The following is a 72,089-nucleotide window of genomic DNA, read 5'->3' as shown; positions in this document are numbered from 1 at the left end:
GAATGACTTCTTTAGTCACAAAACGTAGGCTGACCAACAGGAAGACAAGAAAAAAAAGAAAGTGTGAGATATTAGACATTCGAGTCAAAAGAAGCGCCATCAATCAGCTTTTGAGTTGCCACACACTAGCTCAGCTTTGAAGAAAGCCAATTAAACTGTAAGCCTCAGTTTCCTCATCTAAAAAATAGAGTTAATAACAGCTGTACAATCATCAAACGATAGCTGTGAAGGTCAAAAGAGACACTGAAGGTGCGAGCATTTTGTAAGGGGTAAAACTCAACAAAAGCAAGTCGCTATTTCTAGGCTTTTCAGTGAAGTAATGCCTTCTTAAAATCAGTGTTCTGAGAAAATTATTATGCTGTGAAACAAAAAACAAAACCTTAGTTTCATGAAGCTCGTCAAAGTGCTATTTAAAATATAAATTGTTGGAAATAACTAAATGACCAAAAGTAGGGGAATTATAAAATAAATGTCCGGGTAGTCATAAAACAGACTACGATATAACCAAAATCATGTGGTAAAATAATATTAAATTGTATGGGACATGTTTAATACATGAAAAAGAAGGTCGCAGAGCACCGCTTATGGAATGGTCAAGTGTGAGTGTGTGTGTGTGTGTGTGTGTGTGTGTGTGTGTGTGTGTGAGCAATCACATAGGTGAGTGCATATGCAATGTGGTAAACAAATCGAACAAGAGGGTATTACAACAGATCTTTTTCTTGTTTTCCCTTATGCTTTTACTTTATTTTTATTTTTAATGAACAGTCTGTAAGTTGCAAGTCACAAAGCATTTCCCGCCAGGCACCACTGGCCGGCATTAACCTCTGCCCCTGCGCCGGCTGTGGAGGAGGCCGGGAAAGGACACAGCTATCAATTTCAGCCTCAACGTGGAATTAAGGCTTTTCCAGCAAAGACGAAGGGGAGGAGGATGACTACTCCGTGAGCAACCAGTGTTCTCTGCCACAAAAATGTAATGCTTGTGTAATAAATATTCTCAAGAAATAAATTATTCTAGTTGTAGGATATAGCCTGGTTTGAGGGAGAGCAAACAGGGCACGCACAGCCTGGTTCCCACCTTGGCCTGGCGGCCTGTGTCCTCTGTTTGACTCTCCGGAGAAATGAAGTAGGAGCACCGGAAGTGAAATCACAGGACTTGAATTTCAGCCAACTCTCAGCTCCTGACTTGGGGTGAGAATCCACTCCAACTCTGAAATGTTACGCTTCTTTGAGCCTGGGAGTATCATATCCTGGCCATAGACGGTCATACATTCTTTCCACATTATAAGATGTTGAATTATGTGCTAGGGTGTATTAACTAGTTTATATATCACAGCAACCTTGTAAGTTTAAAAAAAAAAATCACCATATTATGGAAGAGGAAAGGAAGTCCAGAGAATTGAAATAATTGGGAAATGGAAGAGAAGCTTTTATACCCAAGAACATCTGACTCCAAAGCCAATGCCTTTCATGCTCCTAAGTTTCTGAGTTGCTGTCTTAAGCAATAATCATACTTTCATAAGGGAAGATATCTGTCTTGTTTACCTTATCATATGTGTACTGGAATGTACTAAATAAATATTTGCTTAAGGAATACATGAATGAAAGAGAGCATGAATGAATGAATGAATAAAAAGACAGTCTAAAGATTTCTGTACTTGTAACCTCCCTGCTGCATTAAAAGAAAAAGAAGGGAAGAAGGGAAGAAAGAGAGAAGAGTGAAAGAAAGAGAGAGAGAGAAGAGAGAGGCAGGGGGAGGGGGAGAGGGAAGGGGGGAGGGAGGAAGGGGGAGAGGGAGGAAGAGAGAGAGAGAAAGAGAGAGAGGGAGGGAGGGAGGGAGGGAGAGAGAGAAGCAAGCAGCAGAAAAAAAAAAAGGAAAGCAAAGAAGCTTTAAGGACAATAATGATTTAAATGCTTCTGCAGCAGAAATGGATGGACTGAGGTTGAATTAGCCTCATTGTTCAGCATTTCTCCATATAGGTTTGATGTCAGATTCTTCCCCATTCTAATGGGGTCTATAGTGAGAGGCCGAGGGGGAGGCTGGTGATTGTATTTAATTATGTTCAAAGAAAGTTATAGAATCCTCAGCAGATGTCAGGCTCACAGCTGGGATCCCATAACAAATGCAGCTCTGCTATCTTGCCTTCCACATTATTGCACCAAAGCAGGGCTCAGAAAATGCCCAGCAGACACATTGGCTGGGGCTGAGTGAGAAAAGATAACAAATCTTAAGGAAACATGTTGCCTATTATTCCCCATAATGAGAGCTGCCAGAGTGTACACTGAGCAGGCCTCCGGCTGATACCAGGACACAAAGGATCTTAATGCATCCCACACCAGGACGTCATTTGCAATCTGCAGCAACAAAAGCGATGGGAGCCTTGGAAGGCAGGCCTTGTTTCTTGATACTGTATATCCTAGGGAGGACGAATAACAACCACCCAGTTTGCTTTCCCAAGCCCCACAGGCATTCAAAGGAAGCCTGGTGACGGCAATTAGGAGGCCCAGTTTTTAGAAGCAGACCCTCTCAGCAGGCATTGGACCCCAACATGGGTGACATCGTTTAAGCATGTTTCAGATTTACCATGGAAGCAGTCTCACAGAAGGAGATGACGTGGAGGAAAAAATAATGACCTAAAACTCACAGCCCCCTCAAGGGCCCTCCATGGGTGTCTCCCGGACAGAACAGTCTCGTTTCATACTCAGTAGGAAGAACAGCGGTCCCCTTTTTGGTCCCATATGCTCTTGACCCACCTAGGAGGTCACCTTCAGATGGTTCCCCTGCACTCTAACTTTCTTTTTGCTCTCTCTCTAAAGGTTTCTCTGATGACAGCACCCTTGATACTGGGCAGGCCAGAAATTGGGGTGGTTAATGCCCCAGGACTGAGCCCCAGGGGACGAATGGGTGGGTGAATGCCCCAGCTTCCTCACGCTTGACGGAACAAGCTTATGGTATATTTTACATCCCCCCACCAAATCGCCAGCAGAATTGAACACTAGTTGCCATGGTGATAACCCACTTCTTTTTACATCCACTCCTGGCTTTCCTCCTTTCCCTTTCTTTCCTCTCCATTCCCTTACTTTGCTGAGATTTCATCTCAATGAACTACTTGCAACCAAATCCTTGCCTCGGGCTCTGCTTCTCAGGGAAACCACATTAAGGAGTTGGCCAGGAGATGTCATGATCTCCTCAGTACTGCCATTTACAAGTCTTGGAGGGTTCTCCACTGCCTGTGGAGTAAGCAGGACAATCTCAGGTGACCTACAAGATCCTTCTAAGCATGGCCCTTCTCCACCTTTCTACCTCATATTCCCTTCATTCTCCACAACACACCATTTTCAGAAACTCTTTATAATTGCATTATTTTAGCCTTGATATATGAACTTCTTTGATCTGAATTCCTCACATTGCAATGCTTACTATTTTCTATTTTCTAAGCCTTCTTTAAATAACTTTTTACTTTACAAAACCTTTTATGCTTTCAATAATACAGTGGCAAGCTTTTCCCCTCTAGGACTCTGTAGCCTTTTGTGGGTACCTCTGTTAAGGCATTTACAGCCTTCCCCACTAGCCCACGAGTGACTTAGGAGTAGGGGCTGTCTTTTTCCTATCTTTATCAATTCACAACACAGTGCCTGAAACTTAACAGATGTCCAATAAAAGCGTATTGTTTAGATGCCCAAATGAATAAAGGGATGAAATATCTATGCCACATTTTTAGGGACAGATAATTGGTGATTCTGTTACCTTCCTCTCTGATTCTATGTAATGGAAAAGAATAGAATTTTTCTTCCCAGGTTGATAAATTGAAAGTTGATAAATTTTCTCAAGCATAGGTTAAAAAAAAAAAAGATATTACAAATTTACCAGGCTGGTAAAAGGATGACTGGTCTACATCATCCTTTTAATGCTGCAAACATTTCAGGGTACAACATTTGGCATGCGGGTGAAGCACATAAGGAGGTGTGATGTCAAAGGCAGCGAACATCGTAAACGCGATCTGGTGAAAAAGTGGGAGATTTAGAACCACAGGACCCAAACTTAGGTCCTGGTTTTGCCAGATGGCTCAGTTATGTCAGTAAGCTTTCTGCTTCTGTACCTATTAAAATGAGGATAATATTTAATTTGCCATGTTTTGGGAGGCTTTTAATGAAATATTATAGGCAAATGCAACATAACTACTCACATACACACAAAAACATACATCCATACATATACTCATCTCTTCACAGATACTCAAGACACCTTCATATAATACTTTCATTTTATCTACAAATGCTATATATAAAATAGGCATTTAGCAGTGAAAATGAGTATCACAAAATACAACCTAGAGAAAGAGGTTTTGATATGGAGCCAGAAGTTGGGTACAATTTTGCCTTTGAGCTAAATCCCAAACAAGTGAGAATCTACATTAATTTTAAAGACCTTGGGAGATGTAAACGCTTCCACTGCTCAGATATCTTCACAATTTGAACTGGGGAGTTTAGGACCTGCATACATAAATATATAGAGAGTAACATAAGATACGGATTTTTCAAAATACGCAGGAAGAAACTGCTGTTATCAAGACAGCACAAACATCATTTTTTGTTCTTATAAAAGTAGATTCTAGGAATGATACTTGATATCATCTTCATTCTCACAGAATAATTCAAGTGGTTTCCCAGGGTGTTGCAAAATGTAATGCTTCTGGTTGTGATTATTTCCAGGAAAAAAAGTTGTTCCTGTAAGAACATTTGCCAGCAGTGCTATTCAGCATGTGGGATTATGCAATCCCACACACTGACCAGAGTGGGGTATTTGTCTGCATGTTCAGCAGTTAGGATTTACGGGGTCTCGTGTGTCATATGTCTGCCCAAGGCCTAGTGACAGTGGAATAGGGCAAATGGACTGCTCTGGAAGGGATGGGTGTGGGAAAGAGAGCAGCCACAGGTACCAGGGGGAAGTCCAGTCCATCAAACACAACCCAAATGGAAGGGGTATAATGACAAACTGGTACCCAGCAAGCATTTATCATGAGATAGGGGTTGGAGGCCTACTGAGGGGATAGGAATTCAGAACAAATGGTAGCCAAGAATTCAGCTGGCTGGTAGGTATTGGGAGATCTGTAATTGGGTAACTTCAGCTCCTGGCAGCTGGTTGAAAAGAATAAAGCAAGATCCCAGTTTTAAAAGTATGGGATCCCAAACAAATTCCCTAAATAAAAAGCCAGGCATAGAAAAATAGGGTGGGATGGCAGTGATTTGGGTGTTCTTTTTTTATTTTTATTTTTTATTCTGATTCTTATTCTTTCTGGTGTAAGGAAAATGTTCAAAAATAGATTTGGATGATGAATGCACAACTACAGGATGACAAACAGTTGACTGTACACCATGGATGACTGTATGGTATGTGAAGGTATCTCAATAAAACTGAATTTTTTAAAAAAAGCCAGGCATAAGGAACAAAATGGTAGTTTTGTAAGCAAATATGAATTGTAAATATGGACCATGTCTTAGAAATAGGGTATAACTGGGGCCACACAAGAAATGGAGGCTGAGTCCCAGGAGAATTGTTTTGTTTCCCTTCTTCCTTGGCTTACGAAAACCCGTAAGGACTGGGGCCAGGCTAAGCCTATATGTTAGGCTTCAGTCATTCTGGTTTGGAAAAAGAGAGGGCTGCAGGACCTAGGAGAGAGGCAGAGATATACATTGTGGATGATTGCAGTATGAAATTAAGAACTGTCTATCAATAGTTAGAGAATCATCATAGTATAAGTCGTTTTCTTCGTCTCACTGATCAATACCCTACAATCACTTTCTTTGGGAAATCAGGCCTCCAGTGAACTACTTAAGCATTATTTTCTGTAGAGTTTTGGGATTTGATTTTTATCAAGGTCTTGCCTTGAAGGCTATAGTGATGACTTATTAAAGTTTCATGGTGGAATTATCCTTTCCCAAATCCATCTACATTCCAGCTGGCGAATAGCACTAGCTGTCTCAAAACCAAACATCTGGAAGAAGGCTAGAATTGGCCTTTCTTATGTCTGAAACCTTTCTTAGATAGTAGGTTAAGAAACACATTTTTGGCTGGACAAGATCTATGTGTTTTTTTTTAACCCCCAAATCACTGAAGTTCTATAAATTAGACCAAACAAGATATAGAAGGCATAAAAGATATTGTTGTTCTAATTTATTTAATAATTATATATCTAAGATAAATGAAACTGTGGAAATATTGTCAATCAACTGTAAGTTCTGACTCTACAAAGATCAAACTGACAATTCATATATTTGTGGGTTGGTTAGTTGGTTAATTGGATGGCTCAGTTGTCCATAGACTGATCTGAATGGAGCTGTTTCCTGGATATTATGTAGATCCACGAGTTGGAAAGAAGACCTGAACTTAGCATGCTCACATTTAATCTTCACTTTCATTCTTTAAGACTTCCTTTTCAAGGTTTTGCAGAAAGCACCAATGCAAGAAAACCATCAGTTTGAGCACTCTACTGAACTGTTTATTAACTCTATATCTGTAAAATCTAAATAGCATATCTAGTGTTAGATTTGCTGAGGATTACAGTAGATAACATATGCAAAGAGAAGCCAAACAGTAGATACTCATTACATGGCAGTCATTATTCTTCATTTATCATTATTATTATGCTATAAAGCAGAGATCAGACTGGCACCATACACCAATATCATTGGCAGCCATTGCCTGAAATAATATGGGTTTACAGTGCCCAATCTGTAATCAGTGAAAGAAGTTAGGAAAACGGTTGACATCAGCGAGAGTAAAATGTTTCTTTGGATACATCTGGAACTCAGCTGTGGAAAAAGTCCATTCCCTTCCTCCCTCTTCAGGACACCCACATAAACATCAGATGAAGATCAGCCTAGTGTCCTCTTTCCCAGTTCTCACATGGCAGCAAAACTTTGCTAGAGGCTTCCTGTCGAAGTTGAATCCGTTTGCCTGTTTCCTGCTGGGAAAATATATTTGATAATTTCCCCCACTGTCTGAAATTTCTTCTTTTATTCCAGCCAGTCTCAGAGTCAGGGTTTGAAAGGCTAGAAGATTAACAGCTACTTATTTCCTCTTAGATTATTTGCCTGCAATATAAATTTAATGACCTAGTATGATAATACTTACAAGAAATCAAAATCATTCATAATGTACTTTTATATTCAAAACAACTATGGAAATATTTTAGCTAGTAAAAGATGAAAAGTGCAATACAAAAATGTATTCCATTTTTTAAAATCTTTTCACATTAATTTTTTGAATAGATGAAATATCTATTCCATATCTTTAAGTAAAGAGATTAGACTAGTAGATTAGATCATCCGTGAAAATCCAGATTTGGGAGGCAGCTTGGCAGAATGGTTAAAAGCATTGGCTCTGGCATCCGATTGGTTGGATTCAAACTTGACTTTATTAGGAAAGAGCTCAGTGACTGTGAGTGACGTCCCTATCCTGTGTCTTAATTTCTATACCTGTAAAGGGGAATAACAATACTAGCACCTCAAAACATTTGGGGAAAATAATTGAGATAATACATATATTAAGTACTCTTTTTAGGCTGTTGTGATGTTAACAATAACATATGATAATTTAATGTACAATAGCATTTTTTTTAATCATCCTATGATGAATTCAGTGCTCTGCTTGAGGTGATATGTGTCAATTAAGAAATATACTTGTCATATTAGCCAGGCTACCATTATGGGATATGGACTGAAAGAATTTAACGACACTTTTTATCTCAGTTAATCTAGCTAAATTTTCATTTCATCACTTATTCAAATGTTTCTTGACTCTACCTTTATGAGATACTATCCTAAGTTTTGACGTGACTACAATGATGAATAGCAAATAGCAACTCCCCTTAAGGCACTTATAGATGGATATAAAAATAACCAAACAGTAAAGTGATAAATGGCAAAATGCCTTAGAAACAAAGTTAAATCTTACAGTAGGATAAAGAAATGATTAAATCTGGTAAACCATACTGCTTAACTTTAATGCTTCTCTTTTAAAAATAAGCTTCTGAAAAAGTTTCTTTTATTGTCAGTCCCTGTGGGGCTATAATTGTAGGCTCTCAAAATGCAGAAATTATTGAAACATGATTGCTCTTTGAGAACTAATCAGTAAATCAACAATTTTCCTGGAGCAAAATTATGACAAGTTAGTTTAAAGTAATATAGACACAGAGCTAAAAAATAGAATAAGTGAGTCAGAAGGAGAATCATCAGAAAAGGGGGCAAAAACATGCAGTGACAACACATCAAAGAGGGACCCTTAGACTTTGTTTGGACTTTGAGTTTTTCTGATCCTCATGATAAAGCGACGGCAAATCTGGAACTGTACATTATTAGGGTTGTGACAGTGATCTTAACAAAAGACAAACTATAGCATATCTGCTCCCATTGCCAAGAACATCACTACTGTATTATGGCACTCTTAGAAATCTTAAATGTCAAACTCCCTACATCTGATTCCATGTTGATGAAGTAACCTGATTAAGATTTGGCTTGCCATGTACTTCTGCCTACAGAAAATCAAGGAGCTGATTACACAGACTATGAGTATATCTAGTTCTCATAAAACTATGCAGTAGCTTCTGATTACAATTTGGCTTCCTGTTTATCTTGACTACATGAAGAAAATAATTTGATTATGTGAACTTGTTTGTCTCTGATTGTGTGACAAGGATTTCTTATTGCAAATTCAAAAATTTAAATTGTCTTTACACATCAGTCTCATGATCTGAGTCCATTTTAATCTATCCCAATAGAGGGATCTGTTCTTAACGCGATGATAAAATTAGATATATGAGCTAGCAATACTGAGATCCTGAGACATGGTACTTTCAATAGAGAATATATCTCTATCTTGTGGAAACAACAAACCTTCTTTTGCAGTTGTGATAACATGATATTGCTTATGAGAATTTTCTTTTGTCTGCACCTTTTATTTCCGTTCCACCTGATTCAGTAATTTATCAGCTGTCCCTAAAACAATGGATAGTAGCCATGTCATGTGTGGTATATTTGTTAAAATCTTATAATAAATTGATCCATAATTACAGTGGCTTAAATAAGATAAAAATGTATTTCCCTCACATGTAACAGCCCCAAATTAGATGCTTGGTCAAGCATGGACCCATTGTTCTAATTCGCAAGGTCATCCAAAGTTCCAGGCTTGTCCAATGGCTTTGCCGTCCTAAAAATGTTTTCTTTTTCTAGATTCAAGGAGACTGGGGCAAGTGTGACCATTTCCAGTAAGTGGGAAGGGGCGAGAGAACAAAGGTAACCAAGTAGTTGTGTGACCTCAAGCTAAATTTACCTAAGACTCAGTTCTTACTTTGCAATAATGAAAAGAGGTGTACCTACATCATAAGATTTTTGACAAAATTAAGTGAGTTAATATATGCACAGACTTTAGCAACAATACCTGGAATATAGTAAGTACTACGTGAGTTATTATTATTAACTTCACTGTATTGTTTTGAAGTGGGGTTAATAATAATAGTTAATTCACACAGTTATGGTAAGGTTTGAACCAGAGAAATCGTTCACTGAACTTCAAAAATATCTAATATATATAATATAGATATTAGAATTTGTTACTGTTATATTTGTAAAAGCAGTATTATCATATCTTCTATCATATATGATACAAGTTCGTGTGTTAGGCTAAAATGACTATTGCCCACATATTTCTAATACTTTAAGTTTTAATGTCTTCAGATTAGGGTTTCACCACGGGCATTTTTTTCCTTTTTTTTTTTTTTTTTAATTCTTCCCTCTTTTTGCAACATGCTAATCCTTCTCAACTTTTCTCTTCCCCTTTCTTCTCTCTTTCTCTCTCTCTCATACACACACACACACACACACACACACACACACACACACACACACTGTTCCTCTATGACACAGGCAGAATATGTATCTCAGAATTCTTCCAGAAATATTTATGATTAGAAATAAACTAGAGATGGACATGATTTTAAAGTCTACCATGGCAATAAATTTAACTGTCATCAGGAAAATTACTCTGAAACCTCTAGAATTTTAGTATTTTTCCAAAATGGCATTTGATATCATTTTACTTTTTTATTGATCATCTACAATGAGCCAATATTTCTACTCAGTGTGGGCAACTCAATGGTGGGAAACATCTGGCAGTGTTCTTGCCCTACTGAACTTAATAGTCTAGTGGAAATACAGACATTAATTAGAGAATAAAACATGAAAAGGTAAAATACAAGTGTTAAATGTAACACTAAGGAGAGTCGATGTGCATTCTATTCCATGAAACCCGTAATGGGGATATCATACAGGCACAGACTGGGGGTCCTAAGGAAGTGACAACTGAGCAGAGATCTTAAAGAAGTTCTTGGTTGGTTGTTTGGAAAAAAATGCAGGGGAGAAGTGGCAAAGAGTGTTCCAGATGATGACCTTGTGGTGAACTAACATTTTGCATATAGTCTTCCAGATTATTATCTATGCTTACCTATACATAAGTACACAGCATAATATATATTCTATTGTTACCTGCTTTTTCCACTCAGCCTGCACTGGATATTTTTCCATGTCAATAAACGAAAAATCAAAACAATGATTTAAATGTTTATATTTTACTGAATTGATTGAAGATAGCAATAATTTAATTTAATTCCCTGGCTCAATAACTGTACTTGAAAATTCAAAGGAAGTAACTCTGAAGATTATCTCCCTCTATTTGAAAAAAGCATAAAACTCTAGTACATTTTAGGAAAGACACATTTTAAGACTCATGAATACTCCATTAAACTACAAAGAGCTATGCTTCAAATTGATGTAAGGTTAAGGTAAACATTTCCTATTTTCTGAATGGGCAATTAGATAAACAACCTTAGAAATTAGATAATATCTACAAATACAGTATCTTCTTCATCTATAAACTGCAGGGCTACACACAATGTTTCCTCAGGTCTCTTTCAGATCTAAAATCTAAAATTGCATGACTTCATATGTTTTCACAGATCATGCAAAAACTTATATGGGAAGAACAGCAAAGGTTAGGCTAATTTTCTATTAAGTAATAAATGTAGGCCTTAAGAAGATTGTTCAGCCATTATTAACATTTGATCATCAAGCTAAAACACATTTTTCCCAAAACATCCATTTTTCATGCCTGTTCTTACATCCTAGACTCACATACGACAACAGCAACTTTTAGAACTTAAAAGTGTTCAGTAAATGATAGCAATAAAAATAAAATAATTTTGTCATATAAAATATGATACATATATTCATCATAAATATAAAATTAATAACATAATTTAAATTAACTCTGTGTTAAAAGAAACTAACACCCACAAAGATAATTCCCAGGACACTGGCAGAATTGAGAAAAAGGTAGATTATCTTGGGCAAGATAAACAACATTTTGCGGAAGGCAATTTGCATACACTGTCTCAGTTGATTTCCACAATTCAATGAAGAATGTATTATTGTTATTTATTTTAAAGATATGGAAACTTTCATTCTGATAGATTACTATTGAGCCTAAAGTAATACTGGTCAACTGGGATTTTAAATCCTGGTGAATCCTGGAATTGAATCCATAGCTGTCTGATTTAAGTATCTTCTTTCCACTAAATTCCAGTTTTGCATCCTATACCTACCTTCTGAAAGTGCTAGCTCCCTTCTTCTGCCAGTCGTCTCCTTTCCACTAAAGGTTTTCATTTTCTTCTTCAATAAAAACTTGGTTTTAAAAGGAACAAAAACTCAAAACAAAATTAAAATGTCTGCAACCAGAAGAGCAATTGAGCAGTGTGTCTTTATTAGAATTAGCACCCTGAGCTAAAAATTGAAGATCCATTAATAAAATCTTTACCACCATCCCAGAAGAACAAAAGGCTATCTAGAGGACATACTGGTGTCCTTAAGTCATACTCCTAGGCCAGCTGCCCAGTCTACAGTCTACTCAGATGTACAAATATCTGCAAGATCCATGAAGAAAAATACCCAAGCCATCTCACTCAATGTTAACCTTCAAAGCCAGGACAAATTTGGAATGAAAAATGAAAAGAGCCTTCCAAGGATGATACATTGCCTCCTGTGGATAAAGTTTGACGAAAGATTAACTAAGCATTTGCTGGACAGAAGGAGCTCCAAGCATTGACATTCATGTAGACCTTCGTGGACCCCAAAATGATAGATGATAGACAGATAAAAGATACATAGACACAGACAGAGTTACTTGTAAATGCATTATCAGCTAAATTAATTTGATTTTACTTGTTTGACTTGGTTGGCACTGCTTCGTCATCATCACTACCATCAAAAGCAGTAGCGTCACCATCACCACCATCAACAACATCTTCAATATTCCATACTTTGTAGAGCACTGAGTTGTTTAAAAAGTATTTTCATATATCTTATCTGGCCCCCAACCCAGAATTATTTGAGATAGGCAGAAGCAATATTTCCGTTATTCAGGGGAGGAAACTTATTCATGGTAGGTGAAATGGATTGTCTGAGGTTACATAGATGAGCAAACACACTGCAAAGTAAGTCCTCAAACACAAGTCTTGTGACTCCAAATTTCATGCATTTTCTGTGATGCCACACCACTAGCTCTACATGCTTTTAAAATTATCTTCCATAAGTGTTTGTCTTCTTAATTTAACTACTCTCTTAAAGCTTCATTAGGAGTATAATTCTTACAAGGTCATTCACACATTTGCAAGCAATTTTAACATCTCCGGGGAGGCTTTGAATATAACTGAATATGTATTTATAACCGTTTTTGTTGCCAGTTGTCATCTTCTGAACCACATCTGTGTCCATCTCTTATTAAGCCTTCAATTAAATTTTACCACCATGCATTTATTTGAATGTGACATCCCCAAAGTTCTCCACACATTCCCTTGAATAAGAGAAGACCTTCTATGACATCTAATCCAAACTGTCTGTTCTTCAGTGAATCTTTAGCAACTTACATGAGGTCACACAAGGTCTGAGAGCTACTTTGTGCTTTTACAAGACAACTGTCCTACACATCCATTGTTTTGTTTTGTTTTTTATCTTCATTTTATTGAGATATATTCACATACCACGCAGTCATACAAAACAAATTGTACTTTCGATTGTTTACAGTACCATTACATAGTTGTACATTCATCACCCAAATCAATCCCTGACACCTTCATTAGCACACACACAAAAATAACAAGAATAATAATTAGAGTGAAAAAGAGCAATTGAAGTAAAAAAGAACACTGGGTACCTCTGTCTGTTTGTTTCCTTCCCCTGTTTTTCTACTCATCCATCCATAAACTAGACAAAGTGGAGTGTGGTCCTTATAGCTTTTCCAATCCCACTGTCACCCCTTATAAGCTACATTTTTATACAACTGTCTTTGAGATTCATGGGTTCTGGGTTGTAGTTTGATAGTTTCAGGTATCCACCACCAGCTACCCCAATTCTTTAGAACCTAAAAAGGGTTGTCTAAAGTGTGCGTAAGAGTGCCCACCAGAGTGACCTCTCGGCTCCTTTTGGAATCTCTCTGCCACTGAAACTTCTTTCATTTCCTTTCACATCCCCCTTTTGGTCAAGAAGATGTTCTCCGTCCCACGATGCCAGGTCTACATTCCTCCCCGGGAGTCATATTCCACGTTGCCAGGGAGATTCACTCCCCTGGGTGTCTGATCCCACGTAGGGGGGAGGGCAGTGATTTCACCTTTCAAGTTGGCTTAGCCAGAGAGAGAGGGCCACATCTGAGCAACAAAGAGGCATTTGGGAGGAGGCTCTTAGGCACAACCATAGGGAGGCCTAGCCTCTCCTTTGCAGCAACCGTCTTCCCAAGGGTAAAACCTGTGGTAGAGGGCTCAACCCATCAAACCACCAGTCCCCTATGTCTGTGGTCATGTTAGCAACCATGGAGGTGGGATAGGCCAATACCCCTGCATTCTCCACAGGCTCCTCAAGGGGGCACTACATCTTTTTTTTTCCTTGTTTTTCTTTTTTTTTTTTTAACTTTCCCTTCTTTTTTAAATCAACTGTATGAAAAAAAAGTTAAAAAGAAAACAAACATACAATAAAAGAACATTTCAAAGAGACCATAACAAGGGAGTAAGAAAAAGACAACTAACCTAAGATAACTGCTTAACTTCCAACATGTTCCTACTTTACCCCAAGAAAGTTACATAATATAGCAACATTTCTGTGAACTTGTTCCTACTATATCCATCAGAAATTAACAGACCATAGTCATTCCTGGGCATCCCCAGAACGTTAAATAGCTTATCTGTTCTTCTTGGATTATTGTTCCCCCTTCCTTAATTGCTCTCTATTGCTAGTTCCCCTACATTCTACATTATAAACCATTTGTTTTACATTTTTCAAAGTTCACATTAGTGGTAGCATATAATATTTCTCTTTTTGTGCCTGGCTTATTTCACTCAGCATTATGTCTTCAAGGTTCATCCATGTTGTCATATGTTTCACGAGATCATTCCTTCTTACTGCCGCGTAGTATTCCATCGTGTGTATATACCACATTTTATTTATCCACTCATCTGTTGAAGGACATTTGGGTTGTTTCCATCTCTTGGCAATTGTGAATAATGCTGCTATGAACATTGGCGTGCAGATATCTGTTCGTGTCACTGCTTTCCGATCTTCCGGGTATATACCGAGAAGTGCAATCGCTGGATCGAATGGTAGCTCTATATCTAGTTTTCTAAGGAACTGCCAGACTGACTTCCAGAGTGGCTGAACCATTATACAGTCCCACCAACAGTGAATAAGAGTTCCAATTGCTCCACATCCCCTCCAGCATTTGTAGTTTCCTGTTTGTTTAATGCCAGCCATTCTAACCGGTGTTAGATGGTATCTCATTGTGGTCTTAATTTGCATCTCTCTAATAGCTAGTGAAGCTGAACATTTTTTCATGTGTTTCTTGGCCATTTGTATCTCCTCTTCAGAGAACTGTCTTTTCATATCTTTTGCCCATTTTATAATTGGGCTGTCTGTACTATTGTCATTGAGTTGTAGGATTTCTTTATATACCCAAGATATCAGTCTTTTGTCAGATACATGGTTTCCAAAAATTTTTTCCCATTGAGTTGGCTGCCTCTTTACCTTTTTTTTTTTTTTTTCCACTTGTAGGAATTTTATTCAACAATAAATCCATTTTTAGAAATTTCATTGTACAAATACACACACACAATATGATTCAACAAGGCTAACTGTGTCCGTGTTACAATGAGAAATATGTCACTTATACCCTTAAGCACATTTTGAATATTGTGAATTTATACACACAAGAAAATTTCTTAAAGGAGCAAAAACATATTCTATATCGCTACATAATGTTAAAATATTTACTGATGCTTTTTCTATAATGGAACTCTCCTCTAATAGCAATTTATATGGAACCAATTCATTGAGAAACACTTTAATTGGAGCAGATGGGAAAACCTCTTCTTAAACCTAACTCATAAAAAAGCAGCAGTAGCAGCCACTTTTTGGCAAACCCCAAATCCAGAATCCAGAAATTCCTATTTATACTCAAGAAAGCAGGCAGCACTGAGGATGATTAGCACACAACACAGCATATAGCAATCATTGGGATGCAAGTCAATTTGGCTATGGGCTCTAGGCTATTTGCTGTTTATTAAAACATTGCCCATCCAAAAAGAGAGATGATGGTGTGTTCGAAGCAGATCACTTCTCCTTCCCCATTAGAATTAATCTTTTCATTAACTTCTTATTCCTCTTCACACATTCAGGGCACAACATATTATCTTCTACGTCTGCAGATGGGAAAGTGCAGGCTGGTAACAGAAAGAGAGAGATCATCCTCTTAGGAGTGTCAGGTACCCAGGCCTGCCCTGCATGGAACTGCAGGCGAACCCAGCCCTGGGTGTCTGCAGGGAGAACTCGGCCATGGACCACACACCATCTGACACCAGAGGCTTGAAGCAAAAAGGTTTCGACAGAAGTGGGAATGGGACATGAATTCACGGTCTTAGGCTGAGCTGCTCTTGCAGCAATTCTTGTCCATGATGCCAATATGGCTTCCTGAGCTGAAGTTATCACTTCAACTCTATTAGTCATTTCTTCTCTCTCCCTTCTCTTACAACTTTTTTGATCCTTTGCTGTCTTGGGCATCACCTTGCATTTCTTCGAACATAACTGTAACTTAGCCTCCTCTGGTGTGTCAGGAATATCCTGTTTTTGCTCAGGGTAAGCATGTTGCTGGAGCCTCAGATAAACGTCTATTTTCGGGCCGTCGGTACTCAAATTACAATGTTGGCACCACTTCCGCAAAGTGTCCCGGTGTACCTTATTAATAGGAGGCAAAATGGTAGGCAAGGGAAGCATTGGTACTTTACGTTTTGAGCAAGCTTTGAATTGCTCATTCATTTGAGGAAGATGAACTTTATCCTTTTTCCTAGACTTCTTTGGTTTAACTTGTGCAGTTGAAGTACTTGGTTCCATCTGATGACCCACTTGAGATTCCTCTTTTATTGGAACTAATGTGATTATCACATGTTCTTCCTCTAATTCCTCTTCAAAGACATTCTTTTTTTCTCAAACCGAAGGGCGAGGAAACTCAATTCCAGTCCTAGTCTCCTCTTTACCTTTTTGAGAAATTCCTTTGAGGTGCAGAAACATCTAGGCTTGAGGAGTTCCCATTTATCTATTTCCTCTTTTGTTGCTTGTGCTTTCGGTGTAAAGTCTAGGAAGTGGCCTCCTAATACAAGGTCTTGAAGATGTTTTCCTACATTATCTTCTAGGAGTTTTATGGTACTTTCTTTTATATTGAGATCTTTGGTCCATTTTGAGTTACTTTTTGTGTAGGGGGTGAGGTAGGGGTCCTCTTTCATTCTTTTGGATATGGATATCCAACTCTCCCAGCCCCATTTGTTGAAAAGACCATTATGACTCAGTTCAGTGACTTTGGGGGCCTTATCAAAGATCAGTCGGCCATAGATCTGAGGGTCTATCTCTGAATTGTCAATTTGATTCCATTGATCTATATGTCTATCTTTGTGCCAGTACCATGCTGTTTTGGCAACTGTGGCTTTATAATAAGCTTCAAAGTCAGGGAGTGTAAGTCCTCCCACTTCGTTTTTCTTTTTTAGAGTGTCTTTAGCAATTCCAGGCATCTTCCCTTTCCAAATAAATTTGATAACTAGCTTTTCCAAGTCTGCAAAGTAGGTTGTTGGAATTTTGATTGGGATGGCATTGAATCTGTAGATGAGTTTGGGTAGAATTGACATCTTAATGACATTTAGTCTTCCTATCCATGAACATGGAATATTTTTCCATCTTTTAAGGTCCTCTTCTATTTCTTTTAGTAGGGTTATATAGTTTTCTCTGTATAGGTCTTTTACATCTTTGGTTAAGTTTATTCCTAGGTACTTGATTTTTTTAGTTGCTATTGAAAATGGTATCTTTTTCTTGAGTGTCTCTTCAGTTTGTTCATTTCTAGCATATAGAAACATTACTGACTTATGTGCATTAATCTTGTATCCCGCTACTTTGCTAAATTTGTTTATTAGCTCTAGTAGCTGTATCGTCGATTTCTCAGGGTTTTCCAGATATAAGATCATATCATCTGCAAACAATGACAGTTTTACTTCTTCTTTTCCAATTTGGATGCCTTTTATTTCTTTGTCTTGCCGGATTGCCCTGGCTAGCACTTCCAGCACAATGCTGAATAACAGTGGTGACAGCGGGCATCCTTGTCTTGTTCCTGATCTTAGAGGGAAGGCTTTCGGTTTCTCACCATTGAGTACTATGCTGGCTGTGGGTTTTTCATATATGCTCTTTATCATGTTGAGGAAGTTTCCTCAATTCCTACCTTTTGAAGTGTTTTTATCAAAAACGGATGTTGGATTTTGTCAAATGCTTTTTCAGCATCTATTGAGATGATCATTTGATTTTTCCCTTTTGACTTGTTAATGTGTTTTAATACATTGATTGATTTTCTTATGTTGAACCATCCTTGCATGCCTGGAATGAACCCCACTTGGTCATGGTGTATGATTTTTTTAATGTGTCTTTGGATTCGATTTTCAAGTATTTTGTTGAGGATTTTTGCATCTATATTCATTAGGGAGATTGGCCGGTAGTTTTCCTTTTTGTAGCATCTTTGCCTGGTTTTGGTATAAGATTGATGTTAGCTTCATAAAATGAGTTAGGTAGTGTTCCATTTTCTTCAATGTTTTGAAAGAGTTTGAGTAAGATTGGTGTCAGTTCTTTCTGGAAAGTTTGGTAGAATTCCCCTGTGAAGCCATCTGGCCCCGGGCCTTTATTTGTGGGAAGATTTTTGATGACTGATTGGATCTCTTTGCTTGTGATGGGTTGGTTGAGGTCTTCTATTTCTTCTCTGGTCAGTCTAGGTTGTTCCTATGTTTCCAGGAAATTGTCCATTTCCTCTACATTATCCAGTTTGTTGCCATACAGTGGTTCATAGTATCCTCTTATAATTTTTTAAATTTCTTCAGGATCTGCAGTTATGTCACCTTTTTCATTCATTATTTTGTTTATATGGGTCTTCTCTCTTTTTGATTTTGTCAGTCTAGCTAGGGGCTTGTCAATCTTGTTGATCTTCTCAAAGAACCAACTTTTGGTGATATTTATCCTCTCTATTGTTTTTTTGTTCTCTATGTCATTTATTTCTGCTTTAATCCTTGTTATTTCTTTTCTTCTACTTGGTTTAGGATTGGTTTGCTGTTCATTTTCTAGCTTCTTCAGTTGATCCATTAGTTCTTTGATTTTGGCTCTTTCGTCCTTTTTAATATATGCGTTTAGTGCTATAAATTTCCCCCTTAGCACTGCTTTTGCTGCATCCCATAGGTTTTGGTATGTTGTGTTCTCATTTTCATTCGTCTCTCTATATTTAGCAATTTCTCTTGCTATTTCTTCTTTAACCCACTGATTGTTTAGGAGTGCGTTGTTTTACCTCCAGGTATTTGTGAATTTTCTAAGTCTCTGATGGTTATTGACTTCTAATTGTATTCCATTGTGGTCAGAGAATGTGCTTTGAATAATTTCAATCTTTTTAAATTTATTGAGGCTTGTTTTATGTCCCAGCATATGATCTATTCTGGAGAAAGTTCCAACAGCACTAGAAAAGTATGTGTATCCTGGTGATTTGGGATGTAATGTCCTGTAGATGTCTGTTAAATCTAATTCATTTATCAGATTGTTTAGGTTTTCAATTTCCTTATTGGTCTTCTGTCTGGTTGATCTATCTATAGGAGAGAGTGATGTGTTGAAGTCTCCCACAATTATTGTGGAAACATCAGTTGCTTCCTTTAGTTTTGCCAGTGTTTCTCTCATGTATTTTGTGGCACCTTGATTGGGTGCATAGACATTTACGATTGTTATTTCTTCTTGCTGAATTGCCCCTTTTTTTAGTATGTAGTGGCCTTCTTTGTCTCTCAAAACATCCCTGCATTTGAAGTCTATTTTATCTGAGATTAATATTGCTACACCTGCTTTCTTTTGGCTGTGGCTTGCATGAAATATTTTTTTCCATCCTTTCACTTTCAGTTTCAGTTTCTTTATGTCCCTGTGTCTAAGATGAGTCTCTTGTATGCAACATATTGATGGTTCATTTTTTTTGATCCATTCTGCGAATCTATATCTTTTAATTGGGGAGTTTAATCCATTTACATTCAACGTTATAACCGTGAAGGCATTTCTTGAATCGGCCATCTTATCCTTTGGTTTATGTTTGTCCTATTTTTCCCTTCTGTCTATTAATATCCTTTATTGTACCCATACCGAATCTCTTTAGTACTGAACCTTTCTCCAAGTCTCTCTGTCCTTTCTTTGTTTCTCTGTCTGTAGGGCTCCCTTGAGTATCTCCAGTAGGGCAGGTCTCTTGTTAGCAAATTCTCTCAGCATTTGTTTGTCTGTGAAAAATTTAAGCTCTCCCTCAAATTTGAAGGAGAGCTTTGCTGGATAAAGTATTCTTGGCTGGAAATTTTTCTCACTCAGAATTTTAAATATATCGTGCCACTGCCTTCTCACCTCCATGGTGGCTGCTGAGTAGTCACTACTTAGTCTTATGCTGTTTCCTTTGTATGTGGTGAGTTGCTTTTCTCTTGCTGCTTTCAGAACTTGCTCCTTCTCTTCTGTGTTTGACAGTGCGATCAGTATATGTCTCGGAGTGGGTTTATTTGGATTTATTCTATTTGGAGTTCACTGAGCATTTATGATTTGTGTATTTATGTTGTTTAGAAGATTTGGGAAATTTTCCCCAACAATTTCTTTGAATACTCTTCCTAGACCTTTACCCTTTTCTTCCCCTTCTGGGACACCAATGAGTCTTATATTCGGACGTTTCATATTATCTATCATATCCCTGAGGTCCATTTCGATTTTTTTAATTTTTTTCCCCACTGTTTCTTTTATGCTTTCATTTTCCATTCTGTCATCTTCCAGGTCACTGATTCGTTGTTCAACTTCCTCTAGTCTTGTACTATGAGTGTCCAGAATCTTTTTTAATTTGGTCAACAGTTTCTTTAATTTCCATAAGATCATCCATTTTTTTATTTAGTCTTGCAATGTCTTCTTTATGCTCTTCTAGGGTCTTCTTGATTTCCTTCATATCCCGTACTATGGTCTCATTGTTCATCTTTAGTTCTTTGAGTAGCTGCTCTAGGTGCTGTGTCTCTTCGGATCTTTTGATTTGGGTGCTTGGGCTTGGGTTATCCATATCGTCTGGTTTTTTCATATGCTTTATAATTTTCTGTTGTTTTTGGCCTTGTGACATTTGCTGAACTTGATAGGGTTCTTTTAGGATTTATAGACCAATTGAAGTCCTTATCTTTAATTTATCAGATCTACAGCTTCGTGGAGTACACTTTCTCTAACTAACCAGCAGGTGGCGTCCACGAGCCACCTCTTCTCCACAAGCCAGTTCTCCCCTGCTTAGCCTTTTTGGTGAGTGGGGGAGTGAGTCTTGTGGGGTCCAATTGGTGTACCAAGCTTACGTGTGTAGTTGGTGTTGCCTGCCCTGTATATGGGGCGTGTTTCTGGGCAGTCAGGGAGGGGGGGTGGCCCTAACAATCAAATCTCCCTGGTGATCCTAGAGTTTTAAAGCTGCTGCAGTAGTCTAATCCTTCAGTTCAGTCCTGCCACAGTTTGTCTCTGCCACTGACCCAGAAGTCCTTGGTATTGGCATATGGCTCCTGAGACTTGCAAGTGGGCCCTTCTTCCAGGCTGTGCACCCCGGGTCCTCTGTTGAGGGATGACTGTGCTATGTCACAGGTGAGTGCCATCCCCCCAGGGCAGTTCTGGGCTGCTGGGCTGTGTAGGGAGGCTCCCAGTCTGCTCAAATGATGGCTGAATGGGGCTCTGTTAATTCACACTGCTCTACCTTCCCAACTCTGGGACAATCAGCTGAGGTTGCAGGGAAGGCTAATGTCCACGCCCAGTTTTGTAGAGTGTGCCTGTTATTTGAAGCAGTTCCGTCACACTGGGTTGTCTGGGACAGTCTGGGCTATGGGGCTGGCGATGGGCAGGAGTGTTTCCTGTCCACCAAGATGATGGCTATGAGTGGACACCCCCCTTTTCTTGGGAAGTTGTGGTGTTTAGTGAATTTTCTCAGCCACTGGATTATTGCCTTTTGTGTCAGAGCTCTCTTAGTTCTGCTCTTGTCTTGACCTGCCCAAATTACAAGTCTTTGAAGCTTTCTGTATTGGGCTTCTTAGAGTAATTGTTTTAGAAAAAGAAAAAATGATTAAAAAAAAAAAAAAAGGGCCCTCCTCAGAGATCTAATGGGTTATTGAAATGCTAAGAGACAAAGCAACCAGGGCCATTAAGGAAAGGTCCACGGGGCAGAGAGATCAGCTTTTCTTCGGGATTTGCATATGCGCCTCAGGGCCTGAGCTCTGCCCTTCCCCTTTCTATGTTCACCAGAACTCCAAAAATCCTCCGCTTTTATTTTGGAGTTTTTCGTGTTGTTTTTTTTCTATGCCTGTCTCCTCTCTGCTGGGCTGACTGCTCTCAGATTCTCTGGTGTCTGGTCTCAGTCTATCTATGGTTGGAGTTTGGATCAGTAGAATGAGTTTCCGATAAGGGCTGCCACTGCAGTTCTCCCTTCTCCTTCCCGGAGCTGACAGCCCCTCCTCCCACGGGACTGAGCCTGGCAGGGAGGGGCGCGGGTCCCCTGGCCGCAAAAACTTACAGATTTCGCTGATCTCAGCAGTTCCACGTTTTCATGATTGTTGTATGAAGTATGCCCAAAGTCAGATTGCTCTGTGGTGTCCAGTCCACGCAGTTCCTGTCTTTCTACCTACTTTCCTGGAGGAGTAACTAAAACATACAGCTCACCAGTCTGCCATCTTGCCCCGCCTCCCCACACACATCCATTGTTACCCTCTCTGCAGTCTGACACATTTGAGATCAAATCAAAGCTCCATATGCTTATTGTGAGCTTTGTCAGTATGTTTCTCAATAAAATGGGAATTGTGGTAGGAGACAGTCTGAGCATGGCTTGTACTCTTCCCTGGGCATTACAAATAGACCCTGGGCCTCACAAACAGACCCTGGACTCGGCACTAGATGTGTTAGCCTGGCTCCTTGGAGGGGATGATAAATGTGGGCTGACTCTCTTCTTGGGGGTACCTGGAGAAGAAACTCATCCTTGACCAGATCGTGGCCTGCCTGCACATTCTTTCCCCTTTTGCCCCAGCATATGTCAACATTCACTGGAGAATAACTTGAGAGGTATGTTTATTTTATGGCACCTGACTCACCCCTGTTGTTGTATCTGTTCCTGAGGGGAAGGAGAGGGGTCCCTCACCTACAGCACACATGAGAGAGGGGCACACATGGACATCTCCTTGCTTTGGCTGTGGATCAAGACCCTCTGGCCATGGGGCACTGACACCACTAGTGTAGTTGACCTGGATTTGTCTCTTCTCTATGTGAGTAAACACTATTCCATCCAGTGCCTGTGAGTCATGTCTTTTGTTGGGGACCCCAACACTTACATTGGAATGGGTTGAAATACCTTTGCAATCCAGGTGGTAGGACTCCTTCCCTGGAGGTGGTAACAGGTATCATTTCTCCCAACAGGAAAAAATACTAGGTTGTGAGGACTTAGTGAGATAATACATAAAGCAATTAGCACAATATCATGCCTTTAGGAAATTGTCAGTCTATAAATAAATAACCACAACAACAATAATAAAATTTTTAATAATAATTTGGTTTCTGTTCTTCAGAATGAGCTGAACCTGGTCTTTTCCTAGAGCTTCCTTATTTGATTCTTAATTCTGTTCTTGGAGACATATAAAGAGACTCAACAAATGTCTTAGCAGGGCACCTAAAATAACAATAGCTATTAATAATCATGTTTTGTTTTAATCTTTGTCTTTTATTAACTCATATCTTACCTAGTAAGCTAAGATTTACTGTATTCATTTTTTAACATTTAAGGAGATTCTGGCTCCGAAGTTATCATGATCATTAAAATAAGAGAAGTCAATATATGAATCGAGGGTGGCTTGGTTGTTCCTTTCTCAATATGCTTTTCTACCTTTAAGGTTAAACTGAAGTCCTGTTTTAGGGGACAGAATGCAAAGAAATGAGATTTGACACAGTATCCCCATCATTTTGCTGGTAGCAAATCAGTAAATCTTGAGCACAAAGAATTAATGGTAAAATATTACACTCCAAGGAGGATCAATGGGAAGTATGCCTATTTTGGATGGGATGATTTGGGGGAACTTTTAACTCATACTAAGAAAAAGAACTTTCTAATATTTTTACACATACGCCTGACACTGCTTGCCAAGTTTCAAATCTTGGAATGGGTTCCCCTGTTTTAAAAAACTGGATTAAACAGAGTGCTGGGGTTTTAAGACTTTATCCAGCAGACTGACCAGCTAAAGTCATAAACATATTCATGCAACAGAGTCTTATATAACCTTTTGCAGACCCAGGATTTGAAGGTGGCACCATTTATACCAGCTTACAGTTGCTAACAGCCCCCAAATTAGACAATCAAGTAAAGGCAACCAAGACTGGATATTGCAGTATACTTGTTTTCAACATTATTTCAAGAACAACATTTCTTTGCATAGTTCTAAGATTTTTAACCTGGATATAATGGGTCACTGAGTTCTATGCTTGAAGAAGGTCAACCCCAGGGGAATATATTACCTGGAGAGTATGATGATTTAAAAATAATGAACAATCTATGCCTTTGCTAGGAAGTTCAGTAAGAGTAAACAAGAGCATCCCATTGTTCAATTCTTCCCATAACAGCACAAAATACAAATATGTAGCTCTCTCCCTCCTCTTTGGCACAAGCAGTTGCTGATTACCTTTTCAGGATAACAATAACAAGCATTCACAAAACAGACAGATCTGCTGAGTACGAGGATCATTTTGAGCATGAAACACACAAGGGAGGAATGTTCTGGCACCACCACCACATGTGGTCACGATAACTACAGAGGATGAAACCCACCATCCCCACCCTCAATTTTTTTCATTATGCAAAATAAAATTCTGTGCTGAAATATTGTGTGGCTTCCATAAACAATTGTATTATTTGAAAAATAACAGAGCTGCATGCTTATGATTTTATGTGAAATTTTGGCTTGACGCTTCTCTCATTTTGAAGAATTCTGAGTCTTTCCCTCATATTTAATTATTTAGTAAATTGAAGAATACCAAAGAAAAGTTATTTTGTCCCACTGAGAAAATCTCAATACTATATAGTGCACATTAGTTACAGTTTTTAACAGAAAAATAGAAACAGATTTATAAATCTCTCCAATATACCTCTCAAATAGCCTGAATGGTCATTCCTACAGAATGACAACCAAAGTTGTTTTCTACTGGAATGTATATTCTAGGGGGATATACTGAAATAAACAAGAAAGGCTATAAGATAATTTCAAAGAGTTTTAGCTATGAGGAAAATAAATTAATGCAATGTGATAGAGTGACTGTGATGGCTATGAACTCCAGAAAAACACATGTTCTTTAACTTAATCTATTACTGCAGGTAAACAGGAACTTTAAAGATGATATTAGTTAAGGTGAGCTGGAACAGAATGAGGGTGGGCCTTCATCTAATATTGCTTAAGTCCTTAAAAGCAAAGGAAATTGAACACAAAAGAGATGCCATGGGGAGCAGCCAGAAGCTGGATGTCAACAGAACCCAGAAGGAAAAGAGAAGGTGCTGCCATGTGCATTGCCACATGATGGAAAAGCCAAGGAACCCCAAAGACCACCAGCCAGAAGATACCAACCCCAGGAGGAAGCAACTTTTCTAGCCCTTAAAACCATAAGCCAACAACTTCTTGTTGTTAAGCCAACCCATTTTATGGTAGTTGGTTTAGCAGCTAGGAAACTGCAACAGTGACTTTGGGTGTCTTTATTTTCTGCTGCTGCAGAACAACCTGCCAGAAATTGAGCAGCTTAAAGCAACACAAATTTATTATCTCCCGGTTTCCCTGGGCCAGGAGTCCAGGCATGAGTCAAATGGGCCATGTGCTCAAGGTCTCACCAGACTGAAATTAAGATGTCAGCTGGAGTTTCAGTCTCATCTGGAGCTCAATGCCCTCTTCCAAAATTACTGAGGTTGATGAAAGAAATTGGTTCCTTGCTGTTGGAGGACTAAGGTCCCTGTTTATTTGCTGGCCTTTGCCTGGAGGTCATCTCAGAAATTGAGGTCATTCTCAGGACCCTGCCATGTGCCTTCCTGTGACAAGCTGTGTCACAACATGGCAATTTGCTTCTTCTTCCACATCAACAGAAGAATCCCTTTGCTTTTAAATGACTCCCTGAGTGGTTCAGTTCCACCAGAATAATCTTCCTTTTGATTAATTTATAGTCAACTGATTAAGGACCTTAATTTCATCTCCATATTGTGCCATATAACAAAACACGATCATGAAAATGATATCCCATCATAGTCACAGTTCCATCCACAGTGAAAGGAAGGTATTATCCAAGGGAGTGGACCACTAGGGTCATCTGAGAACTCAGCATAACACAGTGGGTAAGCCCACACCATCTACTGGGGTGCCCAGCAAAGGCTTCTCAGAGAAGTACTATTTGAGTTGGAAATTGAATACTGATTAGGAGCTAGCCATAGAAAAATCACAGAGGCAATACTCTAGCAGAAGAAACAACGCATACAAAGGCTTTGAGGCAAGAGCTAACTTGGTAGTGGATTGTATACCATGGATGATTGTATGGTGTGTGAATGTATTTCATTAAAACTGAATTTAAAAAAAAAAAAAAAAAAAAAAAGAGCTAACTTTGTAGTATAAAAAACAGAGGGTCCAAGGGAAGAAGTGTAAGATATGAAGCTGGAAAGCGGGGGCTGGAGCACGGAGGGTCTTGAAGGCCATAAAAACTTTGAATTTTAAAATAACAATAATAGGGCTGCATTACAGGAGTCAAGTGGAATTTGAATTCAAAGTTCAATGGGAAGTAAAAGGATGGTTGAAGCAGTGAAGTGGCATGACCTCTCTCTGTAAAAATTCAAAACCCTTCAGTATGCTTTTTATAATTATTTTTATGTTTGATGATTTAAAATGCTTACAAGAAGGGAAGTGACCCAGTAAAAAGAGTTTGCTACTATTTTTTTCGCTAGGACAATAAATAAGACAGATAAAACAAAATGACTATAGTTTTAAAATTTAATTTCAAATTAAACTATTTTTGTAGTATAATTTTTTCAAAGTTTCACATGAATTTTCCTCAATGCTTGAACTTTTTAAAGAGGGAAAGAAAGAATGAAACATATTGATTTATTATTTCAAAGATACTTTATGCTTTCTCTCTTGTTTAAAAAAGAGATTTATCAGGGAAATCATACAGAACAACTACTTTCAGAAAAAAGAAACAGCATTTATTAGATTTGGACCATTTTACAGGAATTAGTATATCTATGTTACTCATCTAATTTTCTAATTTTTATGTAATGATAGCTACCCTGTGATGTGAGCATTATCTCCACATTTTGTTTCCTGCCTCTCAATATCACAGAGCTCTAAATGGCATTGTTAGAATGTGAACCCAGATCTGTTCAACTCCAACATCCCTGCTGGTTCCTACACCACCATCTCATTCCCCACCTCAATGAACCTGAGCCATCGTTCTCTCCAGTGAAAGTGTTAAATATGTTCGATTACTGTTTCTAACCCAGCTGTACTAAAGATGTTTTGAAGGTAAATGAATTAGATAACATACATTAAATTATATCTGTGTAGGTTTTCCAATATCCTTCTTTCATTTTTAGCCTGAAACAGAATCCTTGAAATACAGTATTTTTATATCCCCTAGACATGACATGTACTAGCATTTCTACAAATATTCTTGGTCTGTGCTCTGCCATTAATAGCTTAGGAATATGAAACCAAAGATAAAGATTATGCATTGAAAATCATAATATGATAGAATACTCAGGTGGACTGGTGGATTAAGTGTCAAGAAACCAGAGTCAACCATCTCTGGAAATGTGATACTTAACTCTCTTCTGTTTTGTTTTGTTTTGTTTTGTTTTTAACTTCATGAGCTTTCTCTTCAGACAACTTTAACTGCCTTCTAGGCTGTTTCCTTAGCTCCCTTACGTAGCAAACCTGCCAGTAAAATCACTGTTCATTCACTCTGTAGTTTCACCAAGAAAAATCTTTCATTTCATTGCCTTAAGAACGACTGTACTCCCATTTTGATTCTGTCATTCAAGCAACCCTGTTATTTGGAATAAATGAGAGAGCAGCAAGCCTTATACCAGCTATTTAGGAAGATGCTTAAGAAGCTAAATAAATATTAGCTTCTATTTCTATTAACTCATAAAAGATATTTTATAATCTCTCTCTCATTCCATTGCAAGCCAAAGGGGGGAAGAAAGAGGAAAACAAACAACAAATCTGCACTTATACCCCCTTCCTTTTGCTTCAGATTTCCCACTTAGAAGAAGATATTGATCTTTTGAACAGTATGGAAATAGTTTCATAAACTAGAGTGAGAAAAGATATATGATGAGTTTATTAAACGTGTATGAAGAGTAGGCAAACAATAGTCTAAGTCCTGTATACATGCTATCTCTTGTAAGACTCACAATGATCCTGTTAGTTCTGATCTATTATTTGAATTTAATAGATAAAGGAAAAGAGAGAGACTCAATGAAAACCACCTAAGAGAATAAGCAGCACTGCTGGAATCTGAACTCAAGTCTCCCTGACTCCAAAAATCCTTATTAGTTATATGACCACGACATGTTGCACTGAGCCTCACATTTCTAGGCTGAAAGACTAAGTGGGTGCCATTCAGTTCATTATCAAGTATTTATGGAGCCAGTATGTTCTAGACATGTGCTGTAGATACAACAATAAGCTAAAAACAGAAACAATTTTCAGCCTAATGGGGTGACATATTAAAGTAATCGTACTGAAAGACATGAATAATTAAAAACTGATTTCAAATACCCTGGAAAATAGAAACCTGTTTCTATGATGGTATATAAGGAAGACTGTTGGTGAACGCTTCCCTGAGAAAATTTGCTTTGAGCTCCCAACTGAAGGATAAGACAAAGTTAATTACAGAAAGGGGGAGAGGACGGACCAGGTTTGGTTGGGAAGTCCTGACAGAGAAATTATTAGGAGATTTTTTTGGCAAGAGGAAATGTTACGTGTTCAAGGACAGGAGTGATGATAACGGAGCTGGAGTGCGGAGAGAGAGGGGGATTCTATGGTTCCACGATAATTCTTCCGATCCGGTTGGTTGTCCAGTGGTTTAAAGACAAAGAGAGGTGAGGCCAGTGGAAGTGCTTTGTAAATTAGAAAGCACTACGTTAGTGTGATGGTTCATGAGGTTTTTGCTGATTTCTTATCAAAAAACGAAAACCATAATGCTTTTCCCAAAACTATTAAAGCCTCAGTGTAGAATGCGATCTGTTCATGGTATGAAATCAGGGTTTTCAGAGGAGCTTCTGTTTCACCCTTTACAGACCTGGTGACAATTCTCAGCTGAAGTCAGGCTAACCCCTGGGCTGGAAATGGTCTTCAAAGCATCAGCTATGCAGCCTCTGGCTGTTTGTAAAGATGCTGCCTTCAGGCTGACAGTGTGTAGCCATAGTTTAATTCATCTTCCTGGTTGGATTTCAAACATGGGCTTACTGGCTGAAGAAGAGAGAGCTGGGAAACCCAAGCTGTCTCTAAGACCAGAGAAAGGAGAAGTTTCCCCACTGAGATTGAGAAGGAAAACGTGGAGGGCAAGTCTTGAAGCAAAACAAAACAGATCGCCAGGTGGGAGCTCCCATCCCCCTTCCTCCTTTGCTCTCCAGTCAGGACTCGACGACACCCTCTCTCTGGGGCAGGGGATGGGGCCTTGGGGGGCCACTCTCCTTCCTATTCAGGACTATTGTCTTTTCCTCAGGACACTTGTGCATTCTAAAGTGTGTGGAAAAGCCATTAGGGCGTCTGGCCTGGCTGTCTTGATGGCTTAGGAGTCACCGTCACAGGCAGCTTGAAATGCTTCAAGTTGCCTAGGAAGGGTGTGATCTCTGGGTCAACTGGCAGTGTGGGGCCCGGTGTCTTGTACCAGCACTAGCTCTGCAACCAGTGTGCCCCTGGGCACCAGGTGAGCAAGTCAACACTCAAAGACTCAGGATCCAGATCTGTGAGCTGTTTAACCTGATAATTCCTTTCCAACCCTAAAAACAAAGTCCTTATTTAGATTATTTAACTTGAGGTTTAAATGGAAGTTTAACGTGCTAGCTATAGGAGAACAAATACAATAAGCATATTTACCCGTTTGTAATGAAAAACAGTTCCTAAATAAACTTCATGTATTGTTGTAACTATCAGAGGCAACCTGGTTTCTGAGGATGAGGGTAGGGAAGGCAAAAACTAAAACAAATGGGGGTGAAAGTCAGGAAGCTGCATTCTAGAACTCGGCCGCTGACAAAATTGTGTGCCTCTTAACTTCTGGTACGCAACCTCACCGGGACTGAGTTTCCCCATTTGAAAAAGTCCTATCCTTCCATAGGACTATATAAAAATAATAATCAAAACCTGTTTCTGTAGCATTTGATGTTTTACAAAAACCCTTCCCTCTTCATATACCACCTTTCTAATGAGATGCAAGGAGGTTGGGATTTCTCCCAGGTAAACAGAGTCTGGCAGTTCTGATGTGGCAGAACGGCACCCAACCCAACACCCAGTGCTGAGATCCTGCAATAAAAAGTGCCAGATGGGTGTTGAGGACTCTTACTATGCAAAAGTTGTTTGATTTGCCCATGATAAATGAAGGAGCGTACATCGGGGGCAGCGCCAAAAGCCCACCCCTGGCACCTGTAGGTTCCTGTATGTCACCTCTACAGCTCTGCTCCTCTCGTCCCCCTGTTCTCCCACCATTCATGCCTCCCATTCCACCACCCTACTTGGGCCCACAACCCACCTCATCTATTTTACCATCTTCTCATTTCTCTCTCTTGCCACCTTTTATTACTGCTCCTTCCAAACCCCTTAGTAGAGGGTGGTAGTTAGGGGGAAGAGACTACAGTCATCGAGGCTTGATCAGAACCTAGGCCTGGTCCACAGGGCATTAGCCCTACTCAGTACACAGTCTCCAATTGAACAATGTGATAAGAAGAAGCCACTGTCAACATCACTGGTGCTGAAATGAAGTTTCCGGAATGAAGTGTCATGTAATTTAATATTAAAACTCTCATATCACAAAGTCATTGAAGAAGACACATAATACAATTCAGGCAAGGAGGCAGAAATTATAAAATTATGGTGATGAAACTGGTTAATTTTTAGTTCCGCTATTTGACAGGTTAGAGCATCTTCATTTATTCATTCATTCACTTGTCCATTCATTCAACAGTCCCTTATGATCAGACATAACGTGTCGAGTAACGTGCTGGGGGTGGGGTGGATTAAGATGTATGACCCCTGCTAGCATACATTACATGAGCAACTCCTCCTTCCTCCCACACTTCTGGCAAACCTCCCCAGTTGTTCACAGCACTCTCATCTTCAGCAACCATCTCAGGATAGTGCAACCAATTCCAGTTTTCAGAGTTGGCATGCATGATCAACCCTTTCATCATCATCCCAAGTCTAGTGTCACTGCAGAAATATTCATGAATAGATGACTGTGCTTCTACACTGTCTTTGAAGTCCACTAGGAGACAATTTCTGGTATATGAATGTAAATACCATGAAAGAGGTTACTTCCCCATATTGATCTTATACTCAGTGTTCCAAATGGCTTTCTGCCTTGGTACCTAGCTTCTGACATTTCTAGCTCTCATCAAATTGGGAAGTTTGAAAAGGATTTGAAGGAAGAGTTGCATGAGTATTTAAGACAAGATTTTTCTAGCAGCTGTTGAAACTTGCAATCTCTTTTCCAGGAGGCATTTCTTCAGCGAGAATTTATGGGGCACAAACTCTGTGCCAATACATCTATTGGGCACTGCAGGTTTGGAGACAATGAGAAATAATTATTTACCCCAATCTAGTGAAGACATATATGAAAATAAATACCAATAATGATAGAGTAATGATAGAGGAATGTACAAAACTGTAAAGACTCCAGAGGAGAAAATACTGCCTGGGAGTATATTGAAATGTGTTAAAAGGAGAGGGGCATTGAGTTGGATCTTGAAGGGTAAGTGGAGTGCAGTCGGCTGAGAAAATGAAAGCGACTTTCAAAGAAAAGGAAGAACAGAGGCGGGAAATGCATCAAGATTTGAGAGCATATCACACAGACTCAGGCTGATAACATAGGTTAGTCCAGATTATGAAGGAATCTGAATGCCAGGTTAATTTAAAGGAACAAATAACATACCTGACTTGTTTATTAACCTTTTTTTCCATCCTGTGCATTTTCTAGGCTGCTTAAATGTCCAGAAACCAAGGGTAGTCCCTGCCACCAAATGAGCCAGTTTATTAACATGGGAAATTTTCCATGATATTTCAGAACGTAAAAGAAGGGAATGAAGGGGAGGGAAGGGGAGGGGAGAGAAGTGAAGAGGAGGGGAGGGGAGGGGAGGGAAGAGATAGAGATAGAGATAAATTATAACTGAAGGAAAAGAAGGAGAGAAAGTAATCTAAAGGAAACTAAACTAAGGTAGGGAAAGGGAACTAAAAAGACAGAAATTATTTGGGTATACTGCCAAGAAGAGTTAGGAAAGCTGATTTCTTAAGATAAACTGAAGTAAAACAAAATACGCTCCATATGTTGAAACTGTATACTTAGTTTGGGATAAACAAAAACATGTTTGGTGAATAGCTGTCATAATTAAAAAGAAATTAAAAGAAAGAAAGAAAAACCATATGGGGATAGAAACATACACACACACACACACACACACACACACACACACACCACAAACACACTGTGATTCCAGTTTTTATTGATTTAAATAAACTCACTTATTGCAAAAGTACATTGCAACAGTCTTTGCCCAAAGCACCCCGTGTCCACACTCCAGCTGTCCAGGGCTACTCAGTATTGCTCAAACACCAAAGGCCTTTCAAAATCCTGTCTTTTGCTCCTGTTTTCTCCTCTGCTGGGAATGCATGTCGTTTCCATCTGGACAATGCCCACTCACCACTTCGTGCCCAACTTGAATGTCACCTATTCCAGTGCTGTGCCTGGACTCCCGGAGCATCCAGGAAGGGCTTCTCCATCTGTGCACTGTACATGTGCCTCTAGTGTAGCTCGTGTTCCACCGAAGGGGGCAGATGTGACCAGGTCTGTTTCCCCCAAGCAGTGAATGAAAATCTCCATTGCAAGGACAGTATCTTTTCTTAACCTATGCCTCCAAGGCTGAGCACAGTAAATTTAGTAAATACTTACTTAATGTTTACTAAATTGAGCAAAATATTGGCCAAGAAAATTACAGACAGAGTTCCTGATGAAAGCTAAAAGGCACCAACCAGGAGACAGTTAAGCCTACACCTGAGGGGAAATCCTGGCCCCTGGGGACCTCCACTTCCCTGACCGGAGACAATGTGGCTGAGCATTCGGAACCCTCCCTGGGGTTAAAAGACCCATGTGTGAGTACAGTTCTGGGAACAGACTGCCATATTTTCTTGATACAGTCACCTTGACTGTGGGCCTGAAGTTATCCTCAAAAGATGAGAATTAGAAGAGTGATGAGTGATTTTTCAAACTTAATGAAGCGTAATAACCCTTTGTTCAAATGAGATCTTGTAGATAGCCCCAATTTATATAACAGATCAATGTGGAGCTGCCAGAAATCAAGCGAAGGAAGAGAGCCTGAATTCCACTGGCTCAGCCCCCCAGGAAGACTCCTCAGGAAACTCAGAAGAATTCTAGAAAGAGAGATTTCAAACCAGTCAGGCACTGAAACGTCTAGGCCTGGTATACAATCCTTAACCTGCAGCCACAGACAAATAGGGTCATATATAAAACAACCAAGAAGGGATGGAAGAGCTTATTAGAAAATAAGAATGAAGCTGGCAGGCAATGGAAAGGAGGGACAAAGATGTTGGACAGGACCTGATCTGGCCACAGAAAAGTATTTCAAAGCGGCCTCCTAATCATATCTCTGCAGTCATATTGTCAATTCTAAATTAAGTATAGCTAATTTTACAAGGACACTGCTGTGTTTAACTATATTTCAACTGTAGGATCACAAAGATAACTAGTCCAAGGGAGAGAAGGAGAGAATGTGAATGAATGACTCCATGCAAATCCCCACTAATGGAACCCTGTGAGATGGATTTGTCCTACTCATGTTAAATTAGTAATAGCTAGACCAAATATCATCACTATGCCTTCTTACACCTTTTGCTCCAGTAATCATGAATTTCTTATAATTCCCAGGACACACCACATTGTAGACCTCTCTTCCTTCAGTCTGATGTGTCCATACCTGCCTTCAACTTCATCTTCCCCAATGTAAATTAAGCTTAACTTTCTCCTAAGAACCCTAATCTGATTACTTTCACTTTCCTCCATATGCCTCTGCGGCAACCCATGACCTGAGCAAAACAGGCCTGCAGATCTTTGGTGCACAGCAGTCTGCATGACCTAGGCAGCTAAATATTTAACCTATTGTCTTTCTAAGCCAGTAAAGAGAAAGGGTAAATTGACCTTAAAACATAACTTTATGCAAGCAGGCAGGAAGTGAGAGACTCAGTCTGGCAAAAAGAGCAAAATGTAATTATTCAAGTGCTATTCTAGTCCTTCCTGCACCATCCCTGAGGTCAAAGTGACCTGTTCCTGCATCTATGCTCCCCCCACCCTTAGGAAGGCCTTTGTCTTAAACCCTTATAAAATCTTTCTGCCCTTTTTGCATTCCTCGGTTGTCTTCCCTGCGAATGTAATGCCTGCCTGGCCTGAGAGAGCTGTCATGATCTCTCCACGACTTCTTACCCTGTAAGTAAGCCCTGAATAAAAGTTCATGTATCAGAAAATGCTCGTTGTCTTCTTTTGGCTTTGGACTGGCATGGCCCTTTTGGGCTGCTACAGCCTCTGTGCATTCTCTGTACTTTGGATAAATTGATACAGTTGCATTATCACTCTGAATCGTAAGCTATGTGTTTACCTGTTTATTTGCAAATGAGCTCTTTTCAGACAACCTTATTTCTGTCTTTACTCCCCAGTGTCTATCCCTGGGCCTGGCATACAATAGGTATTGATAAATGCTTGCTGAATGAATTAATTAAAGGGAGCGTCAAACTGTTATAAAATTTTCAGGTAATCTTGCAAAACTATCAAGATGAGAGAAGGCATACTTTGAAAGTCAATATTCTCTTTAATTTGTGTAAGAGAAAGGGAATACTGCAGTCAAATCCCTCCTGGCTTTACAGTCCTGATTCAACACAGTCATGAAGAGGGAACGTAGAACATGGAGGTTTTCTTTTTTCAAACTTATCTTGGAAATTAGCCCAAGAGCCAAATGTTTCATTTTCATGGTATGTTTCTTCTCTCATAACACAACTAGTAAACATTTCGAATCACACATACACACTACGTTTGTCCGTATTTACTACAATTCCCCATGCAACTCCAGATGCTCAGACCATTTCAGCATCTAATACATGTTTGATGAATTAAGGATAAATGAAGGGACACTTGAATAAAGTGAACTAAGATTCTGACATCCATTTGTAAACTGTTACCAGTCTTCATCTGCCTAGTTTGAAATGCAGGAGAAAAGGAATGGGAAACCCATGATATAATACCTTAGCTGTCCAATTGCTTTCGATCAATGCAACAAATAAGACAAAATTTAAAACCCACTTCTAAGACATTTGGTATACTATGAGGTGACTGCTGGGTTCTCGTTCCAGGTCTGTCCCCACATTGCTTTGTGAGATCAGCTTTCTAGCTAATGAAATTGAACTCAAAGTTTCCACCTATATTAATACATTAGAGTCTATGGAACACAGGCCAGATTTTCTATAGATCCACTGCAGTCCAATATGATTCTGTAACATGATTACACATGAGGCTGGATTATAATATGTGCATCTCCCAGGCAGGCTTTTAATTTAGTATTTCCATAGACAGGCATCATCTCAAAGTCTTAAACAAACTTTGCCTCTTTGATTAATTTCTGGGAAAGGTTATCGGGGAAGAAACCCCATCCTCTGTGTCCCAAGCAATGGACCTCGGGCCTGAGATTTATATCCCACTCTATAAACAAAAAGCTAGCACTTAATTGGAGATCCTTTCTTAGAAGAGAATTCATTGAGTGTCATTTGAATTTGGAGCATGCCTCTTGGGGTGGGAGTGCTGAAGGGTCTCACTCACTTCCTCGAGTAGTTTATCCAACGTTTCTTCCAAACACATAATGTACAACCCTGAGAATTCTGATGAACTCAGTGTTCTCCAATGTCTTACACTTCCTTTTCACTTTATAAAATCTTTCTCCCATCAATATCAGATGGCGTGCCCTGTTTGATCATGCATTTATACAGCAGCTAAAATTCAGAGTGCCCTTTCAGCTGCATCGTCTTGAAAGAGTCTCTTAACAGCTCTAGATGAGAGACCAGGGAGTTTCTGCTCATTTTTCAGGTAAGGAAATGGAGGCGCAGAACTTTCAAGATTTACAAAAGACTAGATAATGGAGAAGGAATGGAACTGCACCTGGAGCCTTACTGTTTGACTTCTAGGTCAAGGATAATTGATCACCCTACAGTGGCCTAGTGGGAATTCCAAGAAACAGTTCTGCTTGGGCATGCATTCTTTAGTTCAACATATTTACTGAGCACCTATTTTATGCAGATATTGTGCCAGGTGTTGGTGTTATAACAGTAATCAAGCTATAATCCCTGTCATCACTAAGCTTATAGTAGGCAAGAAAAAGATGTAAGCAATTGCAACGCTTACTCACTAACTCATAAAAACAAATATGCAAGGAAACAAGCCACTGATTGCATCCCTACTGTGTGCAAGGCTCTGCTCTGGGCTCTGTGGGGAAAAGTGAGCCTGGAAGCCCCCAGAACCTGTACAGGACCTATTACTCAGTGGCTGGGAAAAATCAAGCAGCTCAGTGTCTGCAGCTTCCATTTGGAATATGCCATACACCTGGCATGAGGATGGAGGAAAGCTGATAATGTGGATATCGGCCTGTGAGAACATTTGGAATTAGTCATTTAATCAATTATCAGTTCACCTCAGTAAACACATGATGCTTCAAAAGACCATATTTCTCATGTAACTGGAATTATTACCAGGACCGATTTTTCCTCATATCTTTTCTATGCCAAATTCTTTTCGCATCATTTTCCAATGGTCAACACCTATCCACTCCCAAATCCTGTGCCCAGAGAGGAAGAAAAGGAAAAAACAAACATTCCTACACCTTTTCTTTATTATATATATTTTCTTTGTATAGAAGAAGCATGTGTTGTGGCAGGCCAGCAATACAGACAAACTAGGAGAATGAATAAAAAAGGATATTCCTGAAGGTAGGAATATCTACCTTTAGGTAGGACAGGCTAAACGTGTGAAAAGTAAACTGGATAATTCTGGTTTCTAGATAGCTTTAGGCAGGCCTGTAAAGACAACAGATATTTCTGGCACACAAAAGCAAAATTATAAACCCAGGAGCTACACAAAATCTCCAGTTAAAGGTAATTTTCCAAGTCTTAGTATCATTTGGGACTAATTTCATCAACTACACCATAAGAAGGCTGTTGTGTTTTAATCAACAGCTCTTATTGCATTCATGTGAATAAAACAAGTCAAATAAAACACCAAATGAATCACACCGATTAATTAAACGGTTAAACTCATGAATGTTATCAAATCCTTGCCTTAGGGATGAGAACTTCAACACAAGCGCAAGCATAACTAAAACGGTGCCCTGCCCTCATCAGAAGTCAGGCTCATCCAGCATGCCAAAGAGAGGGAGGCAAACCAAACCAAATTAAAGAAAAATAAAATAAGCACACAGAAAAGTGTCATTCCATCGGTCACTAGTCCCCAAAATAAATAAAAGTGAGCCTTTTCCTTTAAGTTTCTATCTTCCTAAGTAAAACTTCTTTATCCTGGTTGACCTGATAATTATATGAAAAGAACTGCTGTTTTTCCTCCACGAGAAGACCATCTATAATCTTTATAATCCTTATGAATTGTTTTCTTCCCCCCTTTAAATTGGGAAGCATTCCTTCTAAACATGACAGAGTTACAGATATAGATGATATAGAGACGGAGATACAGATGATATGGATAGAGATCTAGATGATATAGAGATAACAATAGAGATATAGGTGGCCTTTACCCACTGGATGCTAGTAGCACACAACCTCCTTGCCACTGTTGTGACAACCAAAAATATCTTCAGACAACGATAAATGTACAATTGCCCCAGTTGAGAACCACTGATCTATTCCAATCCTTTTAACAGATTTGGTAACTGTGCTTAGAGAAGTTAAATTACTTAAGGTCAACAAAGCTAGCTCTAGCATTAAAGGTAGAACTAATAAAAATAGTGCCTAACGTATGTATAACTCCTCACACATACATAAAACCCTTCACCATCCTGTGAGATTGTTACTTTTATTCCCATTTCTAGAAAAATAATTTGACTCACAGAAAGCTGAAGTGATTCAAACTAAGTTTGTGAGTCAAATTCAAATATCAAAATCCCTATTTCAGTAGGAAATTGTCAAGTTGAGATGCATTTGGAATGAAGATAACTTGAATTGATGATGAACCAAAAGCTTACTTGAGTTTTTTTTTAGCAAAATGTCACTCAATTCTACTTCAAGGAATATAGAAACAGGGAACCTTGATCTTCCAACCCCATTTCCACCAAAAAGGGGAAATAAAAAGAGTTCGTTAAAGTGAATTCTTAATTCTATTTTTGGGGGGCCAAAAATAGAATAAAACACCCTACCTCTTCACTAGACCACACAGCTGGGCTGTTGTGCTTGACTGAAGGTTGCTTTAAGGGGACTGTTAAAAATCCAGTTAAAAGGAAATTCTCAGTCTCTGTGATCTTCTATAAGGGAGGAGATTATTCCGCTTGCTTCTAATTCACCAGCTATTTTATTACTTTAACGGCTGTCAGATCTTGGGGTAGATCTTGCAGAAAGCCTCCAAATAAAAACAATTTGCGGGCTGGGGATTTAGAGTTTATGGGAATGTTATTTTCTCCATTTCTTCTCCTAAGACAGACCAGTTTATTCACGGGGCTGAGGGAAGCATTCCTGTTTGGAGTAGAGAACCGAGCCCTGACAGGAGCATTCCTGAGTAATACAGTGAGCTGGCGTGAGGAAATAAAAAAGAATGAGTGAGAGGATAGCATTAAGATACTGAGAAAAAGACTTTGCATCAACTGTTGGTTTACCACTTCGTATCACTTAAAATTTACTTTTACATGCAGGAAGTTGCTTGCTGCAAACACCAGTGAGTTTGACCAAAGGCTTCTTTCCATTGCTGAAAAATACTTGACCCGTGCACAAGACAGGGCAGTCGTACAGAGAACTAATGCTTCCATCCACTGGTGGGATGGTAAGTAGTGGATGAATATCCCAGCTTTTTTCAGCCCATAGTAAACTTTGAGGTGTGCTCTACACAGTCTTCCAGAGTGTTCTAGCAGGATTCATCTCTAGTTGCCCATGGTGATGACTAGCTAGATAACTTCCCTATTCCCTTAAATCTGTTTCCTGGGATCACCTGCCAGTAAACTGTGTATGCTCTAGATCTCACAGGATCTTCTGAGGGAACCCAAATGAAGAAACTTTCTCATCTCCCCTCTCCTCACTGCAAAGCTAAAAGCCATACATTAAGGCTCAGCTTTCATCATTCCTCAAAACAAGACTAAGAATTTCACTTTGTGCTTTTGCATAATTGATTCCTTCTGCCTTGATTTTCCTTCCCCACTTTATCCAAATGGAGCATCGTCTTTCATAACCCAACTTGTGTCACCCACTCTGAAACTTCCTCTGCCCCTCCTCAGGCATTATTACTGCTCCTCTTTTTTCTCTTGCTACTAAGCTTAATTTGTTCAAAAGAGAAAACACACACATATGCATACAAACAAAACAAAGTGGTCAAAACAGTTATGAAAAATGGATGACATAATTCAAAATCATTTTCTCTGCTGAGTGTCCCTTAAGCAAAACATTCCTTCTAACTACATAGATAGCAAAGAAAAATGGAAAACCTAACTTTTTCAAATGATGGTAGGTGCTATGGAGAAAAATAATGAAGGGAAAATGGAATAATGGAGGGTGTCTATGGAGGAGATAGCCATTTTAAATCATGTTGATAGGGAGGGCTTTGTGATAAATGAAATTTGATCATAGTCATTAATTAAATGTGGGAGGACAGTCTAATCTAAGGGAACCATGAGCACCAAGATCTTGAGACATATTTGCAGAACAGCGAGACCAGTATATGATAGGTGTATGTAGTGGGAGGGAGGGTTGAGGAGATTAGATCAGAGATATAACAAAGGGTTAAAATCTTATGGTATCTTGAAAACCATTGTAAGGACTTTGGATTTTACCCTGAGATGAGAAGCCATTGAAGGGTGTTAATGAAAGAAATGACATGACCTGTCTTGCTTTCAACAACCTGATTCTACCACTGTGCTAAGAGTATGTTACAGTCATCAGGTTGAGCCACACAGTATTAGCAGTGGAAGTCATGAGAACTGTTTGGATTCCAGTTATATGTTAAAGGTAGAGCTGCCAGGATATATTGATGGATTGGATATGAATTTAAAAAAAAAAAATGGAGTTAAGTGTTGGCCTGTGCAACTGGTGGCACTGAGTTTCCAAATAGATAAGGAGATTACGTTTGGTTCAGGCTGGGGGAATCGGGATATTATTTTTGGACTGGTTGATTTTGAAACTCCTACTAATTTTGAGATTCCTATCAGAACTTCATGTGTTTATACTGGATAAGTGATTTGATATATAGAGTCTAGAGTTCAGCAAGTAGGTTAAGGCTTCAGATATAAATTTGGAGTCATCAACATAGAGATAATAGTAAAAGCCACGCTACTGAATGTTGTCACCAAGGAAGTCAGTATACATAGTGAGAAGATCCAAAGGCTATGCCTCAAAGCAGAAACCTGATGATTAAATGTGAAGAGGAACCAGTAAAAGCAAACCTTTAAAAAAAAAAAAAGTGAGGGATAATAATGTAGGAGGATAAACAATAAAAATGTGTCCTTGACTCCAAGTGAAGAAAGCATTTAGAGAAGTTTGATTTTCTCCCTTGAAACAAGGTTGCAGACCATATGTGAATACTCAACCCTTTACTTTCCTAATATACCATACAGTGCCCGGAATACAATGGTTTCTCAAAAATGATTGCTGGTTTAACTTAATTTATTACTATAAAACATTTTCAGTTGGACTGTAAGAAGAATATTTATTAAATTCTTGGTTAACCCTTGAATGTGAGTGCTGAAAATGTGTGCTTTATAGAATTGACATCCATCATTCCCACAAATGACTGCTACTGGAAAATTCACTACTAATTGCAGGTGAGTTTTAAAGCAGGTGACATTAAGGCATATAGTGTCATTCATTGCTCTGGCTATAGCAAACATCGGCAAAATCTGCAAGACATAGCTTTCATGGTTTAAGATCAGCATAGCTCTGATAACCTGCAATTGTAAATAATAGAAAACTGGAGCTAGTGTAATATCCTGGAAACTGGGCAAGCAGATGGGGTGTGACTTCTCCATGGCAGCTAATTAAAGATCAAAAAAGTGAAGTGTGTCAATTGGTGGAAGAGGTATTAGCCCCCAATCTGGACAGAAACTTATATAAAACTGAGTTTTTCCATATGTCATAAAAGGGTTTTTAATCCTTAAATTGGTAATTCTTCTAATGGCTGAATCAGTAATGAGAATAGAAAAAAAAAATGAACTTATGTAATAATGGTATTCTGAATGAGTGATTAAAATTAAACAGAATCACAAATACCAGGCTCTGTTGATTCTTTTTCCAGGTATTTGCCTTCAAAAATAACTGTTTTTTGACTCTCCAGAAAAACCTGGGCCACTAAAGGTGATGTTCTATAAAGCCTAGTTTATTACTAAGCTGAATATTAAGTTGATTATTAAATATCCTACGTGGGGCCTAATCCTATTTTATTTTTTGCCTCCATTTTTGAAATGTAAGGGAAAGCTTATGCAATGCCCTCTGTCTTACTTATAAGCACCAATAGATTTATTTGACTATCTCCCCATTGGTTATTTAACAGAAACCTGCTAAATAAATAAAACAAATCATTCTCAAGTGCTCTGAATGCTTAGATACTTGTATGTTGGGTTTTTCCAGTATGGGCAACACCTGTGTCCCCAGTAGGACAGACAGCCTAGTGGTGCAGGAAATGAAAGCTAGTCACTTTATTCTTCTCTTCACTCTCTCCTGCCCACGCTAGCTCCTGTGCAGCCAGGAGAGGAGCAAGTCAAACAGCCACTAGAATGCATCACACCCACCATTACAGAAGGGAGTGGGGGTTGACCGGCCGGTGGCTTTGTTTCCACATCCCCACGGTGACATTCTGGTGAAAGGAGCAGATGGCTCAGCAGCACAGCTTGAATAGCCCACCGTGACCCTGCGAACACACTGGAAGGCCGTTCCACCTCCCTATTGCACATGAATCCAAGTGTTTGTGGGCTTTGCTCCCTGCTTCCCCAAGGTTTTCTCTTCTATCCACTCCAGGAATGATTCCTCTTCCCTCCAAAGCCTAACTCCTTGATCCTATCCTTCTTCCAGCTTAGCCCAACTTACTTTCCCTCTGCAAACCAAATCTGAGGAATTTTCTATTCACATGACCGACTCAGCCATTAGAAGAATTACCAATTTAAGGATTTAAAACCCTTCTATGACACATGTAATGGATATTGGTCACATGCTACCTTCATTGCCATGCCCTTTGCTTCTAACTTCAATAGGCCATCTCCCATACAGGAAGGGCCCTCTGATTCCATCCCCTATTAGAGAAATGACCTTGAATTCAGACCTTAACTCTAAGTTGATCTCAATGGAACACTGTATTTAGGAACAAAGTGCTTTCATTTTGGAGAATAGCAGTGGAGTGGTCAAAAAAGTAGGACCATATTGCCTGGGTTTGAATTTTTAACTTTGCCTTTTAGGAGTTATGTAACTGTTGTTACTTAAAAATCTCTGTACTTCAGTTTCTTCACCTATAAAACACTTGGAACAATGATGGCATGCACTAAGTACTCGGTTAAAAAAATAAGCTTTTACTATATAAATAATAATAGCCAATATTTACTAAGTACATATGATGATGAGGCACCATTCTGAGTGCTTTCTATCTCATTTACTCATACCTCCTACCCACTAAAATGCATGCTGTGCTCCATATTCTCTTCCTGGAATATTTTCACCCATGTGACTTGTTCACTTCCTCATCTTCAAAACAGTTGCTCATATGTTACTATCACAGTGAGCTATAATCACCCTAATGAAAATAATAACTTTCCTTAGAACCCCCTATCTCCCAGCCTTACCCTTTACATCTTTCTGAACACTATGATATTAATTTAATTATTATGGTCATTTTTTTCAGTCCCCACTACAACAGAAGCTCCAAAAAGACAGGGATTTGTCTGTTTTCTCAACTGCTATTTCCCTGGTATCTAGACGAGGGTGTGACACATTATAGGCCCTCAATACGTGTATAATGCAAATGAATGGATAATGTCACTATTTCTTTATTATGCTTGGAAAAAATAACAGTGCAGCTTGGAAAAGACAAATAATCAATCTGTCAGGAGTCCCATGGCTAATAAAGGTAGAGCTATCCTGAAGGCCCCAGCTGGTTGACTCCAAGTACAGGCTCCACTCATGACACTGTGTAATTGCAACTCACACAAGCACTTTCCTGATGGATTGTTACACTTGCTGATGGTTGGGCTGCTTGTAGGATCCATTCTTGGGCCTTTGGTTCCATATCTTGTTAATGACTTAGTAGACAAAGCCATCTGGGCACTGAGTCTTCTATTGCTGAAAAATGCAGCCTTTGCTTTGTTTGTTTTAATGTTTGATTCAAGCAGTACAAAACAAGCTCACCAAATATATTCTACATGATTTTGGAACCCCCTGCATAATCCATAGGGGAACTAAATACAAATGTTCTGGTTGTTTTACATGGGGTTTTAATGACTATTTGATCACTAGTGGATCCGTAGGGCATTTTCAAAAATAAGCAATGGGAAGTTGGGCTGAGTTAATAGAGAAAAATTTGCCACCCCTCTCCCACAATCCTCAATCACTACAAGCTGTGTAATAAAGTTTATATAAATGATTACAAAATATGGTATTTGGTTTAAAAATTTTTATAAAAATTAATAAAACGTTAAAATAAAAATTTTCAAAGATCTAAAATATGGAACCACTATTCTACCTTACCCTGGAAGAAACAGTTTGGTTTGGATGACAACTATTTACTACCAGTAAGCCCACCTCTCTCTGCTCATATCTCTGAATTTCCTCATGAGCCAGTGCAAGCCGGGACTGGCAAAATGCCAACCACTTAAGGCTGAAGAGGTTCTTTCTTTGCCATTACTGCTCCCTTCCCTGGAGTCAGCAGGCCCACCTCCCACACATCTTTGAAAGCACAAAATTCATCTCCTGTCCTATGGCAATCAGAAAAGCTCTCGGAAGTCCCAGGGATTTTGACAAACACATCTTTTTTGTTTGTTTCGTTTCAAAGGTGATACATACTTTCATACTGCTCTTCTTGTCCTTGTGAATGTAGCTCCAGATTATCATTGTCTCTTATTATACCTAAGGCTGTTTATTAGGTTGAAAATTAAAACACTCTTCAATTCAGATTGAAACATGGAAACATACTCATGGTGATATATGACAACTTAGCAAGTTCAAAAGCTTTAGTGAATGGATATTTACCAATCAAATTATAGTATATAAATTTTGAAAACTACCTCAAGAACCATTTCTTTAAAAAAACTAAGATTTGTGTGCAGGGTGTATGTGTGTAGTTTTAAATCTTGAAAACTGTGGAATCTTAATTTATAGATAATAATTTAGCCACTGGCATGTTATAGCTGGTATAGTGGAAAAAGAGGAGGCTGAAATATAAAAGACATGTTTTTTAATCCCAGCTTTAACTTTTAAACTCAAAAATAGAGATTACTAATCTAAAGGATTACTAATCTAAGGGATTGTTGTAACTGTGTTAGCAGATGAAAACTACAAAATTATAGATAAGTGACTATTTTACTAATGTAGAAAATAAAGGGCCAGTTTCTTTAAAATAAGATTTGTGTGCGGCATGTATGTGTAGTTTTACATCTTGTGTCAGATACATAAATTTACTGCTTAGAATTATGATCATAATTTCATTCCAGTTCAATGAGCATTTATTAAGCAAGGCACTGGGCTAGCTATTGTGATAGAATTCTGAATACAAAGTAAATGCTACTCTAGATGAGTTTATAGAATTATGGGAGACATATGTCAACATACAAATACTTCAAAATAATAAGAGCTGGGATAGTTTTGAGAGAGGGATATTGGGAAGAGGGTGCAGAGTCCACTAACCCTCAAGAAAGTCAGGGAGGACTTTCTGAAGGAGCAGAGACATATAATTTAAACCTCATTTATTTTAGATTATAGATAGAAATAAAGACAGTTCAACTCTTCTGCACCAAACTGTTATTAAGTATCTATTAAGTCAAATCAAAGGCAGCCGTGAGATTGCAGGGCTCCTTGAAGACTACGAGTGGAGCTCACGTCACATATAGCATGTTGAAAAATTCTTTTTTTAAAAACCTGAAGAATAATAGAAGAGGAACTCTTGAAATCTGACACAATTTTCCCCCTAACTGAGATTCTTTTAAAATCTAGAACCAGAAAGTGACTGTGAGTGTCCCACGACTTACTTCACTGTGAATAAGTATCGTTAAAATCTCACAGATTGACAAAGCTAAGGCAATTCAGACATACAATCCAGCTTCTCTGGACTTATCTTCCATTTGGATCTGTTCATCTTTTCACAGTCATTCAGTATGAGACTGAAGAAAGAGCCGAGTCATCTCAGATTCCCAGTGTTTACTACAACCACAGGAAGTTCACGCTTTTCAAAATTACTCCTAACGCGGATCCTGTCTTCCGTGGGATTAATTCGGCAAGTTCACAAAGAACCCAAATGAAAAATATCTGCAAGAACATGTGCACTGATGAATATCTGACTGATTCAGGCTCCCCTAATTTAGAGTCTGGAGTCACTGAAGCATATGTGTGACGGGCACTTTTTTTCTCTGCCTGTGAAGAAAAGTCTGCTAAGCCAATCAACAATACAAAGAAGAAGGCTAGAGAGCTATTTGGAATAGACAAACTGGCCAACTCTTTTTAAGCCCTTTGCTAGGATCTTAGAAGCCTCCTTTACACACAAATATTAACCATGCTTTACATTTCCTTGGCTTTTCATTAAAATAGATTCCTTTTGCTTTTCAATTTGGTCTTATGATGTTAATGACTAATTTCTATTAATATTATTTGAAAGTAATAAGGCTGTTTCTTAACAATCAAAAAATAATTCCAATTCCATTTATCACAAATTTATCCAATTTAATGAAATTCTGCTGTTTGCAAGACACAGGGCTCATAGTCCTGTACCAAGTACCATACAGGACCCCAAGAGTCCATGCCCTCATCTCTGGAACCCGCGACCCTGATGAGTTATCACTCCCGTGATTATATTGTTATAGGGCATAGTGGACCTTAAAATACGGAGAGTGTGAGATTATCTGGGTGGGCCTAATCTAATCACTCGGGCCACTTTAAAAATGGAATTTTCTCTGGCTGGTGATAGAAAGAGGAAGTCAGCGAGATTCCAAAGTTGAGAAGGACTTTGACTCATTGTTACTGATTTGAGGATGAGAAGGGATTCCAGTGGCCTTAAAGGGCTGAGAGAGGCTCCCAGCTGACAGCTAGGAAGAAAATTCATAGCTGCAAGAAACTGATTTCTGCCAATAACAGGAATGAGCTTGGCAGAGGACTCAAGCCCAGATGAGAACACAGGCAACTAACACCTTGGCTTCAGACTGTAAGCAAAAAACCTGTCTGCCCCGTACCAGACTTCTCACCTGTAGAAACCGTGAGCTACTAAATAGGTGTAGTTTTAAGCCCCTAAATTTGTGACAGCTTGTTGCACAGCAGTAGAAAACAAATGCCTAGGGTGACAACATTTTATAAAGACTAATTCTAAAATAAATGATATTCACTACCTTCTTTAATGAGTACTAATGAAACCTTTAACAAAAAAAGTAATCTCAGGGGAAAATCCACATCTGTGCCAAGCGGTTCAACAGGAAAGAGTTTCATTACCCAATTAAAATTTTACACTATGCAGCTACAGTTGCTTTCTACCACCTGACAATGGACCTATCTTCCAAGTCTATGAGTTTCTGAGTAGCATCTTTATTAAAGAGGCAAAACATTTTTATTTGGGGGATATTTTAATGACCTTTGAAAGAAGCCAAGCCTGTTTTTGTGGCCCCATTCAACTTCCCTCCAAATCTTGCCTCAGCCTCTTTCACATGAGAAGATATATGTGCCTTTATTCTTTCGTGTGTTTTGAGTTTAACAACATGTGCTGTTCATATTCGGTTTCTATACTCCTTTTTGTCTTGTAAACAATTGCAAAGATTCACCTAGGGCTGTGTGGGTTTTCTTTTAGTTTTTTTTTTTTTTTTTTTTTTTAATATTACCACCTCCTTGAAAGGCTGAATAGTTCCAAGGATTAACAGCAGCTTAACTTCAATCATGATTTGAAATAGATAAATGCAGTTATTGTTCCATTTTGGCTTATCTGGATAATTTGAAATTAACCAGTTGTCTTATTCTTTCTGTAGTTACATCATAGTTTGATTCTTAACATTCGCTTCTATTTGTGTTTCACTGACCTGTAAATGAATCCTCAATATGAAAGAGGCCTAAAGATCAGATTATTCTTCTTCCAAATGAGTTAGATACTTCTGGAAAGAGTAATCAGCTCTTCTCTCTTAAGTGCTCAAAACATGAAAAATACTAAACTAGTCAAATAATGTAACACCATTTTTGAGGGTTATTCATATCCCCGTTTTCTGAGATGAGGGATTGATATTCAAGGATGCTGAAAAACTTGCCAAAAGGTTATAAATAATAAGTGGAGGAACAGCACAGAGTTTAATCTAGAATGATTCCACATCAATGGCACTTTGATAAGTATTAGGCCTTATAAATTTCCACACTACCCCCTACATTTTACCTGCTAAGTAATGTATTATCATCTCTGACACCTTGAAATATATTGTAGGTTAACATGTGAGTTCCCTTGAACTCAGAATCAAATATATCAACAGAAAAACAATGGATTCATCTGAACCCTTTCACATTTTTTTAAAACTTTTTGTTGTAGTAACATCCATACAACTCAAATCATTTTTTGGCAATGTGTTTCCAAGTGAGTTCTTCTCTTTATGTTTATAAATAGTTTTCTCTATAGCAGACTGACTTTTTCTTTGTTCTTGACCACACTAGAAATTCGAAACTATGACTTACTCGGCAGAAGTTTATCTACTTTCTAGAAGAAGCTTAAAATCCTACATTGCTTTTGTATTGGGTTCACAGTATGTTGGCAATAAAGATACCCTGATGCTTTTGCTGCAGTTTCACATTTTTAAGAAAAAAAAATAAAATAGAGGAGCAGAAAATATCCTCCATAGCTTGCCTATATTGTTTTTATATCTGTTTTTTTTTTTTTGTCTCAGTTATTGATGTGTGTGGAAGGCTGAATGACGGATCCCGAAGGATGTCCACATTCTAATCCTTGAAACCTGTGAACATGTTACCTTTCATGGCAAAATGTACTGTGCAAATATAATTAAGTTAAGCATCTTTAGATGGAGAGATCATCCTGGATTATCTGGGTGGGCCCCATGTAATAATAAGGGTCCTTATAAGAGGGAGGTAAGAAGGGGAGACTCAGAGAAGGAGATGTGTCAATGGAAAGCAAGTTTGGAATGACGACCTTTAAAGATGGAGGTAGGGGTCATGAGCCACGGAATGCTGGTGGCATCTAGGAGCTGGGAAAAAGCAAGAAATGGATTCTTCGCTGGGCCTCCAGAAGAAATGCAAACCAGCTGGCACTTTGATTTTAGGCCCATAAGACCCATTGCAGACTTCTGACCACCAGAAATGTAAATTGATAAATAAATTTGCATTGTTTTAAGCCACTATATTTTGGGTAATTTGTCAGAGCACCAACAAGAAACTAAGATAATATGTAAATAAGAGGATTTTTCTATGATTGTTTACAAAGTCAAAATCCAGATAAAAACCCAAAAATGATGTACCTTTAACACCAAAATACGCTACTAATGTATTCCATGTACACATTTTCTTAGCAAACCACTGGACCTGAGCATGTGAACTGAAGGAATCTTTATTCCCGACAAAGACAAGGCAAATAAAGGGATATGTTCTGGGATTCAAGTGCTAACACATTTGTGTAATCCTAACATACCAAGAACAAACCAAGAATATATGTCTCTGTGTGTGTATTGATCCTGAGCTAATATGCCAAACTTGCCTTTCTACCAGCTAGAGATCATTTGAGGAAAGTTATTCAGTGCTAGAGATTTTTTTTTTTTTTTTGACTAATAAACTTGGGAGAGTTTAACAGATACTTGAATGAATGAGGTTGAGTAAAGTTGGTTCTGAGAGGCTACAGATAGATATCCTTGAGCGGACAAGAGAGACAATCCAGCATTTTAAAGATGGTCAAAGTATCATAATAAACAGTTGAAGCTTACCCTCTGGGGGGAAAATGGTTCTCTCCTCGAGGCTCACAGGCTTTTCTTAATAGTGCTAAGAAAATTTAATCAAGCCAAATACATTACCAAGCAGTTAGCCTTGGTGCCCTCAGGGGCCTCTGAAGTGTGTTGGAACTTCACTTAATACATAATGGCTCAGTTTGTCTTGGCCATTGTCATGAACTCTTTTGGGCTACGTCTGGAGCCAATACTTGATTCCAAAGGTTCTTTTCTATTCTAAACACACACTGACGCTATAATTTTTGTTTTAACTTGCTCTATATTACACATAGTCAAACAAATAGAAGAGAAATTAGCAAACTCTTGCTAATACATAGCCTCCCCAAGGAAGCTTTCTCTGACTGCTCTAAGTTAGGCACCACTTTCCGTGTTCCATTAACAACCTCTCAAACTTCTAGTATCCCCATGCTCATAGTTTATTCAAAGTAGCTCCTTATGGGCCTTTTTCTTTAGGCTATAAGCATCTTGAGGGCAGAGACAAAGTCTAATTTGTTTTATTATAGGCCCCCAATAAATATATAGTAGGCCCTAAATGGACATTCATTGACCACATTTCCCTTCCCCCATTTCTTCAAGTTGCTTAAACGATTTAAAGTGGGGTCATGGACACCTCTGGTCACAGTTATAAAATGTCTTCTCTGAACCAAGTCAAATAACCACAGTTTAAAGCTCTCACTCTTTCTCACTAATAAAGGGCCCTTCATAATGCCCAATTTCCTGCTTTTGGGGCTTTAAATCTATCAAAAATCCTCCTACAATGTTTCAAAACATCCTTTGCAATGTACAGTCACTGTCATGGTCATTTGCAGTGTCAAAGGGACATGCTTTAGATTATTATCAGTTAAGCCACTTCCTTAACATCAATTATGAAATTTGATGAAGTACTAATTGTCTTTGGTAAGCAAAAATAGTCATTGCTTTTACTGTTCTAGATAATCTGGAAAACATGATTCTGGTGTTTTCCTAATATGCATTATTTGCATTCCTGACTTTACTGGTGAAAGCTACCTTTGAAACCAAGGGGTAGGTAAGGAGTATTTGAAATAGGAAAAAAAAAAAAAAAAGTTTGAGCTTAGAGTGATTGCCTTTGAACCCAGATTTTTCTTAACTGCTAAAGCCCAAGCAAGTAATACCACTTTGGTTCTCTGAGATATGCCCAAAATACGCCTTCAAAAGCAGCCCAAATTGAGTATTTCTGGGTATTTGTGATTTTTTTCCTTGAATCTATTTTGGGAATTAGTCAGTCACTGGATATTCTAAAAGCCTGTCTTAATTTCTCTTTGTCAGTCCATCCAGTGGTCACTACAATATAGGCATTCAGTATGTAATGCAAAATTAGCCAGAACTGTCACTCTGGCTTAGTGAGAGAAGTCTGAACAATCCAATGTTTTAAACTAGATCAGAAAGTTTAACTCTGGCCTGGGCTGAACCCCAGAATCAACATGTAGCCTTAAACAACTCATTTTTCAGGGACTCATTTCCTCATCTCTTAAATATTAATGGAAAATATGCCCAACTCAACATACGGATCTTGCCATAGTAGGTTTCTAGTATTTTTAAGGAATGAGTAATTATTCCTCCTCCAAATTTAAATGCATTTGGTCATCTCATCCCATACTGTTGGGAACATAGCAGTAAGTTTATTAGCTTACTCACAACCAAGGAAGACCAAACTAAGAGGCATTTGCTGGTTCCTTTCTCAAAGAGGGACAGTAGTCATTTTTCCTGCAATGATTCCTGACACTAGTGGACCCAGAACCCAACTTTGTGGCTCATGCCATGCTGTACCTAGCCCATCACTGTCTTCTATGTCCTCATATTGCAGAGGCTTCCCCTGAGCACCCAAATTAAAGAAGCCAGAACTATTACTCTGCACCACATCACTCCATTTAAACTCTCTGCATGGAACTTATCTCTGTGTCATGTCATTCCTGTTTATTCATGTATTGTTTCATCCTTCCATTAAAATACCAGCTCAACATTTAACATTTAACATCTGGCATTTAACAGATACTCAATAAGATATGGTGAATTTTATTAATTCTTTAAGAGCATGGAATATAACCCAAATCTAACCACTCCACATAAAAACCTGCTATCAACCTGAATTCCTAGAATGTAATAAAGCTCATCCAATTCAGAAGACTTTCAATTCATCACTCTACTTCAGCTTCTATTCCACATCCAAATCCGTTGTCTTAGCATCACTCTGAGTCATTATACATTTAAAAACACAAGTATGCATTGTTTTTCCTAAGGTATTTGTCTTTTCTTTCCATCTTGCCCACTTTCTTACTGCCACTCACATAGTTGGCAGCCTACTTGTTTTTTGTTTGTTTGTTTTTAACAGAGCACTAGGTTTATTGGGATGTCTTAGCACAGGTGCTGGGATTTGCTCATGGTGCTCTTAAGGTATAAATCCCAGACAGTCTACCAATTCTTGAGTGGTGACACCAGGCAACTGACAGCCAGGTGGATGTTGTAAGCAAGCTCATCATGCGGTATCTTCATATGGCCAAAAGCCATGGCCAGACACAGCATCTTCATCTGGAACTTGACCGTGAACTTCAACTCATTGACTTTTGCCACTATGTTCTAACTGTGGGCCAGGAGGGAAGGGAATGTGCCAGATTTATCCAGGCCTAGATCCAGGATTCATGGGATCTGCTTGATCAGGGACACAGAGGCCAGAAAGGTATTATACTTCTTGGCCAGTTTCTTGCCCAGCTTCTTGTATTTACTGAGTTTCCTCAGAGCCTCAATGTCCATGTGAGGGATGTCCACAGCCTTGGGCTTGTCACAGCAGTGCTGGTCCCCAGGGCATACATGAAGAATTTGGGGGCAGGGAGTGGACTTAAGCCTGACAGTGCCCAAGAAATGTTTGTACTTCTGAGGATCGTGTTTCTTCAAGCTAATCTGCAACTCCAGGGTCTCCAAAAAATGTCCCTCATTTGCGCTGGTTCCCTTGCAGGACTTCCCACACTGCTCTGCAGAGGGTGTCACGGTCTTCTTTGCTGCTCATGGTCCCCAGAGCTGCAGAAAATTGGAAAGAGCAGCAGCCACATTTCTCCTATTCTATCACAGACCCTTCCTGTTTTCTTTCCTGCCACACAGTCCAGGGCATCAACAACAAAGTTCTTCCTTTGGTCCTCTTCTCTTCCTACTGTACATACCTTTTCTGGACAATTTAATCACCCATAACTTTAAAAATTACCATAGAATATTGATCCCCCATTCATATAGGCAACACTGACCTCTTTCTGGAGTATTTCCAATTAATTATTAAATATTCAAGACTGGAGTTAAAACAGGGTATTTTAAGAACTATCCTGTATTTTATTTTTAATTCATTTACTTCTAGGGTGTGAAGAAGATAGTAAATAATACTCTGATTTCCCATTCTAGTTCTTATTGGGACTGATTTTATAACCAAGGCTTAGAGAGATACCCCCCACCCCCACCCCCAGATACAGGACTGTTTTCTGGAGGATTACTCTCATAAATTTATGGCATGGAGGATCAGAGAAGAATTGGGGTTTCTTATAAGGATCTGGATATGAGAGAGAGAGAGAGAGAGGAAGGGGGAAGAGGAGAAGAGAAGAGAAGAGAAGAGAAGAGAAGAGAAGAGAAGAGAAGAGAAGAGAAGAGAAGGAATTAAGTCACACATTCTCAGCTCCTTCTCCAAACCTCACTAATCAAATAAGCCGGTCCCTTTTCCACAGGAAGGAGTGAATAAGGGACCACATGTTACACAAATAGAACTCCCTTACAGTGAAAACATATAGCAAGGGAAAGGAAGTTACCCCCCAAATTCACTCATCAAAATTGTTTTTCAATCAACTTTATTGTAGGAAGCATTGCCATATCACTTGCAGCTTAGAGCAAAACAAACTGGAAAATCTTGAAACCATGGAGGAAAAATAGGGACCACCAATAACTAAGTATTGGTTGACTGTCTGGAGCAGGAGACTAAAACCTATGAGTTTCCAACTGTACCAGTAATGAAAATTTGAAGCATGCAGGGTTTGATCAGCAAGAGGAATTATTTTAGGCTTTTCCTGCTTTATTTTTTCTCACATTTGCTCCTCTTTAATAATATTATGGAGTAAAATGGTTACTATTTGACTATAAAGCTTAGTTAATGATACAGTGAAACAAATTAGAAAATAAAGAAAAGCATGAACAGCCAAGTTAGTATTATACCCATAATGACAATCCATTTCCACATTACACAGCAGCAAGGATAATTTTTCTCCAACATCACTTTTATTCCATTTTTTCTCTTGCTCAGATTTCTATCTTCCTTTTAAAACTTGGTTGCTTGACATTCATCAGCGGTCCTCTCCTAGTCCCCTCTCTCCTCCAACTGCATTTCTCATTACTTCTGTTGTGTTCTCTCAACTGCAGTAGAGATCAGCTATCATTGCCCCTTGGAAGATCTCTGACCAAATTCCACACGGTCTTGCTTTGTCATCCTTTTCTTCAACTCAACCACTCTTGCCTAGAAAACCCATCCTTCCCTCTACCATTTCTTCCAAATGCTGCTCAAGCTTTGCCTATTTCAGAAAGCATGCCCTCTACTTTATAGCCACTTAAGAATTAATAATACACCAATCACTTTTACGGATACATTGCATTATCACTGGTTTTCTAGATCCTACTGTCCTTTCCTCATCAAACAAGATTATATCTCGTCAACTTTTATCCTGCTTCCTGCATCCAGTATATATAATCCAGTCTTCTTCCCTCCTGCTATTGCTAGGGTCTCATTCAACTTAGTTGCCAATCTCTCCATTTCCCCTTCTCCTCTGCACCTTTCTGAAGAAGAATCACTATGGGAATCAGTTTCTTCCAAAGTAGAACCTAAGTTCTATGATGGCAGGGGTTATATCTATCTTATTCCCTACTATATAATCAATCCAATGTTGCTGCCTCATACATTAGTGCTCAAGGAAGGAAAAAAATTTCAGATTTGCATCTGACTTCTCACTGACAACACTGGAAGGTAGAAGACAAAAGATTAACATCAATAGAGCACTGAGAATAAAAGTTTTGAATCTCATATATGCAACCAAGAAGTCACTGACCTGTGCTGAGAGAAGAAAAATATTTTCTCTATAAATATTTGCTAGGTGAATGAATGAACACTCCTCAGGGTTCACTATCAAATCATTTTCACTGTAAACATTACACTAGTGCAGAATTCCTGGTGGTTGACTTCTGGGCTCCTGTTTGCACCTATTCCTCCACATCTGCCTCCTCATCAGAAGCTCTTTAATGCCATACCTTTTATAACACCTGCCCAATTCTCTTCTCCTGTGTTTCTGCCTTGGTGACCTTCCCAGAGACTGAATCCACTTCTTGATTTGTCCCAGCCTTTAGTCTTAGAGATGTTTGCCATGTTTCTACCCTTTGACTGATGATCCTATTGGTAGCTATTTAACAGCTTCAGTAATTGAAAAGTATCAGATACACATTTCCCATTCAATGATCTATGCAGTATTCGTTTATTTATAAAATATATTTCTGACATAAATAAACTGCTCAACACTGAGAATAGTAATTAAGAGTGAACCTAACATATATAGTCCTTGTTCTCAAAAAGTAGGGATTCAAGTGGAGGAGGATGAAAAATAAACAAGTGATTAAATAAATAAGCAAGTTTCTGATCAAGAAACAAATATTTACAAAGGCAAACAAGCTCTGATTTGCATCTGACTTCTCACTGACACTGGAAGGTAGAAGATTAAGGAGTAACATCAACAGAGCACTGAGAATAAAAGTTTTAAAACTCGTATATGCAACCAAGAAGTCACTGACTTGTGCTGGTAAAAGAAAAATCTTTGTGGACTAGCAAAAACTGACAGAATATATCAATAATGTACCTTAATGACAGTCATAAAAAATTACTCTATGAAAATAAAATGCAAATCAGAATATAGTTCTTAAGATAGAGGAAATGAAGAGAACAGGAATAGTGATAAGAAATAAATGAGGGAAGACAGACTCTCTGGGAATGTGTACTATAAATTCTGCCTGAGAGTTCCTGAAAATACTTACATAGTTCTTGAAAATATATACTTAATTCACAATTGATCATAGCAAACCCTAATTATTGTCTGTGGAATGAAGGAGGGAAAAAGAATGCCAAAGGGGGGAGTAGGAGAGTTGGAATATTTAATATTCTAAACATTTTATTTTATTGAGATAGGGTAAGTAGTGGAAGAGTATGGTATCTTCACAGGGAAAAAAAGTCTGGCCAATATAGAGGGCTTATCAGTACACAGACTTTGCAGCCAGATCACCTAGCAGTGTGAACTTGGGCAAGTCACCTAAACTCTCTGTTGCTTAGCCATCTCATCTGTAAAATGTAGATAATCTCAGTACCAAACTCTTGAGTCATTGTGAGAAATACAGTTATTAGCTCTTATCATATTTTTGCTTAAAAATAGACAAAAATGGTGGCACAGAGAGGAGTAGAAGTTAGTTAGTCCCCCTGGAACAACTAATAAGCAACCAGAAACAACTAGTAAATAATCTGGAATAACTGCTGGGGGACAACTGTGACTGTCCACACATTGTACACCAACCTGGATTGGGAGGAATGCCCGAGATCGCAGCATAAAATCTGTAACTAAAAACTGCAGACCCAAGCTGGGAGCCCAATACCCCCACGGCAGCTGTGGCAGAAAGCAGCATTTCCGGAGCAAGCGAATATAGCTCAGTCCAGCCCCAACTGGGGTTTTAATTAACAAATGTGGACTGCTCAATACAAGCTATGAATCCCCAACAAGCAGACAGAGGCTTCTGATGATGATGGACCTTGGAGAGTCGGAGGACCTCTCTGGGAGGGAGGGGGAGCCCAGAGGGCCAGGTGATATCTTTGACCAATGGATGAAACTGAGGGGTGCTGCAGACTGGCCCTGAAGGGGGGCTTTCTGTCCCTTTGTCAGCTCAGTGGAGAAAGCCTCAGCCATTTTCAGTTCCCACTGCTCTGACCCAGACAAGGGTGGAGATAGCAGAGTCAGAGAGACTATTCAAATGCAGATGATATCTCCCTAGGGAGTGTATCTTCCATAAGAGGAAGCGGTGGTGCCAAGCTCTACTACCTGCCTTCCACTCAGAACCAGACCCCAGAGCCTGGGGGAAAACAGCCACAGGCCACACCTCCTTACACCAGTTGGGAGAGACAGGCTAACAGGCGCCCCCTGCTGAGTAGAAAAGCACAGCAGCTTGGGGCCTCAGAGGGTGTCTAAGACACACCCTCAGGAAAACCTGATACTATTCCCTCTTTCTGAGACCTGAGCCCATTCTGGTCTGGGAAAACCTGATTGGGGTAACCAAGGAAATCAGATGCCTAGACAACAGAAAACTAAAGCCTACACTAAGAAAAATGAAGCTATGGCCCAGTCAAAGGAACAAACTTACAATTCAACTGAGATACAGGAATTGAAACAACTAATGCTAAATCAATTTAAAAAGTTAAGGGAAGATATGGCAAAAGAGATGCTGTGTATAATGAAAACACTGGGCGTACATAAGGTAGAAATCGGAAGTTTGAAAAAACAACTGGCAGAATCTATGGAAATGAAAGGCACAACACAAGAGATGAAAGACACATGGAGACATACAATAGCAGATCTCAAGAGACAGAAGAAAACACTCAGGACTGGAGAACAAGACATCTGAAAGCCTATACACAAAAGAACAGATAGGGAAAAGACTGGAAAAATATGAGCAATGTCTCAGGGAATTGAATGACAACATGAAATGTATGAATGTATGTGTCATGGGTGTCCCAGAAGGAGAAGAGAAGGGAAAAGGGGCAGAAGCAATACTAGAGGAAATAATCAATGAAAATTTCCCTTCTCTTATGAAAGACATAAAATTATGGATCCAAGAAGCACAGCGTACCCCAAACAGAATAGATCTGAATAGGCCTATGCGAAGACACTTAATAATCAGATTATCAAATGTCAAAGATAAAGAGAGAATCCTGAAAGCAGCAAGAGAAAAGTGATCCATCACATACAAAGGAAGCTTGATAAGACTATGTGAGATTTCTCAATAGAAACCATGGAGGCAAGAAGGAAGTGGGATGATATATTTAATATACTGAAAGAGAAAATCCACCAACCAACAATCCTATATCTGGCAAAACTGTCCTTCAAACATGAGGGAGAGTTTAAAATATTCTCTGACAAACAGACAATGACAGAGTTTGTGAACAAGATACCTGCACTACAGGAAATACTAAAGGGAGTACTATAGACAGACAGGAAAAGACAGGAGTGAGAGGTTTGGAACACAATTTTGGGTGATGGTAGCACAGCAATGTAAGTACACTGAACAAAGATGACTGTGAGTATGGTTGAAAGAGGAAGGTTAGGAGCATGTGGGACACCACAAGGAAAGAGGAAAGATAAAGACTGGGACTGTATAACTCAGTGAAACCTAGAGTGCTCAACAATTGTGATAAAATGTACAAATATGTTTTTACATGAGGGAGAACAAATAAATGTCAACATTGCAAGATGTTAAAAATAGGGAGGTATTGGGGGAAAAATACAATCAATGCAAACTAGAGACTATAATTAACAGAAACATTGTATTATGCTTCCTTTAATGTAACAAAAGCGATATACCAAAGCTAAATGCATATAAGAGGGGGACATAAGGGAGGGGTATAATGATGGCAATGGTGATGTTGTCTGACTCTTTATTTTTTCTAGTTTGCATTTTTTTCTGCCTACTGAGCCCATCAAGTGAACTTTTCAGTTTAGTTATTATACCACTTTTTATACGTACAACATTATACCTGGTCCTGGGTGAGTTCTGAGTACCTATTACCTTTGTTTTGATATAATTGGTTTGACTATAGATTTATATTTACATAATTTAATTTTTCTCTTATTTAAACAAATTCTTTTTTTGTCTCAAGCCAGTTTGAACCAAGATTCCATCCCTTGCCATTTTAAAAAGATAAGTCTCTGAAAATACTATTTTTCTTTCAAATCACTAGTCTAAAATACACTACTGGCACTTATTAACTCCCCCTTCTCTCTCTTCAGGTCACCTACTCAATCTCATCACTTACGTACATCAAGTGGAATGTTACACAAGCAACTTTTAAAGCAAACTCATGTCTCTTTATTTCCTCCACAAATTAAAATTCCTAGCACAATTAACAAAATGTTTACAGAAAGAGAGGAAGAGTTTCTAAAATGTTTTAAGTCCGATTTGTTAATTTTTGTTTTTGCATGCATATCTATTTAGACAGGTGTTACTGGATGTCCTGTCATAGTAAAAGTGTAATCCTAGTGTGTCTGCAAAACATCACACATCTGGGTGTATATTAAAAGATTCTACATCTGGTTGGAAATAAAGAGTCAACCCAACAAGTCTGGATGATACCAAAATAAGCAGATGTTTGGCCAATTTTTTAAAAAATTTACTTCTTACATGAATGTTTTCAGTTCAACAGAACTGAACCCACAGAGTTCATAAAATGTGCCATGTACTGAGTGTGTGGCTCTCATATTTTGATGATTCATAAAACCCTTACAATAAGCCTAATTTTTAGTTTTTTCACTATCACAATTATCCTAATTTTTATTACAAAAGAAATGAAAGCTGACTACAGTACAATATTTTCCCCAAGCATCCTCCAATTACTAAGTGGCAGAGTTGGCTTTCAAGCTCATGCCATACTTTAGTTTGCTGGAGTTTTCCAGAGTCCTTAGGTAGGTAAGTATAATAGGTACCATTTTGTTCCACAATTCACAGATGCAACAATAGAAATAAAAAAATAAAAATCACATTATTTTGCTTTATCAAACTAAATCTTACCCAAGGTTGGCAGGAAACTGTGTTTTATTATTGCATTCAGGGTCCAAATTCACCCAATGAGCCCTAGGAGAACCCATTAATGCTGGGGCTTGCGCAATGCAGGGCCTCTAGGGGAGAGGGTCTATGGTTTTCCATCCTTTCTGGTCAGATAGAGAATGCTTTTGTCAAAGCTTGTGTATTCCATTCCTATGCTGTCCAGGGAAGCCATTTCCTCCATACCAACCTTGACCACCACAACCTTCTAATTCTTCCATTCCCAGGTATCCTCATGCCACATGATCTGAGTGAATATCACCTGTGAGGCCACACACTTTCATTCAGGGAATGTGCCATTCCCACCTCCTCTAAGTTGAGTGAATCAATATGTACCCATGGCCTAGAATTTTCCTCTCAGATAATCTGGTTCACAATCTCTAAGAGCCTTGGCTTTCACATACTGTACTAAGTTCTGTTACTGCTCTTCCAGGACAAGGAATCTCAGACTCCAGTACAGAAATACTTGGGTATTTTTCTAAGAAAAATAGAGTGAAGTCTTAAATTTCTGACAGCAATGAAAACAAGGTGGAAATGCATTGTTCTCTAAATTATACACATGCATTTGTGAACTTTCAAGTTAAAAAAAATATAATCAGTTTTTTTTTTTTTTTTTATTTAGGAAGGATTAATAATAATAGCTAACATTTACGGAATACACCATTGTCGAGCACTGTTCCAAAAACTTTATATATGGTAGCTGGTTGCAGAACTAGATTTTCTGAGAGAGGAAAGTTCTGTACTATTCTCCTTTTATGGATGATGAAAGTGAGGCCCAGATAAGGTGGTAGTTAATTTGGATTTTTAAGGTCACTCAAAGTATATATGTTAGAGCCAGGATCTGGACCCAAGTTTGATGGACGTTAAAGCCCATGTTCTAAACCACTGTATTAGACTCAAAGAATCACAGTGTTGACACTAAATGCACCACAGAGAACCCTGGGTCCAGGATTCTCAAGTGGAATTCACAAACACATTAGTCAACTTATCTACACTACTCCAGAATTTCCAAATCAGAATCCTTGGGAATGAGACCCAGCAATGTGCATCTAAACAAGTTCTTTAAATGATTCTTAGACACAGTAACTTTAGGGATGGATCACCTAGCCCATCATATTCCAAGGGTCTTTGCTGAAAGACACACATGATAAATGATGCTGACATGTACAACCAACTTCCATAAAAATCAAAGGCTGTGTGCACATCCCAGGACACTAGCTGTAACCCAACCCACTTCAGTCTCAGAAGAGTTTGTTAAAATATTAGCAAAAGGTAATTTTTAGAGATGCAATTTTTAACTTTATTGCATTCAAAATATTCAACTATTACAGTGTTTTAAAGGTTATCAGTAATCAATTACCAGAAGTAATTGTGTTGGCACATTGAGATTAAAGAACTCAGATATAGTCCAACACCCTTTTTTAGAACTAAGGTGAGGAATCTAAGAACCAGAAAATTTAGGGTGTTTACCTAAAGTCTAAGAGCAAAGTAGTGACAGCACTGGGATTTTTTGCTTTTTATTTCTTGGCTTAACAACAGGAATTTAGTAGCTCATTTTAGAAGTCCAAAATCAAGGCATCGGCAAGGCCATGCTTTCTCCCCGAAGTCTGTAGCGATTCTGGAAATGGCTTGTTATGATCCTTGGGGTTCCTGGGCTTGCGTTCTGCTTCCCATCACATGGAGGTCACGCTAACCTGTGCCTGCTCTTCCCGCTTCCACTGACTCCTGGCTCCTCTCTGTGGCCTTCCCTTGACAGAACCGAACTTTAAACTCATAAATGTCTAAACCTTCGGAAATTCTGGCATCTTCTGGAATACTATTCATGGTAGACATCAACAAATATTTATTTAGTGTTATTGAATTGCACTGATGTGACTTTTCTTACTCTGATATTTACGTAACAATTGAATGAAAGAAACTGAAGTCAGTGTGTCTTGGTCTTACATATTTGGATGGAGATGTAAATACTGCTGATTAGGCAACAGAAACGCTGTGGCCCTAGAGAATTTTCAATGTGGTTGGCACTTGAGATTGGGGTTAACTGTAACTTCCTTTTCTCATGTAGACTCTGGTTGAAGAATGGTGAGCCCAAGATGCGTAAGGCTGAAAAATGACTGTGGAACATGACTAGGTTGTGAAAAATTCAGAAAAGAGTTGAATCCAAATAACTACGTAGACACCATGAAGTGGAGGGTGGCACCAGAACAGCTATACAGAAGCCCCAGAAGCCAGGGGTTACAGACTACAAATAACGACAGTGTGAGGTCCCATTCTTAACTGGAGAAAGATGTTGCTCAATGCTAGATTTTTTAAAAATGAAATGCAATGATACTTACTGAAATCTAAGTAAATACAATTATAATATTGATATTTTAGCAATAAATAAATATCAATCAAATAAATATCAATCACCCTTTATTTAAAGCTTACTATGGGTCAAAACTTCACGTTATTTCATTTAAGCCATGGTAGAAATACTAAGCAGACACTACTTAATATTATTGTCATTTTACAGTATGACAGAATTAGCCCTAAATAATGCAACTACTATGTAACAGAACTGAGTGACTTTAAAACCTTTATTATTCCACCTCTCCATCATATAAATTTCAAGTACTGTATATTTCAATATATCTGCTATAGAGACACTCCTGCTTGAAGACTTCTGAAGTCGTCTGGTCTACCTTTGACAAACTCTGACTTTGAGTTCACAATGAACTCATATAGCTCTTTTTTAATGCCACAAACCACTTCTAGATGTCATACAGAGGAAGAAATAGGCTGGTTTCTCTTTCATATGGCAAAGCTGTAGATATTGAAGGTAATCATTATTATCCTACTTTATTTATCTTATGCATCTCACGGGTTTTCTTCTTCAAGCTTCATTTCTCTTTTGTTAATCAACATGACTCATAAGATATTATTAATAAACCAGTCACCCTCCTAAACATTCTTTCCAACAACCTTCCTCTAGACTTTAGTCTTCTAAAATTAAAGTGCTCATAATATCACTGTACTGTAACAGACCAGAGTAGAGTGGAAAAAAATCACTGATCACTTCCTTCCTGAATGTATGGGGAGCATATTAGTCAAACTGCCAGGCTTTGCCCCTTCTATTTTTATCTTCCTTGCTCATAACTCTAAAAGTGTCAGCTCTCTTTGCTACATGACCCAGCCCTTCTTCACACCAAACCACAGCAAAATAGGCTAGAGGTGGACACAATCCATGGAAAACCAATCCAATGGCCAACAGCCAATAAGCATACAATTCTTTTAGCTCCCAAATAGGAATTAATGTACCAAATAATGGAATTACTAAGATTGTATCAGAACTCCTCCTATAAGGAGGAGTTACTTTGAAGCACTGAAGTCCAAGTTTGCTCTTCTAGTACTCTGGTCATATCACTACTGTACCACATATGAACAAACTGGCACCATGCTTTTGTATATAAAGGGTAGGATGGGAACTTCTCTATCTCCACATCTCTCATGTATATTGATGCCTTGCACATAGAGTTGCTCAGAAAATGTTTATTGAATCCAACAAGGATGAATCTCTAATACATTCCATTTGTAAGGAACTGAAGGAGCTTTATTATCTATTTCAGAGATTCATAACTTAGGATGTTCATGAAGCATCTAGGCCTGAATCAGAGAAAAGATGTAACAATGATAAATAGAATCTATGGATATAAATGAAAGGAAGTTTATTTTATTTATCTTTTGGTACTCCTTATGCCTTTCAAAGGGCCTGACAGATACCAGAAACTCAATAAATATTTGTTGAATGGATTAGAGTTAACAACATGAAGAGGCTTTTATATAATAAAACATAAATGATAGGGAATGTGGATTATAAATCTAGATTTATATATAACAAGTACTCAGGAAACGTCCCCATGAATGAAGATTTTTTTTAATCTGTCATAAGTTAAGGTCGAGAGAAACTGAACAAATACCACTGTACTTACTTTGGGCCATGATGAATTGTGATATAAAGTATGACTCTTTATACGAAGGATCCTGGTTTGCTCCAGTCAAACCAGATGACTTATAATTCCCCATCAGAGTCTTATCACTCCTGGCTCAAAACCATCACACATGGGTTCTGGCTATGTCTTGCCATCCCCCACCCCCCCATCTTCAACTAGCTTTTGCCAATAATTTCCCCAACATGATTTAGAGGGCCTTCCACTGTGGTCATTGTGAGATTTCTTACTGTAAGTTTCATCACACTGTACTTTTAACTTTTAGTTTAAAATATGTATTGAACACACTTCTGTGTCACGGTTAAGAGAGTGGGCTCTGCAGTCAAGTAGTCAAACGTCTAATTCTGGCTCTTGCTATAAATTGTATTCTCCAGAAATTCAGCTCAGTTGAAAATGGAATGACTCAACCCTTGTGCTTATTCCCTGGTATTTTCTGAATACCCAACCACTGTAACCCCGAGGAATTAAAGCTCCCTCATACCAGAGGGGCTTGAAAATAAATTGAAGGGTGTGATGTAGGATTTGTTCAAATGTCTGTGAAATACTGACTTAAATGACCCTCGTACACTGTCAAATGTACTTGGTCTCAAGTTTCAAATTTAAAGCCTATTTCACATAACAAGAATACAATTGTAAGGTGCCTTCTGATTTACAAAGCTTTTCCATGCATGTTCTGATTCAGTCATCATGCCTGCCTTATTAGACAGACAAGGCATGTATTATAATCTCCTTTTTAGAGATAAGAGCTCAGAGAAGTGGTGGTTTTCCAAGGTCCCACAGCTCAAAAATGGCAGGGCTGTTACTCACCTCTAGTTTTCTGGCTCCAAGCGCATGTTTTTTTTTCCATTACGCTATAAATGTCACCGCTTGCTCCCATCTGTCATGTTTTGGGAGGTAAAAACTCAGGATATCACTAGAAAGAACAGTCACTTGTATCAGTCTGCTATAAGCCAGGAAAGGTGGCAGGCTGTGTGGTAAAGTTCACTTGGAATGTCTGAAAGTTTCTCTCTAGTTATTAATCACAAAGCTACTGTTTGAGCAACGGGGAAGTCTGTGCGCTAAGGTAAGTTGTTCAGTATGATTTGCTGAATGTTGGGATTTGCTAAAAAGCATCTGCCAGTCAATCTAACATACATATAAAAATGTATTAAAAAGCTAACTTCATGCAGACAAGCTTTGACAAATATCACTGCAGTGGGTTTTTGGATGTAAGGGGAATGTGTATTTCATCATGTAACAGGGTCAGTCCTTCTCCCGGTCCCTTAAAACAAAGCTTCATGCATCACAGAAAGTACAGTTTGTCCTGGTAGCCACTGGAATTAGCTCACACATTAAAATTCTCTTTAGAATTCTGAGTTCAGTCCCTGAAGGTTCTTGGTATTTGTGTTGCTACCCTCATAAGACAGCACTTCCATTTTTTTTTCCTTCCTTTGGCACTGTCCTCCTTATTTCTCTTACATATCATTACTTCATCAAATGTATGTACTCAATATGATTCCAATTTTGTTTTGTTTGCTGGGCCAGTGAACCTGGGTAACCCAAAGCACACGGCCAAGCATCTGGCAACAATAAAATCAACATTACACTAGAAGAAGATCAAGAATCCTGTAGCCATAAGGTAATATGGACTATATTTCGGTAGCTATGAAGAATACATAATAGTGTGTTTTCTTCTATGACGGTTACATTCTCTGAATTGACAGAACTAGGTCAAAGATCCCTAGTATCTTACTTTCAATTCATTCGGCCAAGAGAAACTAAACATTTGTCCTTTGCATCTGGTCTGGATTTTAGTTTTGACTTATCATTTCTTCTGAGATTTCGAGAATCAAAAAATGTCACCAATGTAAAAAGGGCAGACTGCCATAATAAAACATGTCTTCTTGTGTTCATCAAGCTTTGTTGCACAGTTGGGGTCCTGGGTAGAATGGGAAAGAGTCTTTGAGAGCTAATTTTCCCTTAGATCTTCATTCTAAATGTTCCTCTCCTTCACGTTGGCACACTATTTTATCCATAGCACCTAGTACAATTTTAGGTACCTAGTAGGGGCCAAGATGTATTTGGTGAGGAAGGAATGAATGAACTACTCTGTTTTCTCTCTTTACCCCATCATAAACCATGCTTTTCTTTGACTTTTGCATTACCTCTTATTTATAAATCATTTGCTTTCCACATATTAACTACTTAAATATACCCTTTCTGTTTTAGTTTCTTACTCATTAAATCATCAGAAGCAGCTCACTGGTCTTCCCCAAATTGTTTAAAAGTTTCAAATTTGATTAACTTAATTTTTTAACTTAATTTTTTCCCACAGCATAATTATTTCAGAGTTCACAGGTTATACTTAGGCTCACCTTTTCACTTTCCAACATTTCTATACAAGCTATTTTCTTTGGCTTGCAGTAAGCATTTATCATGAGCACCTGTTAGATATTGGAGAATAATACATTTTCCATTTGGAAACCTATAAATGAAGGCTTATAGTTTGGGGTTTGCTGTTGTTAAAACATTCTTTAAGAAAGTCATCTTCCCTTTCATACTAGGATAGTAATAAGTATAAATAAGACATCGGACAAACCACTTGAGTGACCTTTAATTATATCTTCTTCGAGAAAAAGGATATTAAGCTTTATACCTCTAGAATCCTTTCCTGCTCTTCCATTAAAAAACCTATGATCTAAAGGAAATATAGAAAATATCTCTGTTCAAGGAACGCTGGCCCAACACATAAGGGAAAAGAGAAGATTGATATTCTCTCTGCATAATTTATGCAAAAAGTTGGCCTAAATTTTTGGCAAAAAAAAAAAAAGTTTCCTGTATTGTCATCACACAGTGCACATGAACACAGATTTGGCCTCTCTAAGTATTTCTGCTCCAGACAATCAGCCATACAGAGGGTACTCAACAGGAACTCTTAGTCATTTCCTAATTAGCACACCCTGTGCATTGAAGAACGACTCTTGTTCCCAATGCTTAGGGAAGGGCTTGGAAATTTGAAAAACAAAATGCCTCCCTTTCCATGAATTTTCACTATCTAGACCCCTTTGCAGTAACAACAGCTTCCTCATAACTGCTGGTGTCTTTGTTAGAAAAGAAGAAAATGACGTTTCTTTTACTTGGCCAAAAACAAAGACCCCAAAATCATGTCTTGGCTCTCACTTGCCACTCTTTAACTATTCATTCAATTCTTAGGTTCTATGGGCACAAAACTATCATAAGAAATCTTAGGGTCTTTGTCTTAGCCTCAACTAGAGATGAGATGACTTTCCTCTGGGAGCCTATGACCACTCATTTCCGGAATTAGGCACAATTTAGACCACAAAGTGAAACAGAATGTGCCTTCTCAGCATTTATACTGAGTACTAAATAAACTTGCACTTTGTTGATTAGATGTTTCTGAACGCATGTCTTATCTTAAGGGCTCAATTTACATTTCTTCCTATAAGTGTTATCAAAATTTGGTATCATCCATCACATCTACAAAAATGCAGGGCATTCAATAAATGCTTTTCTATGTATTATTTGGTAACAATTTGGTAATAATTTATTGAGTAATAATTGCAATAAAAATAATAGCAATAACCACCTTATGCATATCTTGTACATGCCACTCACTGTCTTTCTAGGGATGTTATATATGTCATGCACATATCCACAGACCTCACCAACCTATATTTCGAAACAAGGTAACATTTCCTTTCATGATTAAATTTTAATAAATGCAAAACCCTATTCTTCCTTGTTCTTCCAGGTTCCTGTCCCAGAGTAAATGCCTGATAATTCCCCTCAAACACATTTATGTGCTCCACAAACTCATCCTTTCTTTCATTTGTCACTTAAAAGATGGTTTCTTCAGCTTACTCATTGCTTGTTCAAGGCTTTAATAAATTCTTAGAGTAATAGTTTTAAAGCATAAATGTCATCTAACCAAACTAAACTAACTAACAAATAAACAGGTTGATACTACAAGTGGATGTTCTTAAGAAGCAAAGAGCAAACCCACCCTCACAGTCCCTTCCACACCTCTGCTGTGGCTGAGAAGTTACGGTAATCTCATTGCAACAATAAGCAAATAAGCCATCACTTTTCACTGCTCTTCATTAGGGTCCAAATCCAACTTCCTCCTGGCCCCAGGGAGAGGAGAACTGCTTTTCACAAGTTCAAGAGCAACTCAATTCTGCCTGGAGGATGAATGTAAATCAACATCCGTTTGCTCTGGTAGATAATCTCTAATCTGGTCATGCTGCCATCTATCCACTCAACAGATATGATAACTTCCAGTACCAGGCATTGTGCTAGATAGCAGGTGCTGCGTGGTTACAAACAATGACAATACAATGACGATGAAGCAAGGACAAACATGTTCCTTGTTCTTATGAGCCTGACAATCTACTAGAGGAGACCTGACATGTCTAAAGGGCAGTGGAATTTTATTTTACAAGAAAGATACACGAGTTTTGTACATGTAGCTCTCGCACATTCTTTCTCAAAACCTTTTCTCTGTTGTCAAGAGAAGATGAGTTCTGAGTTTGCTTCTTAAACACATACAAACACCTCCCCAAAGCAAACACGCACACAGATTTGGCAATAAAGAACATAAGACTTAGGATAAAACAATTGTAAATCTACCTGGTTGTGCTCACAAAAATAATCCAAATTATATTATTGAGGAGAATATCTTAAGTTTTACTTCAGAGCACCAGCATTTAGATACTTTGCTGGTTCATGGTTTTCTTAAGAATAGAGAATATATAATTGCTTCATATTTTCAAGATTATTCCTGTGTTTTTTCCATACCAAAGGAAGTCAACTATATTGCCAAAGGTGACTACAATTATAATGAAAAATAATTATTCCCAATACCAGTACTTTTATTATTACTAATATTACTAATACGCTTTTTTAAGTTGCAAAGAATATTGACCTCCCACATATTTCTTTTCAAATAGTTGTCTCATGAATGCTCAAAAAATCCCTTCAATTTAGGTATTAAATTTATTTTATAGGCAATTATAAATTTAGCAACAGTAAGTAATTTACCAAGGTAAGACAATTAAATTATGCTCGTGGTCATATAGACTCAGGTCTTTCTGGCTCCAAAGTTTTGCTTTATTTCCACAATGCTATTGGGTAGCTAGGAGCTATCCTTTAGGAAATTAACAGCTCTTTTGTCCAGTACAACTTTTATCCAGTAAAACTTATAATATGGTGGGAGAGAGATAAAGAATGAAAAATAAATCCCCCGTGCCCTGCTAAGTGACAGAGGAATGTCCTTACAGCAAGTGATGTGGAGGAAAAACCACCAGAGATCTACATATGCAATGCTTGTTTTTTTTTTATCCTTTTGACATGAAATGGTTTTAGCAAATGACTTACATTAATAATTCTCAAACATTTTTTCAAATATTTATTTTAATTTTCATTATGAAAATAACATCTTTTATTCATTCATTTGCCAAATATAAAATGATATTAAGCTACTTTAAGAAAATTCCAAAAATGTCAGATAGTCTCTTCTGGCGAGTCAGGCTCTCTACTCCTGCCTCCTGCCTCTGGATACACAGAAATTCACAGACCTGGACTTACATGTCCACTCTGTAACAACCTCCTCACTCCCAACACAAACACACATGCCAACACACATGCCTGCACATACACACAAGCACATGACCTTACATAGGAGTGTCTCATTGACTTCCAGCATATTAGAATCGAAAGGAAATCAAACATTCTGGTATTTTTCAACTGTTAAGTAACCAGTAAAAGAAACCTGAGAGGAACTAGTAGAAGGTTTCCCTGCGAACAAGACTAGTAAAAGGCAGAAACCAAATACTGAAATCTAAAATTTCAAGTTAACTGCAGATTAACGAGACAAACTCAAAAAAATTTGGTGTGTCTCTCTTAATGTATGGTTTGGAAGGCTCTTTTTACAAAACAAACTAAATTTGGGGGCAGAAAAACTTGAATGATTCATCAAAGCCTCTAATTTATAGGAAATTTTTTGCAAAACTTTATTTATTTGACTGAATTTAATATTTTTTAATGGGTTTATATGTGTAGGTAAAGTCTGTATTAAAGTTTCCAAGAATACATCTATTTTTTTCTGCTGTATTACTACAAGAAGCAAATGTATTATCAGTAGATTTAGCTTTGTGCATACTAATTTTTAGCTACAAGAATGTACAAAAATTATATGGATGATTATGGATTTTATCCTGTTTTGTTTTCTTGTTTTGTTTTGTTTTGTTTTGCTTTGTTTGGAGGATGGGGAGCATGTATATTGAAACCCAACATAAATTAATTTCCTTTCTGACCTAGGTAAAAAAACATTCTTTCCTACCTATTAAAGGTGTGCTTTTGAAACTAAAAGTAGTTCAACATATTAAATGTTTCAATAAAACAGTCTTCACTGAAAATGGTTCAAAATATTAAATGTTCCAATAAAACACTGACTTCACTGATGCCTCCATTATTAATCGTTGATAAGACAACACCCTGTCCCAGGTTGGCCAATGGATCTGAAATGTCCATTCAAAATGCCACTGGAAATAAATGACAGCTTGGCCACCAGTGACAGACCACTGCCTCCAGCATCCATGCAGCTTGGCCTCTTGGAGCCTTGTGTTCACTTTCACGTTTCTTTAATTTCTCCCATTCAGCCGGCTTGCAGTGCCTTCCTTAAGCCATTCATACTTTTATAACATTTTTGAACATGCCTCTCCATCTTTTCATCCTTGACAATCTCTTCTGGATACAAGTTTGCTCTTGTCTTTCAAGTTCAGGCACGGCAGCTCTCTGGGAAAGGCTGTCTTAGAATTGGCCCTGGGCCTGGGGGATCCACATTGGTGGAGCCTGCCTGGCGGGACCTCAACAGACAGGAGAAATAGGGAATTCTAAATTGTGGGGTTTTCATCTTCTCTATCCATCAACCTTCTTTCATTTCCTCAATCCCTTCCTTCTCAACTACACTCTCCATTTCCACAAAGAAAAGCATTGTTATATATCTCTAATTTTGGAAATTAAGGGATTTATATGCATGTCCTTACTTCTTATTTTGCAGATGGTGAAAGAGAGACCTGGGAAAGTTATGTGACTTCTGCAAAAGCACACAAACAGCTAGTGTCAGAACTAAGACTTCGACCACAACCTCCCGGTTCCTCATTCCTCTTTCAGGCTATGTCATATTCTCTTTGGGTCTATTGTACAAACTGATGGAACTGAAAAATTTCAAATATTCCACTAAAAGATAGAAATGGTTATTGAAAAACAAGAGTATGTAAGTTTTAAACTTCTAACTGCATATAGGACATATGCCTGAATACTGTTAAGTGTCTGTTGGATTTTAAGAAGTATCTCCTGTATTGTGCATTTGAATAGCAAGGAAACCAATGCCACTTCTTTCAGAGCACAGGAAACCCTCATGGAATCTTTCTAGTCTCAGGTCCCTTCTCCATAGGAACATTTCTACAGATAATATTAACACCCAGCAAATGGATAAGGATAGTGTTTCAAAGAGCCTCAAGTAGAAGACCTGAGATGTGTTGTCTGCTCCATAGTTTGGTTCCTCTAGGAAACCCATGAAAGCTAGAACCTCAATCTCCCTGTCTATAAAATGGGGATATTACTGCTTACATCTGTCTCAAGAGTTTTAAACTGACCCAAGTGCGTGTATGTATGTGGATGTGCACTTTCACATGTATGTGAAAATACTTTATCACTTGGGCAATGCTCTGTAAATGTGTAGCAGCTAATGTTTGTGCCCTCAGCATCCACCCCAGATGTCCTCACGGTGAGACTTCATAACTGGTTAAGGGATGTGCCCATAATCCAGGACTATGAAAATTGGCACAGAACCTTTCCCCAGATGTAGTGATGGTGTACATGTGTGACCTAAGAGAATCTCTCTCTTCTCTTAGATTATAGATGGTGTGGATATAAAACCTGATGCTCCTACACAAATGCTTACCGTATAAAGGAAATCAGAAATCAGCGTGACACTGAAGCCATACACAAGAGGCTAGAGCCAAGCGAATCAATGACAACTGGAGTTGATACGAATAAGCCACTGCTCTACCACTGGCTTTTCAGATACATATTCCAAAGAAATCCTTTACTATTTTAAGCCGGTTGATGGGGATTTCTGTTTTTTGAAATCCAAAATACCCTAGCTTACAGAAAATGCAAGAAAATTCAGTTTTATTCATGTTGATTTGTTTCTATTCAAATATTAGAGCAAGGAAATCTGTATGGAATGCCTACTTTAGCCTCATTTTTCACCAAGGGGCTAGAGAGAAGGCCAGTGAGTCAGGTATGTACTGACCGGGACCCCACAGATCTTAAACTCAATGTTTTATGAGTCCTCAGGGCTCTGTCTCTGAAGAGAAGCAGAATTTAACTTCTGCTATCTGAAACAAAGCACAGAAGGAAGGCTCTGTACAAGGGAAAATTATGAGATCAGTAAATGGGTTTCCCTTTTCCCCTCTGCCATACTTCCCCTTATATTGAGGGGGAACTAGAATGAAGGTTGGCATTTGTGGGATCTGATTAATGGGAAGTTGGGTAGGGGAGACATGTAGTTTGGGTTTAGTGGAATAGATTTATATGATTTTTGAAACATTATGTATAGGTGTGGTTCTTGCTAGTCGACCCAGTACGGAATTGGCTCATCATGACAAGGATGTGCAGCCCCAGAAATTGTACCGCAAAGGGATTATATCCTGTGGCAACAAGTGCCAGAAATGCATGGGTGATGGTGGAGAAGCCGGGTTTGAAAGGTCCTGATCTAGAAGCTTTTCTCTGGAAAATTCTTCCAGTGAAATTGTATGGAGAGTGTTTAGGTAACTGATAACTAATCAAAATAAAAGATCTCTGATCTCAGGTTTTTTTTTTTTTTTAATTTTCATGATTGGAAC

At 38.5% G+C, this 72,089-nt stretch overlaps 1 protein-coding gene and 1 pseudogene across 1 annotated transcript; both read right to left on the bottom strand.

Moving 5' to 3' along the window:
• Positions 1 to 15,531: 15,531 nt before the first annotated feature.
• LOC119508887 (developmental pluripotency-associated protein 2-like) lies at positions 15,532 to 31,072 on the bottom strand. Its single transcript, XM_037802610.1, has 2 exons — positions 30,988 to 31,072; positions 15,532 to 16,571 (listed from the first exon to the last, which is right to left on the bottom strand). Exons 1-2 carry the CDS (start codon positions 31,070 to 31,072, stop codon positions 15,703 to 15,705), a joined length of 954 nt encoding a protein of 317 aa, XP_037658538.1. The 3' UTR covers positions 15,532 to 15,702.
• A 20,607-nt stretch (positions 31,073 to 51,679) lies between these two features.
• On the bottom strand, positions 51,680 to 52,328 carry LOC119508886 (annotated as a pseudogene).
• Between the last annotated feature and the right edge of the window lie 19,761 nt (positions 52,329 to 72,089).

Source organism: Choloepus didactylus, chromosome 14 (assembly GCF_015220235.1).
Source record: "Choloepus didactylus isolate mChoDid1 chromosome 14, mChoDid1.pri, whole genome shotgun sequence".
NCBI classification, from domain to species: Eukaryota; Metazoa; Chordata; class Mammalia; order Pilosa; family Megalonychidae; genus Choloepus; species Choloepus didactylus.
The sequence above is the reverse complement of the archived record's forward strand: the minus strand, read 5'-3'. Positions and strand labels throughout refer to the sequence as shown.

Bases quoted from the DNA above. Each gene is read 5' to 3' on its own strand.
- LOC119508887 (XM_037802610.1), bottom strand. From the start codon at position 31,072: ATGCATGCCAACTCTGAAAACTGGAATTGGTTGCACTATCCTGAGATG. The intron at 16,572-30,987 runs GTTTGCCAGAAG...CTTCGGTTTGAG, and splicing joins TGCTGTGAACAACTGGGGAG to AAAAAAAGAATGTCTTTGAA.